We start from the raw sequence: 72,089 nt of genomic DNA on the forward strand, positions 1-72,089 counted from the left end.
TGGAAAAAGAGGTTTCAATTCATGCTTTGATGTTTTAAATCATTTATGCACAGTGGCAGCCAGCAATATTCATGGGTAGCGGGGTGGGTGCGGGCACATCGGGGTGGGGAGGCAAGTAAGGGTAGGGGGAAGACGGCAAAAAAAAAAGAAAAGCAACGCTTGCCGTGCTGTGCCAGTCATGCGTCTCAGCTCCTGATGTCCCCATCAACAGAGGCACAGGAAGCACAGAAAGGGCTCCCCTGACCAATCACAACCCTGCAATCAACCATTGTGATTGGTAGGCACCCAGGCTCCCCTGACCAATCACAATGCTGCAAAGCAGCATTATGATTGGTTTTGAGTGTTCTGGCTCGATGCTCAACCAGGGAATGGGAGCCTGGGCTTGTTCTCCACGAAGGCTGTAATGCAGCGTGCATGGAGAATGGGGAAAGTGTGGATGACTGGTTTGGGCGGCCCTGCAGGACCGACTACACAGTCATTGGGCACATAAGAGTGGGCAAACCACTTCTTCCCTGCTCATCGAGCAGAGCATCCACAACCACCCGCCTGCCCGCAAGGGAAACACAAAATGATAATAACTCAAAGTTTTTATATTTCATTTACTTCACTGCTCAAAAGCAGTGGGGCAACACTACTCCACCATAGTGGATGAGGCGCCGCTGTTTATGCATTACAGATTATATTTTATGTGCAGACATGCAGTGAATTGCCATAAATGATGTTATTGAAGCCAGTACAGAGAGTCCTTTTACCCAGTGTGGGTGGGAATTTGAGGCAAGGTTTAGTGCCCTTGGGGTCGGTGTGGGTTGATTGCAGTTGTGATGGCATGAGTGGGCTCAAATGCCTAGGCAAAGAGAAGTTCAGTAGCTTTAGAAGGATAAATATGTGTAAACTGTTCACATATAAACTTGGGACTTTGAAGTGTAAAATGCAACTAGTATATGCAAGTGGATTAAGGAGGATTTATCGCACCCAAACTTCGATACTATATGACTACAGTAGGCACATGTCCATAAACAGTAATTGTTTGCTGAATAAATTGTGGTTTCAATAGGTTTTATACTACACTCAAACAGTGGCCATTCAGTTGACAGCTATTATGTCTAAACTCATATAATGGCAAGTTAAGTGACAGGTGAGGCCAGTTGTAGATCTTTAGGGATTGTGGATTGTAGTTGCCACTCAAAATGGGAATTTATCCTTGACCACAGCTTCATTATATGGTCCCAAGATAGATAGTTGATGCTTGAACTCCACAATCGGGACCCAAACTGTATAGGTAGTGAGGATTTTAATTTCAACCCGGACTGCAGAATGAATATTACAAATTGTAGATATACTTTCAGGATGAATAAATATGGATAATCAGTGAAATAGTGTAAGTCAGCCTCCTCGTCTATTCTGACATCTTAAATATATCAATTTTACATGGCTTAACACTTTATTCCAATCTACATGCTCAATGCTTTTATATGATTTGAGTGTCTGTACTGTGTAATGCTAAATCCGAACTACACTCTATCATCTCATTTTACCCTGCAACTTTATCTCTTGAGATTATACGTGAAGAAACCAGTTGCACAAGTTAATGATGGACTCAGGGCCGGCTTTCACGTACATTCCATTTGTTTTAAAGTGTTGATAAAGGCAGGTTTTACTAATCCACTAAGCTCTTTGCAGCAGGAATATTAACCCTCTGCGCTACTTTATGGCAAGTCAAAACTGCAACTAGACAAAACAAAATTTTTAGGTCAAGCCTGTAGGCAGAGCACATGGGTTGTTGCTATGGCAACGATCTGTTGTGTTTAAAAATAAAATTCAGGAGGGGGTTTTAGCCCACCTACACTCACCTTTGGTCAATAGCATATTCACTCTCCTTTGCTGCCTTCTAATTTGGTAGATGTCACGATACATAACTTCCTGTGGCTTGTGTGGAGTACCCATCAACTACAGGTTGATTAAACTTCATTAGTGTTCCTTCCCTGGAAGTTCTGTGATTGAGGTACCATTTCTACTTTCTTTGTGAAGTCTGTTATTATGACACCATTTGTTTTGCCTCTGCTTATGCATTGGAATGATGTGTTCATGTTTTTTGTTTTCTTTGTGCTGGGTCTAAAAAAGAAACATTTGCGTTGTGTTTCATGTTTCTTCATGGCAACAAGCTCTTTTGTTTTCTTTGGGCCGGTGCCGTCTTTCTGCTTCACTGGTCCTCCCCTACGAGCGTTCCGCCTCCCCTCTGCCCCACCCCAGTCAATGTACATACTTCTAAATTTGAAATGCTTGGAAATTCCAGTAAGAGACCGGTGCAGCTTCTGTAAATAAAATAGTTATGTAAGATTGGCCGTTTGTTAAATCCAGTTTCCATCCATCAACAAAAAGTACCTTTTTGAGAAAAAAGATGCAGTAGGAAGTGAAGCCAGTGTAGAGTGCCCATTCTTTTATTTTTTTTAAAGTCTTTATTAGACTATCCCAAAAGGTAGCCATAAAAGTACAATCATATTAAATTTAAAAAACAAGTTAAAAAAGCAGATAAAATCACAATTGTTAAAACATTTCATATTATATCAAGACACATTCTCACATAAATGGCTTCAAAATGGGCAAAACATTATTGTTACTTAGAGAAAATAATCAACCACAAGATTAATAAAATCATTTAAATTCCTTTCAGCTATATTCTGACATTTCCTCATGTTAATGATTTCAAAATTAACTGGTCAACACTATAACATGTCAGGGGGTCACCTAGCGTCACCAGGAATTTCATAGCTACTTTGAGTGACCTAATATTTTGGGTGACAATCAATGGTTTAAGATAAAAACATCTCAAATTCTGATAAAAATTACAAAACAACATTAAGTGCAATGTGCTCTGTTTACTTTTGTTTTCGCACGGGCATAGTACCTCAGCAGACGGATGGGTCCTCATTTTTGGGAAAGCTATGAGATGGTGAACGATGCCACATCTCGGTCATAACAGCACAAAGCGGTGCTGGGCATGGGTCACAAATGACACTCACCTCTAGGCTATACGATATGTATAAAAAAGCGACAGTAGATGTATTCCTCTCAGCCTTAGATCTCGGATCCACCCTGTATTGTAGATTGATGTCTCTGATCTCCTTCTTTGTATGGGGCACAGTTTTAGATGTCTCTGACCATATTGATAATTTGTACAGGTTTTCTAAAGAGGAATTTATGTAGAGTAGCCACGGAATTTTCAATACGTCGTGCAGTTTAAGACAGTCTAATATTGTTAGATCTGGGGGTCTCTAGTTGGCAGAGGTATACACCTTAGACCAAATAGGGACCCTTGCTTCTAGTCAGGGTACAGGGACACACACGGTAGATAACCCCTGCTCACCCTCTAGGTAGCTTGGCTCGAGCAGACAGGCTTACCCCCAAGGCAATGTGTAAGGTATTTGCACGTAGACACCACAATGATCCCCCCTCCGCACACCACAAACTTAGACCACACAGGTGAGTTATATCAAAAAATAATATATCTTTATCTAGTTTCCGCAGTTGAAATCAAGCATCACGGGTTTACACAATATTCGCTTTCTTGGTTGGTCGGGATCGTAAGACGATAGTCTCTAGTCTCTTGTGTGATTCGATACTCACTGAGAATGAATCAGTTTGTAGGCTCTTGATGTTTAGGCAGCTACGTTGCTCCGGCGGTGTCGCTGCACTCGTTGTACAAGCGCTCCTCTGGCTGTTCGGTGCAAGGATTCCACAACTCCCTCGACGAGCCCCCAATGACGATGTCGACGTCACCGGAGTCAGCCACTCACAGCGCGGCTTCGTAGAGCAGGGAAGTACGACTCTCGATCTGCGTCAGGCCTCCGGGTCGCGGCAAGGCACGTGCCGATGAGCACGTTGATCTTCTTGATGCGGCAACCGGTGTCAGGCCCGGGTCGGTGCGGCACTCTCCAGCAAGACAGAGAGCAGCCAGCCCACTTCACAGGCAGATGTTGAGAAGCTTGGTAGAACAGTCCACGGTCCCTGCGGCACACAGCAGCGCAGGTAGGACACAGCTGAGTCTTGAGTTCTTGGCAACCTTTCTATCCCTGGGTTGCGAAACAGGAGGCCAGCTCTTCTCAGGCCCTTGGAGATTCAGTTGAAGACACAGCACACAGCAAAGTCTTGTTCGGTCAAGTGGATAGGGTCAGCACACAGCAAGACCCCTTCTCCTCCTCAGCTTCAGTTGTACAGCAGAACAGGTCAGCCTTTAGAGCACACAGCACGGCAATCTTCCTTTAGTTCTTCAGCGGTCCGTCTTTCAGCAGAGGTTCCTCTCGATGGTCGAATCTAAAAATCTGTTGTCAGGGGTCGTATACTTATACCCCTAAAAGTCTTTGAAGTCTTTGTGCAAGTGGGTCCTGAGCCCGGTCTGATCCAGTTCTGGGTGTTGCTGGAGCACTTTGTTTTCCTGGCCTCTACATTCTTTTCAGAGCGAGGGGCAGAGTCGTCAGCCGCCCAGCAGGAGGTGGAGCCAGCAGAGTGGCAGGCAGGCACAGCCCTATTCAATCCCAGGTGCTATCTCCTCCCTCCACTCTCCTTGCAAATGTCGCCATTCAGCAGAGGGCTGACTCAGCCAACCTCCCGGGGGATCCCCAGCCCCTGTCACTCTCAAACCAGACAGTCAATCCACAAGCGCGCCCAGGCACACAGAAGGGTCAGACAAGAGAACAGCTACTCTCTAAAAAGTACTATTCTCCAACTCAGGATTTAAAAACAACCTCTCCTAAAAGATGTGTTATTAAATGCTGAGCTCAGGGATATCAAACACTCATGTCTTATCTTGTTCCTATGAGAAGATAGGCGGATAGCCATTGGCACCCGCCTCCCCCATGTTAGCCTATGGAACAAGATAACCTTGCAGTAGTGAACACACAAAATGGCCGGTGTTCACTACCAGAACATGTTACCTGCACTAGTACATGCTCTACCTTCTACATACACTGCACCCTGCCCAGGGGGGTACCTTGGGCCTTCCATAGGGATGACTGACGTGTACGAAAAGGGAAGGGTTAGGCCCGGCCAGTGTGGACACTGGCCAGGAGGACATGGCAGTCCGGGGACTGCAGGCAGGCCTGCGGCGGCAGGCCTGAGACACTGTTTTAGAGCTACACAGGTGGGTGGCGCAATCAGCGCTGCAGACCCACTAGTAGCATCTGTCATCACCAGCCCTGGCACACACAGTGCACTTTACTAGGGACTTCATGGTGATACAGATATGCCAATCAGGTATATCCAATCAATACGATATTTTACACAGGGAGCACTTACACTCTGGCACTGATTAGCAGTGGCAGAGTGTCCAAAGCATCTAAACCAGCAAAACGAAATCCATCACAGCATCAAAAATCCAGGTAGCAGAGGCAAAAGATAGGGGAAAAACCCACGCCAAGGATGTCAGGTCTAACAAATATAATAGAATTAGTAAAAGCAGTTTCTTACCTTTTCCAAATTGAGTCCCGCAATAACAGTGGTCTGGCCAATAGGAGGTGTTCTAAAAACTGGAGGCCCACCTCGCAGTGTGCAGTTGTATTTGAGGCAGATGGAGGTAAATATAACAAACGTTTCAAGAAATAATTTTCTTGCATTTGCAGGTCATTGCTTTTTGCATGACCCCAAATCCCTGCACCATAAAGGGCTATACTTGCTCCTTTTGCTTTGTATATAGCTACCATCTCATTAGTTGGCCGATTCGCCAGTTTGGAGGAAAATTTCAAAATTCCCTGAGTTGCCCTGCTCATTTTGGCCAGTTTCGGTGCATACCCGGGTTGCCAGATCGGGTGGTCTTCCGAGGTGGATGGTGACCAGGTAGGAGGGCTCCTGTGACTGGCTCCTCATGAAAAGGTAAAGGACACTAGTTTCGGCTTAATTTACCTACCTGACGGTGAGTCAGAATTAGAAGCCTTGACTGGGAGAGAGAGCTGTCTTAGTAATTCTCCGGTGCCCCGCCAAGTGGGTGTATCTTAGATCCAGGAGGGGAAGACACTTCCTTATTGTATGGAGACAAGTGATGGGATTAAAGAGAGTATCTCTCCCCCTAAAATAAGTAGGTACACTTTGCGAACCAGAGCAGCCCACCTATCATCAAATACAGTTATTACTCAGTCAACCCTGCCATCCCGGGTCTCCCCCCCATTTCTGAAGTCAGAGCATCAATTAAACAACGCAAGCAGGGTGGAAACACTATTGACAGCGTAACTCCAGCAAAAGCGAGAGTGACTAAGGGCAAGGGAAAAAGCCGGAACAAGAAAACACCAACTGTAAAAACAAAAATTACTCCGTCCTTAAAAACCTTCTATCAAGTTATGTCCCTGTCCACTACTACTCCCATGTCCACATCCACCTCCACGCCCATGGTCCCGGTGTGTTCAATTAGGAAGGCATCAATCTTAAATGGTAATGAGCCTACAAGCAATATTTCGCAGCCTAGCCTAGTGGCAATTGAATCTCAGGCCCCTTCTATCGCCAGCACAGTGCTCGAAACTGAAACTGAGTCTGTGGTCCACCCGATGGTGAATCTCACTAATATATACTTAGTTTTGGGATTACAAGATGAGCCGGAGCAGGAGTATGAGCGAGTACAGCAACAGGGGATGGAAAAGTTTCACCAAAGTAGCAACAAAAGTTTAAATAGTCCTGTCCACAAGGACCTTACGGTCCCAGCTTTGAGCTCACACTCATTAGCTGATTTACTTCTGGCTATGAAAGAAGAGATGACCAGTAGGTTTATTGTTTCGGAGATGAATCAAGCAAAGTTAGCTAGTAGGTTCTCTGTATCAGAAGTGAATCAGGCTGCTATTCGATCATCATGCAAGGTACTGACTCAGAAGTTAGAGGAAGTCACCTTGAGGACTGATGCAATTGAGTCTGAGATTCCCAAACTAAAAGAAACAAACAAAATCAACCTCCGCTGACCTGGCAAAGATATCAACTCAAAATAAGGAACTGAAGGGCAACCTCGAGCGACTGGAAAATCACTCTAGGAAAAACAATTTGAAGTTTTTAAATATTCCGGAAGCTCTTGAGGGAGAGGACATTGAGGGGTTTGTGATTTCCCTATTAAAAGGCTCAGTTTTGAAAAAATTTCCAAACATCGATCTTGCATATGAAATCCAAAGAGTCCATCGGAATCCCTTTAAGAGAAACCCAGGGAGAGAGAAACCCCAGAAAATTCTGGTGAATTTTTTGTCTTACTCAGTTAAGGAGATTATTTTGACTGCTGCACTTAAGGAAGGGGTGATATCTTCTCCAATCTCGGATATACCCTCCTTCTCCTTCTCCATCAGATCCGATATTTCGCATATAACGGCTACAAGACAGTGGGAGTTGAGGTAGCAGAGTTAAATAGTCTTGGGGCAAAGGCTCAATTGAGGTCCCCTGACACACTATGTGTAATGTGGAATAACCACATGCGAATAATCCGTACAACTGAAGAGGTAGATGCCCTTATTGTTAGGATTCAACATGAAAAGCAGGGAGGGAAATAAAGGAAGGATTAGAGGTCTAGGAGGTCTCGGTTTCTAGGTCCCATGTCTCTAGAGTTAATTATCAGTTACTATGTTACCCGAGGGAGAGGTGACCGAATAGGCTTAGCCTATTGGAAGGGAGGGTTCCTCAGGGTGTAGGGGGTCACAGGGGGGAGAGGGGAGGTTGGGGGGATTTACTGGGTGGGGAGCAGAGGGGGAAAAAAAATATTTCTCATCTCATCTGTATTTTAAGAAATGCTGTATAATTCCAGGAAGGGGTGCATTAGATGATTGCAGGTAATACTAAAAGGGACAGTAAAATCTGTTTATTTTCTGGAGTGTGAATGGTTTAAGATGCCCTCGTAGGTAAAGGTTGATATTTAAGTACCCAGACCTCTCCCCCGCCCAGGTCTTTCTTTTATAAGAGACACATTTGACTTTTATTGAATCACATTCAATTTTTTCAAAAATCTCTTGGATAAACTGTTTTTGCTATTCGCAGCAATCAATTAACAGCAGAGGTGACGCAATCTTGGTGAAGAAAGGGACCCCCTGTGTTGTTAAATCTGCACAAACAGACCAAACAGGGAGATTGATTGTGGCTCAGATGGATTTTGGGGGATTAGAATTAGCTTGCTCTTCCTATTATGGTCCCAATGTTGATGACCCTTCATATCTAAGTAAATTACAAGACAAATTGATGCTGGTGACCCCTCCCTTAATAATAGGAGGCGATTTTAATGTCCGCCTGGAACATCCAAAGACAGGTCTAATTTGAGTCGTGTAGCAGGGACCCCGCGATCTCGCTGGGGCATGAAAAATCTGTTACATGATATGAACTTGGTAGATCTTTGGAGGGCCAAGAAGGGAGATCTCCAGGGGTTCACTTTTTATAGTAAAAAATGTCACCATTCATCAAGAATAGATTACATCTTAGTTAATAGGGAAGTGTTAGATAATCTATGTGAGGTATCTGTCTTACCCAGCCATCTTTCTGACCATGCTCCTAGTTCATTTTTGTATTCCACGAAAGGTAACATTCCACAAACTAGATGGACATTGAACAGTTTATTGTTGTCAGATCCTGGAATTGTTCAGTCCATTAGAACTTCCTCCTTAGAATTTTTTTCATTAAGCCTGGGTTCCACGTCTATAGACTATGTATGGGATGCTTATAAAGCTAGTCTGAGAGGCACATCACATGGTCTAATAATCTCTCAAAATCAAGCCAAGGCCTTTGAACTACATTCTATTGAGAGCAGGATAATCAAATTAGAAGCTGAGAGGAATAGTCTTAATCAGGAGAGTTTAGAAAGACTGACACAAGTCCAGAAAGAATTGGAGGGGGCTAGGCAGGAGCTTAAGAGCTTGTTGGACCAGAAATGCAGGGCACAATGGTTAGCGAAAAATATGGAAAATTTTGAATATGGGGAAAAAGCAGGTGCTTTATTAGCCTGGAAGGCCAGGACTGACCGTTCAAAAAATAACATCAATGAACGAATAATTAATAGTAATGGAGATAAATCTAGCAAGGCTGAAGACTTGCAAAAGTGTCTTCTTTCTCTCTTTTCGGATTTGTACAAGGAAAATCTGGATCCCCCTCAGGGTAAAATATTATCCTGGATAAGGGGCAAATCTCTGCCTACCTTAACTGGAGTTAGTCAGGTTTTTCTTGATGCCCCTATAACCATAGAAGAGATTAGGGATCAAATAAAGAGGTCCAAAAACAATAAAGCCTCCGGTTTGGATGCTCTTCCGAACGAAGTTTATAAACTTCTTTCAGACGAATTGACCCCGGTACTCCATACTTTATTTAATTCAGTTTATAGTCCAACAGGTGTGGTCCCCAGATCCTGGAAGGAAGCTACTATCGTTCTGATACTGAAGCCAGGAAAAGACCCACAAAAAGCCAATTCCTACCGTCCAATCTCCCTGCTAAATGCCGATTATAAGATCTTTATGGGCATTCTGGCAGGGAGATTGGCGAAACTGGTCCCGAATCTGATTAACATCGACCAGAAGGGCTTTATGGCAGGGAGCTACATCTAGGAACAGACTCAACTATTGATTGGGAATATTGATTTGGCTGTGGCGAGAACGGATTCCTTGGCAGTGGTGGCCTTGGACGCAGCCAAGGCCTTCGACCGTGTCTGCCAGAAGTATCTCTGGGGGGTTCTTGAGGGGCTGGGCATGGGCCCCGTCTTTGTCCATTCCTTAGGGAATTGTTACCGGGAAGCCTCCACTAAGATCCTGCTGAATGGCACCCTGACTCCCATCTTTGACATCCAGAGAGGGACTAGGCAGGAGTGCCCCTCATCCCCCCTCTTTTTTAACATTTATATTGAGCCCTTGGCGCAAGCTATTAGGTTAGATGATTTAATCTGTCCTTTTAAATCACTAAATTATCATTGCAAAATAGCACTGTATGCTGATGATATTATTATTTACACTAGCAATCCGGAGGCAACTATTCCACGGCTCGAAAATCTGTTGGAGGAATTTTGCTCTATTTCTGGTCATCTAGCCAATTCCTCTAAAACGGAAGTGGTGTGTTGGAACACCGACTACAGAGGAGGCCCCATTAGCAATGAATTTAAGTATCTGGATATAAAATTGTTAAAGATCTGAACAAAATCCCTGATTCACCTGGAGAAATCCATAAAGGAAATCGACCACCTCTTCACCAGATGGAGGAACCTTCCCTTGACGATCTATGGGTCAATTTGGTGAAGATGAGTATTCTCCCTAAGCTGACCTATCTGTTCAATGCAGTTCCTTTAGTCTTCCCCAGTAAGAGCATTAGTAAGATCCAAGATAAAATAGGGAGCTTCATTTGGGGGCATAAAAGTGCTAGGATGTCCTGGAAAAAGTTGAGGAGGAAGCTCTCGAAAGGTGGGTGGGCCCTTACGGACATCAGTTGGTATGTAATGGCCTTTCAGTTTAAGGGCATCAGGATGCGGCTTTCAATCCCAGATGATACAACATGGGGTAGGCTCCTGGGTGAGATGGCTATGGTCGAGGGGGGAAGCGGAGGAGAAGGGTTTCTATATAAGTTTGGGGCCCCAAGATACTTTAAACGTGTGTGTCTTAAGGTCCTTAAGGCCGCCCTGGAGACATGGTATAAAGCGAGACGCAGATGGGGTATTGGATATTTCTCTGATTTTGCTCCCATATGGGATTCCCCCGGGACCCCACTCTGCCTTAGAGATAGCTTGGCAATACCAATTAAGAGAGCTGGTGTGGCTAAATGGTCTGATTTGTTGGACGTAGGTGGGATTCTTCCATGGGAGGTCTTAAGAGCTATGATAGGCCCTACACTCTCTAACTTTAAGTATTTTCAACTTAAATCATGGTACGAGGCAGAAGTGGGTCAAATATGTGGAAATTGGGAGCTAGAGCGGCTATTGCAAAATGTCCAGCCAAAAAAGAAAGAGATATCCATGTGGTATACAAGGCTTCTTGAAGCAGATGATATAGATATTCCACCCCAATCATTGGTTTGGAACCAATCACCCCTCGGCCACAATATTGAAGACTTTTTCGAGCCATCTTTTAAACTACTTCATAAACACATCAAACCAGCCAGCTTAAAACAGAATAATTTTTTTGTTCTTAACAGACTCTACTACACCCCGGCCAAGATAGCTAAGTTTGCTCCGCTCCCCCCTCCAAAATGTCCTAGATGTAAATCACCGAATGCGGACGACATCCACATCTTTTTTTAATGTCCGGAGTTAAGATCTTACTGGAAAGATGTGGGGGACTCCTTATCGGACATCTTCAAAATAAACATCGAGATCAGTCTCCAGCTGGTGTTTTTTGGGGGTAATGGCTCTACTAACGGGGTGTTATCACAGAGCCATAGGGGACTGCTGTTATACCTCATATTGCTCGCTCGGAGGGAGATTTGTATAAAGTGGAAAGGCTTTATCCCCCCGAACAGAGAAGGCTGGCTTAAAACCTCATTTAGTATGGCACGTTTAGAGCAAGAAGGGAGCAAGGAAACATCGCTTCACATTGGGCATCCTCTGTTAAGCTGGGGCCGGGATTTGCGATTGGTAATTTCTTAAGAGTGCTGGTCTTCCCCCGGGTCCTATGATTACACCAAGCCTCTACTACCCGGGGCAGGTCGGGCCGACCTAGGCAAATGCAGTTAGCCGTGAGGCGCCCAGTTGTAAGTTATGAAGGCTTGTTTAATCTGCAGATGTCTTTTGGTGAGATGAGGACAAAAAAAAAAGGTGAGAATACGTCCATCAATCTCTGGAGACCTACTGAAGGTCTGGCTAAGAGTACAGCGTCGTTCGTATAGAGTAATACCGGTATTCAATGATACATTGTGCACATTTGAAAGAATAGCGCACAAAAGAACGCCAGCTTCATGGTAATTTCTTAAGAGTGCTGGTCTTCCCCCCGGGTCCTATGATTACACCAAGCCTCTACTACCCGGGGCAGGTCGGGCCGACCTAAGCAAATGCAGTTAGCCTTGAGGCGCCCAGTTGTAAGTTATGACTGCTTGTTAAATCTGCAGATGTCTTTTGGTGAGATGAGGACAAAAAATCTTCCTTTAGTTTTTCAGCGGTCCGTCTTTCAGCAGAGGTTCCTCTCGATGGTCGAATCTAAAAATCTGTTGTCAGGGGTCGTATACTGATACCCCTAAAAGTCTTTGAAGTCTTTGTGCAAGTGGGTCCTGAGCCCGGTCTGATCCAGTTCTGGGTGTTGCTGGAGCACTTTGTTTTCCTGGCCTCTACATTCTTTTCAGAGCGAGGGGCAGAGTCGTCAGCCGCCCAGCAGGAGGTGGAGCCAGCAGAGTGGCAGGCAGGCACAGCCCTATTCAATCCCAGGTGCTATCTCCTCCCTCCACTCTCCTTGCAAATGTCGCCATTCAGCAGAGGGCTGACTCAGCCAACCTCCCGGGGGATCCCCAGCCCCTGTCACTCTCAAACCAGACAGTCAATCCACAAGCGCGCCCAGGCACACAGAAGGGTCAGACAAGAGAACAGCTACTCTCTAAAAAGTACTATTCTCCAACTCAGGATTTAAAAACAACCTCTCCTAAAAGATGTGTTATTAAATGCTGAGCTCAGGGATATCAAACACTCATGTCTTATCTTGTTCCTATGAGAAGATAGGCGGATAGCCATTGGCACCCGCCTCCCCCATGTTAGCCTATGGAACAAGATAACCTTGCAGTAGTGAACACACAAAATGGCCGGTGTTCACTACCAGAACATGTTACCTGCACTAGTACATGCTCTACCTTCTACATACACTGCACCCTGCCCAGGAGGGTACCTTGGGCCTTCCATAGGGATGACTGACGTGTACGAAAAGGGAAGGGTTAGGCCCGGCCAGTGTGGACACTGGCCAGGAGGACATGGCAGTCCGGGGACTGCAGGCAGGCCTGCGGCGGCAGGCCTGAGACACGGTTTTAGAGCTACACAGGTGGGTGGCGCAATCAGCGCTGCAGACCCACTAGTAGCATCTGTCATCACCAGCCCTGGCACACACAGTGCACTTTACTAGGGACTTCATGGTGATACAGATATGCCAATCAGGTATATCCAATCAATACGATATTTTACATAGGGAGCACTTACACTCTGGCACTGATTAGCAGTGGCAGAGTGTCCAAAGCATCTAAACCAGCAAAACGAATTCCATCACAGCATCAAAAATCCAGGTAGCAGAGGCAAAAGATAGGGGAAAAACCCACGCCAAGGATGTCAGGTCTAACAAATATAATAGAATTAGTAAAAGCAGTTTCTTACCTTTTCCAAATTGAGTCCCGCAATAACAGTGGTCTGGCCAATAGGAGGTGTTCTAAAAACTGGAGACCCACCTCGCAGTGTGCAGTTGTATTTGAGGCAGATGGAGGTAAATATAACAAACGTTTCAAGAAATAATTTTCTTGCATTTGCAGGTCATTGCTTTTTGCATGACCCCAAATCCCTGCACCATAAAGGGCTATACTTGCTCCTTTTGCTTTGTATATAGCTACCATCTCATTAGTTGGCCGATTCGCCAGTTTGGAGGAAAATTTCAAAATTCCCTGAGTTGCCCTGCTCATTTTGGCTCTGGTATTCAAAATATGTTGGGACCAAGAACCTTTATCCGTGAATAAAATGCCAAGATAGCAAAAGGAATTAACAGTATTGATAGGGCTATTCTCAATAAAAAAAGTTTTGTGGGGTTTAGGTTTGGGCCCACAGATCGTAGTATATGTTTTAGATATATTTATAACCATTTTCCTTTGTATCATAAAAGCTGAGAATGGGTTCGGGGTGGAGGAAATGGCGGCCGCGAACTAACAGCCGCGGTCGCTCTCCCTCGGGTTTTACATAGGCGACCGATGCTGAAGCCCTGATATAGCTATTATTTAAATTTTCCTACCTTTGTTTCTTTCTTATTTTTGCTGGCTTCGAGATATGTGGGGGGGCCCGCTCTTCTCCTGACAATCCCAGGCACCCTCGGCGTTTACGGCGGTGGTGCAGAGACAGGAGCTTGGCGCTGGAGGTGGAGAGAGGCCGCGCATGAGGGGAGACGCCGGGACATTGCCTGCTTGTTGCTCCGGTTCGTAGGAGGAAGGGTAAGCACCAGTTTCGGTGCATACCCGGGTTGCCAGATCGGGTGGTCTTCCGAGGTGGATGGTGACCAGGTAGGAGGGCTCCTGTGACTGGCTCCTCATGAAAAGGTAAAGGACACTAGTTTCGGCTTAATTTACCTACCTGACGGTGAGTCAGAATTAGAAGCCTTGACTGGGAGAGAGAGCTGTCTTAGTAATTCTCCGGTGCCCCGCCAAGTGGGTGTATCTTAGATCCAGGAGGGGAAGACACTTCCTTATTGTATGGAGAAAAGTGATGGGATTAAAGAGCGTATCTCTCCCCCTAAAATAAGTAGGTACACCTTGCGAGCCAGAGCAGCCCACCTATCATCAAATACAGTTATTACTCAGTCAACCCTGCCATCCCGGGTCTCCCCCCCATTTCTGAAGTCAGAGCATCAATTAAACAACGCAAGCAGGGTGGAAACACTATTGACAGCATAACTCCAGCAAAAGCGAGAGTGACTAAGGGCAAGGGAAAAAGCCGGAACAAGAAAACACCTACTGTAAAAACAAAAATTACTCCGTCCTTAAAAACCTTCTATCAAGTTATGTCCCTGTCCACTACTACTCCCATGTCCACGTCCACCTCCACGCCCATGGTCCCGGTGTGTTCAATTAGGAAGGCATCAATCTTAAATGGTAATGGGCCTACAAGCAATATTTCGCAGCCTAGCCTAGTGGCAATTGAATCTCAGGCCCCTTCCATCGCCAGCACAGTGCTCGAAACTGAAACTGAGTCTATGGTCCACCCGATGGTGAATCTCACTAATATATACTTAGTTTTGGGATTACAAGATGAGCCGGAGCAGGAGTATGAGCGAGTACAGCAACAGGGGGTAGAAAAGTTTCACCAAAGTAGCAACAAAAGTTTAAATAGTCCTGTCCACAAGGACCTTACGGTCCCAGCTTTGAGCTCACACTCATTAGCTGATTTACTTCTGGCTATGAAAGAAGAGATGACCAGTAGGTTTATTGTTTCGGAGATGAATCAAGCAAAGTTAGCTAGTAGGTTCTCTGTATCAGAAGTGAATCAGGCTGCTATTCGATCATCATGCAAGGTACTGACTCAGAAGTTAGAGGAAGTCACCTTGAGGACTGATGCAATTGAGTCTGAGATTCCCAAACTAAAAGAAACAAACAAAATCAACCTCCGCTGACCTGGCAAAGATATCAACTCAAAATAAGGAACTGAAGGGCAACCTCGAGCGACTGGAAAATCACTCTAGGAAAAACAATTTGAAGTTTTTAAATATTCCGGAAGCTCTTGAGGGAGAGGACATTGAGGGGTTTGTGATTTCCCTATTAAAAGGCTCAGTTTTGAAAAAATTTCCAAACATCGATCTTGCATATGAAATCCAAAGAGTCCATCGGAATCCCTTTAAGAGAAACCCAGGGAGAGAGAAACCCCAGAAAATTCTGGTGAATTTTTTGTCTTACTCAGTTAAGGAGATTATTTTGACTGCTGCACTTAAGGAAGGGGTGATATCTTCTCCAATCTCGGATATACCCTCCTTCTCCTTCTCCATCAGATCCGATATTTCGCATATAACGGCTACAAGACAGTGGGAGTTGAGGAAGCAGAGTTAAACAGTCTTGGGGCAAAGGCTCAATTGAGGTCCCCTGACACACTACGTGTAATGTGGAATAACCACATGCGAATAATCCGTACAACTGAAGAGGTAGATGCCCTTATTGTTAGGATTCAACATGAAAAGCAGGGAGGGAAATAAAGGAAGGATTAGAGGTCTAGGAGGTCTCGGTTTCTAGGTCCCATGTCTCTAGAGTTAATTATCAGTTACTATGTTACCCGAGGGAGAGGTGACCGAATAGGCTTAGCCTATTGGAAGGGAGGGTTCCTCAGGGTGTAGGGGGTCACAGGGGGGAGAGGGGAGGGCGGGGGGGGTTTACTGGGTGGGGAGCAGAGGGGGAAAAAAATATTTCTCATCTCATCTGTATTTTAAGAAATGCTGTATAATTCCAGGAAGGGGTGCATTAGATGATTGTAGGTAATACTAAAAGGGACAGTAAAATCTGTTTATTTTCTGGAGTGTGAATGGTTTAAGATGCCCTCGTAGGCAAAGGTTGATATTTAAGTACCCAGAACTCTCCCCCGCCCAGGTCTTTCTTTTATAAGAGACACATTTGACTTTTATTGAATCACATTCAATTTTTTCAAAAATCTCTTGGATAAACTGTTTTTGCCATTCGCAGCAATCAATTAACAGCAGAGGTGACGCAATCTTGGTGAAGAAAGGGACCCCCTGTGTTGTTAAATCTGCACAAACAGACCAAACAGGGAGATTGATTGTGGCTCAGATGGATTTTGGGGGATTAGAATTAGCTTGCTCTTCCTATTATGGTCCCAATGTTGATGACCCTTCATATCTAAGTAAATTACAAGACAAATTGATGCTGGTGACCCCTCCCTTAATAATAGGAGGCGATTTTAATGTCCGCCTGGAACATCCAAAGACAGGTCTAATTTGAGTCATGTAGCAGGGACCCCGCGATCTCGCTGGGGCATGAAAAATCTGTTACATGATATGAACTTGGTAGATCTTTGGAGGGCCAAGAAGGGAGATCTCCAGGGGTTCACTTTTTATAGTAAAAAATGTCACCATTCATCAAGAATAGATTACATCTTAGTTAATAGGGAAGTGTTAGATAATCTATGTGAGGTATCTGTCTTACCCAGCCATCTTTCTGACCATGCTCCTAGTTCATTTTTGTATTCCACGAAAGGTAACATTCCACAAACTAGATGGACATTGAACAGTTTATTGTTGTCAGATCCTGGAATTGTTCAGTCCATTAGAACTTCCTCCTTAGAATTGTTTTCATTAAGCCTGGGTTCCACGTCTATAGACTATGTATGGGATGCTTATAAAGCTAGTCTGAGAGGCACATCACATGGTCTAATAATCTCTCAAAATCAAGCCAAGGCCTTTGAACTACATTCTATTGAGAGCAGGATAATCAAATTAGAAGCTGAGAGGAATAGTCTTAATCAGGAGAGTTTAGAAAGACTGACACAAGTCCAGAAAGAATTGGAGGGGGCTAGGCAGGAGCTTAAGAGCTTGTTGGACCAGAATGCAGGGCACAATGGTTAGCGAAAAATATGGAAAATTTTGAATATGGGGAAAAAGCAGGTGCTTTATTAGCCTGGAAGGCCAGGACTGACCGTTCAAAAAATAACATCAATGAACGAATAATTAATAGTAATGGAGATAAATCTAGCAAGGCTGAAGACTTGCAAAAGTGTCTTCTTTCTGTCGTTTCGGATTTGTACAAGGAAAATCTGGATCCCCCTCAGGGTAAAATATTATCCTGGATAAGGGGCAAATCTCTGCCTACCTTAACTGGAGTTAGTCAGGTTTTTCTTGATGCCCCTATAACCATAGAAGAGATTAGGGATCAAATAAAGAGGTCCAAAAACAATAAAGCCTCCGGTTTGGATGCTCTTCCGAACGAAGTTTATAAACTTCTTTCAGACGAATTGACCCCGGTACTCCATACTTTATTTAATTCAGTTTATAGTTCAACAGGTGTGGTCCCCAGATCCTGGAAGGAAGCTACTATCGTTCTGATACTGAAGCCAGGAAAAGACCCACAAAAAGCCAATTCCTACCGTCCAATCTCCCTGCTAAATGCCGATTATAAGATCTTTATGGGCATTCTGGCAGGGAGATTGGCGAAACTGGTCCTGAATCTGATTAACATCGACCAGAAGGGCTTTATGGCAGGGAGCTACATCTAGGGACAGACTCAACTATTGATTGGGAATATTGATTTGGCTGTGGCGAGAACGGATTCCTTGGCAGTGGTGGCCTTGGACGCAGCCAAGGCCTTCGACCGTGTCTGCCAGAAGTATCTCTGGGGGGTTCTTGAGGGGCTGGGCATGGACCCCGTCTTTGTCCATTCCTTAGGGAATTGTTACCGGGGAGCCTCCACTAAGATCCTGCTGAATGGCACCCTGACTCCCATCTTTGACATCCAAAGAGGGACTAGGCAGGAGTGCCCCTCATCCCCCCTCTTTTTTAACATTTATATTGAGCCCTTGGCGCAAGCTATTAGGTTAGATGATTTAATCTGTCCTTTTAAATCACTAAATTATCATTGCAAAATAGCACTGTATGCTGATGATATTATTATTTACACTAGCAATCCGGAGGCAACTATTCCACGGCTCGAAAATCTGTTGGAGGAATTTTGCTCTATTTCTGGTCATCTAGCCAATTTCTCTAAAACGGAAGTGGTGTGTTGGAACACCGACTACAGAGGAGGCCCCATTAGCAATGAATTTAAGTATCTGGATATAAAATTGTTAAAGATCTGAACAAAATCCCTGATTAACCTGGAGAAATCCATAAAGGAAATCGACCACCTCTTCACCAGATGGAGGAACCTTCCCTTGACGATCTATGGGTCAATTTGGTGAAGATGAGTATTCTCCCTAAGCTGACCTATCTGTTCAATGCAGTTCCTTTAGTCTTCCCCAGTAAGAGCATTAGTAAGATCCAGGATAAAATAGGGAGCTTCATTTGGGGGCATAAAAGTGCTAGGATGTCCTGGAAAAAGTTGAGGAGGAAGCTCTCGAAAGGTGGGTTGGCCCTTACGGACATCAGTTGGTATTTAATGGCCTTTCAGTTTAAGGGTATCAGGATGCGGCTTTCAATCCCAGATGATACAACATGGGGTAGGCTCCTGGGTGAAATGGCTATGGTCGAGGGGGGAAGCGGAGGAGAAGGGTTTCTATATAAGTTTGGGGCCCCAAGATACTTTAAACGTGTGTGTCTTAAGGTCCTTAAGGCCGCCCTGGAGACATGGTATAAAGCGAGACGCAGATGGGGTATTGGATATTTCTCTGATTTTGCTCCCATATGGGATTCCCCCGGGACCCCACTCTGCCTTAGAGATAGCTTGGCAATACCAATTAAGAGAGCTGGTGTGGCTAAATGGTCTGATTTGTTGGACGTAGGTGGGATTCTTCCATGGGAGGTCTTAAGAGCTATGATAGGCCCTACAATCTCTAACTTTAAGTATTTTCAACTTAAATCATGGTACGAGGCTGAAGTGGGTCAAATATGTGGAAATTGGGAGCTAGAGCAGCTATTGCAAAATGTCCAGCCAAAAAAGAAAGAGATATCCATGTGGTATACAAGGCTTCTTGAAGCAGATGATATAGATATTCCACCCCAATCATTGGTTTGGAACCAATCACCCCTCGGCCACAATATTGAAGACTTTTTCGAGCCATCTTTTAAACTACTTCATAAACACATCAAACCAGCCAGCTTAAAACAGAATAATTTTTTTGTTCTTAACAGACTCTACTACACCCCGGCCAAGATAGCTAAGTTTGCTCCGCTCCCCCCTCCAAAATGTCCTAGATGTAAATCACCGAATGCGGACGACATCCACATCTTTTTTTAATGTCCGGAGTTAAGATCTTACTGGAAAGATGTGGGGGACTCCTTATCGGACATCTTCAAAATAAACATCGAGATCAGTCTCCAGCTGGTGTTTTTTGGGAGTAATGGCTCTACTAACGGGGTGTTATCACAGAGCCATAGGGGACTGCTGTTATACCTCATATTGCTCGCTCGGAGGGAGATTTGTATAAAGTGGAAAGGCTTTATCCCCCCGAACAGAGAAGGCTGGCTTAAAACCTCATTTAGTATGGCACGTTTAGAGCAAGAAGGGAGCAAGGAAACATCGCTTCACATTGGGCATCCTCTGTTAAGCTGGGGCCGGGAATTGCGATTGGTAATTTCTTAAGAGTGCTGGTCTTCCCCCGGGTCCTATGATTACACCAAGCCTCTACTACCCGGGGCAGGTCGGGCCGACCTAGGCAAATGCAGTTAGCCGTGAGGCGCCCAGTTGTAAGTTATGAAGGCTTGTTTAATCTGCAGATGTCTTTTGGTGAGATGAGGACAAAATAAAAAGGTGAGAATACGTCCATCAATCTCTGGAGACCTACCGAAGGTCTGGCTAAGAGTACAGCGTCGTTCGTATAGAGTAATACCGGTATTCAATGATACATTGTGCACATTTGAAAGAATAGCGCACAAAAGAACGCCAGCTTCATGGTAATTTCTTAAGAGTGCTGGTCTTCCCCCCGGGTCCTATGATTACACCAAGCCTCTACTACCCGGGGCAGGTCGGGCCGACCTAAGCAAATGCAGTTAGCCTTGAGGCGCCCAGTTGTAAGTTATGACTGCTTGTTAAATCTGCAGATGTCTTTTGGTGAGATGAGGACAAAAAATCTTCCTTTAGTTCTTCAGCGGTCCGTCTTTCAGCAGAGGTTCCTCTCGATGGTCGAATCTAAAAATCTGTTGTCAGGGGTCGTATACTGATACCCCTAAAAGTCTTTGAAGTCTTTGTGCAAGTGGGTCCTGAGCCCGGTCTGATCCAGTTCTGGGTGTTGCTGGAGCACTTTGTTTTCCTGGCCTCTACATTCTTTTCAGAGCGAGGGGCAGAGTCGTCAGCCGCCCAGCAGGAGGTGGAGCCAGCAGAGTGGCAGGCAGGCACAGCCCTATTCAATCCCAGGTGCTATCTCCTCCCTCCACTCTCCTTGCAAATGTCGCCATTCAGCAGAGGGCTGACTCAGCCAACCTCCCGGGGGATCCCCAGCCCCTGTCACTCTCAAACCAGACAGTCAATCCACAAGCTTACCCAGGCACACAGAAGGGTCAGACAAGAGAACAGCTACTCTCTAAAAAGTACTATTCTCCAACTCAGGATTTAAAAACAACCTCTCCTAAAAGATGTGTTATTAAATGCTGAGCTCAGGGATATCAAACACTCATGTCTTATCTTGTTCCTATGAGAAGATAGGCGGATAGCCATTGGCACCCGCCTCCCCCATGTTAGCCTATGGAACAAGATAACCTTGCAGTAGTGAACACACAAAATGGCCGGTGTTCACTACCAGAACATGTTACCTGCACTAGTACATGCTCTACCTTCTACATACACTGCACCCTGCCCAGGAGGGTACCTTGGGCCTTCCATAGGGATGACTGACGTGTACGAAAAGGGAAGGGTTAGGCCCGGCCAGTGTGGACACTGGCCAGGAGGACATGGCAGTCCGGGGACTGCAGGCAGGCCTGCGGCGGCAGGCCTGAGACACGGTTTTAGAGCTACACAGGTGGGTGGCGCAATCAGCGCTGCAGACCCACTAGTAGCATCTGTCATCACCAGCCCTGGCACACACAGTGCACTTTACTAGGGACTTCATGGTGATACAGATATGCCAATCAGGTATATCCAATCAATACGATATTTTACACAGGGAGCACTTACACTCTGGCACTGATTAGCAGTGGCAGAGTGTCCAAAGCATCTAAACCAGCAAAACGAAATCCATCACAGCATCAAAAATCCAGGTAGCAGAGGCAAAAGATAGGGGAAAAACCCACGCCAAGGATGTCAGGTCTAACAAATATAATAGAATTAGTAAAAGCAGTTTCTTACCTTTTCCAAATTGAGTCCTGCAATAACAGTGGTCTGGCCAATAGGAGGTGTTCTAAAAACTGGAGACCCACCTCGCAGTGTGCAGTTGTATTTGAGGCAGATGGAGGTAAATATAACAAACGTTTCAAGAAATAATTTTCTTGCATTTGCAGGTCATTGCTTTTTGCATGACCCCAAATCCCTGCACCATAAAGGGCTATACTTGCTCCTTTTGCTTTGTATATAGCTACCATCTCATTAGTTGGCCGATTCGCCAGTTTGGAGGAAAATTTCAAAATTCCCTGAGTTGCCCTGCTCATTTTGGCTCTGGTATTCAAAATATGTTGGGACCAAGAACCTTTATCCGTGAATAAAATGCCAAGATAGCAAAAGGAATTAACAGTATTGATAGGGCTATTCTCAATAAAAAAAGTTTTGTGGGGTTTAGGTTTGGGCCCACAGATCGTAGTATATGTTTTAGATATATTTATAACCATTTTCCTTTGTATCATAAAAGCTGAGAATGGGTTCGGGGTGGAGGAAATGGCGGCTGCGAACTAACAGCCGCGGTCGCTCTCCCTCGGGTTTTACATAGGCGACCGATGCTGAAGCCCTGATATAGCTATTATTTAAATTTTCCTACCTTTGTTTCTTTCTTATTTTTGCTGGCTTCGAGATATGTGGGGGGGCCCGCTCTTCTCCTGTCAATCCCAGGCACCCTCGGCGTTTACGGCGGTGGTGCAGAGACAGGAGCTTGGCGCTGGAGGTGGAGAGAGGCCGCGCATGAGGGGAGACGCCGGGACATTGCCTGCTTGTTGCTCCGGTTCGTAGGAGGAAGGGTAAGCACCAGTTTTGGTGCATACCCGGGTTGCCAGATCGGGTGGTCTTCCGAGGTGGATGGTGACCAGGTAGGAGGGCTCCTGTGACTGGCTCCTCATGAAAAGGTAAAGGACACTAGTTTCGGCTTAATTTACCTACCTGACGGTGAGTCAGAATTAGAAGCCTTGACTGGGAGAGAGAGCTGTCTTAGTAATTCTCCGGTGCCCCGCCAAGTGGGTGTATCTTAGATCCAGGAGGGGAAGACACTTCCTTATTGTATGGAGAAAAGTGATGGGATTAAAGAGAGTATCTCTCCCCCTAAAATAAGTAGGTACACCTTGCGAGCCAGAGCAGCCCACCTATCATCAAATACAGTTATTACTCAGTCAACCCTGCCATCCCGGGTCTCCCCCCCATTTCTGAAGTCAGAGCATCAATTAAACAACGCAAGCAGGGTGGAAACACTATTGACAGCGTAACTCCAGCAAAAGCGAGAGTGACTAAGGGCAAGGGAAAAAGCCGGAACAAGAAAACACCTACTGTAAAAACAAAAATTACTCCGTCCTTAAAAACCTTCTATCAAGTTATGTCCCTGTCCACTACTACTCCCATGTCCACGTCCACCTCCACGCCCATGGTCCCGGTGTGTTCAATTAGGAAGGCATCAATCTTAAATGGTAATGAGCCTACAAGCAATATTTCGCAGCCTAGCCTAGTGGCAATTGAATCTCAGGCCCCTTCTATCGCCAGCACAGTGCTCAAAACTGAAACTGAGTCTGTGGTCCACCCGATGGTGAATCTCACTAATATATACTTAGTTTTGGGATTACAAGATGAGCCGGAGCAGGAGTATGAGCGAGTACAGCAACAGGGGGTGGAAAAGTTTCACCAAAGTAGCAACAAAAGTTTAAACGGTCCCAGCTTTGAGCTCACACTCATTAGCTGATTTACTTCTGGCTATGAAAGAAGAGATGACCAGTAGGTTTATTGTTTCGGAGATGAATCAAGCAAAGTTAGCTAGTAGGTTCTCTGTATCAGAAGTGAATCAGGCTGCTATTCGATCATCATGCAAGGTACTGACTCAGAAGTTAGAGGAAGTCACCTTGAGGACTGATGCAATTGAGTCTGAGATTCCCAAACTAAAAGAAACAAACAAAATCAACCTCCGCTGACCTGGCAAAGATATCAACTCAAAATAAGGAACTGAAGGGCAACCTCGAGCGACTGGAAAATCACTCTAGGAAAAACAATTTGAAGTTTTTAAATATTCCGGAAGCTCTTGAGGGAGAGGACATTGAGGGGTTTGTGATTTCCCTATTAAAAGGCTCAGTTTTGAAAAAATTTCCAAACATCGATCTTGCATATGAAATCCAAAGAGTCCATCGGGATCCCTTTAAGAGAAACCCAGGGAGAGAGAAACCCCAGAAAATTCTGGTGAATTTTTTGTCTTACTCAGTTAAGGAGATTATTTTGACTGCTGCACTTAAGGAAGGGGTGATATCTTCTCCAATCTCGGATATACCCTCCTTCTCCTTCTCCATCAGATCCGATATTTCGCATATAACGGCTACAAGACAGTGGGAGTTGAGGTAGCAGAGTTAAATAGTCTTGGGGCAAAGGCTCAATTGAGGTCCCCTGACACACTATGTGTAATGTGGAATAACCACATGCGAATAATCCGTACAACTGAAGAGGTAGATGCCCTTATTGTTAGGATTCAACATGAAAAGCAGGGAGGGAAATAAAGGAAGGATTAGAGGTCTAGGAGGTCTCGGTTTCTAGGTCCCATGTCTCTAGAGTTAATTATCAGTTACTATGTTACCCGAGGGAGAGGTGACTGAATAGGCTTAGCCTATTGGAAGGGAGGGTTCCTCAGGGTGTAGGGGGTCACAGGGGGGAGAGGGGAGGTTGGGGGGGTTTACTGGGTGGGGAGCAGAGGGGGAAAAAAAATATTTCTCATCTCATCTGTATTTTAAGAAATGCTGTATAATTCCAGGAAGGGGTGCATTAGATGATTGCAGGTAATACTAAAAGGGACAGTAAAGTCTGTTTATTTTCTGGAGTGTGAATGGTTTAAGATGCCCTCGTAGGCAAAGGTTGATTTTTAAGTACCCAGAACTCTCCCCCGCCCAGGTCTTTCTTTTATAAGAGACACATTTGACTTTTATTGAATCACATTCAATTTTTTCAAAAATCACTTGGATAAACTGTTTTTGCTATTCGCAGCAATCAATTAACAGCAGAGGTGACGCAATCTTGGTGAAGAAAGGGACCCCCTGTGTTGTTAAATCTGCACAGACAGACCAAACAGGGAGATTGATTGTGGCTCAGATGGATTTTGGGGGATTAGAATTAGCTTGCTCTTCCTATTATGGTCCCAATGTTGATGACCCTTCATATCTAAGTAAATTACACAACAAATTGATGCTGGTGACCCCTCCCTTAATAATAGGAGGCGATTTTAATGTCCGCCTGGATCCATCCAAAGACAGGTCTAATTTGAGCCGTGTAGCAGGGACCCCGCGATCTCGCTGGGGCATGAAAAATCTGTGACATGATATGAACTTGGTAGATCTTTGGAGGGCCAAGAAGGGAGATCTCCAGGGGTTCACTTTTTATAGTAAAAAATGTCACCATTCATCAAGAATAGATTACATCTTAGTTAATAGGGAAGTGTTAGATAATCTATGTGAGGTATCTGTCTTACCCAGCCATCTTTCTGACCATGCTCCTGGTTCAATTTTGTATTCCACGAAAGGTAACATTCCACAAACTAGATGGACATTGAACAGTTTATTGTTGTCAGATCCTGGAATTGTTCAGTCCATTAGAACTTCCTCCTTAGAATTGTTTTCATTAAGCCTGGGTTCCACGTCTATAGACTATGTATGGGATGCTTATAAAGCTAGTCTGAGAGGCACATCACATGGTCTAATAATCTCTCAAAATCAAGCCAAGGCCTTTGAACTACATTCTATTGAGAGCAGGATAATCAAATTAGAAGCTGAGAGGAATAGTCTTAATCAGGAGAGTTTAGAAAGACTGACACAAGTCCAGAAAGAATTGGAGGGGGCTAGGCAGGAGCTTAAGAGCTTGTTGGACCAGAAATGCAGGGCACAATGGTTAGCGAAAAATATGGAAAATTTTGAATATGGGGAAAAAGCAGGTGCTTTATTAGCCTGGAAGGCCAGGACTGACCGTTCAAAAAATAACATCAATGAACGAATAATTAATAGTAATGGAGATAAATCTAGCAAGGCTGAAGACTTGCAAAAGTGTCTTCTTTCTCTCTTTTCGGATTTGTACAAGGAAAATCTGGATCCCCCTCAGGGTAAAATATTATCCTGGATAAGGGGCAAATCTCTGCCTACCTTAACTGGAGTTAGTCAGGTTTTTCTTGATGCCCCTATAACCATAGAAGAGATTAGGGATCAAATAAAGAGGTCCAAAAACAATAAAGCCTCCGGTTTGGATGCTCTTCCGAACGAAGTTTATAAACTTCTTTCAGACGAATTGACCCCGGTACTCCATACTTTATTTAATTCAGTTTATAGTCCAACAGGTGTGGTCCCCAGATCCTGGAAGGAAGCTACTATCGTTCTGATACTGAAGCCAGGAGAAGACCCACAAAAAGCCAATTCCTACCGTCCAATCTCCCAGCTAAATGCCGATTATAAGATCTTTATGGGCATTCTGGCAGGGAGATTGGCGAAACTGGTCCCGAATCTGATTAACATCGACCAGAAGGGCTTTATGGCAGGGAGCTACATCTAGGAACAGACTCAACTATTGATTGGGAATATTGATTTGGCTGTGGCGAGAACGGATTCCTTGGCAGTGGTGGCCTTGGACGCAGCCAAGGCCTTCGACCGTGTCTGCCAGAAGTATCTCTGGGGGGTTCTTGAGGGGCTGGGCATGGGCCCCGTCTTTGTCCATTCCTTAGGGAATTGTTACCGGGGAGCCTCCACTAAGATCCTGCTGAATGGCACCATGACTCCCATCTTTGACATCCAGAGAGGGACTAGGCAGGAGTGCCTCTCATCCCCCCTCTTTTTTAACATTTATATTGAGCCCTTGGCGCAAGCTATTAGGTTAGATGATTTAATCTGTCCTTTTAAATCACTAAATTATCATTGCAAAATAGCACTGTATGCTGATGATATTATTATTTACACTAGCAATCCGGAGGCAACTATTCCACGGCTCGAAAATCTGTTGGAGGAATTTTGCTCTATTTCTGGTCATCTAGCCAATTCCTCTAAAACGGAAGTGGTGTGTTGGAACACCGACTACAGAGGAGGCCCCATTAGCAATGAATTTAAGTATCTGGATATAAAATTGTTAAAGATCTGAACAAAATCCCTGATTAACCTGGAGAAATCCATAAAGGAAATCGACCACCTCTTCACCAGATGGAGGAACCTTCTCTTGACGATCTATGGGTCAATTTGGTGAAGATGAGTATTCTCCCTAAGCTGACTTATCTGTTCAATGCAGTTCCTTTAGTCTTCCCCAGTAAGAGCATTAGTAAGATCCAGGATAAAATAGGGAGCTTCATTTGGGGGCATAAAAGTGCTAGGATGTCCTGGAAAAAGTTGAGGAGGAAGCTCTCGAAAGGTGGGTTGGCCCTTACGGACATCAGTTGGTATTTAATGGCCTTTCAGTTTAAGGGTATCAGGATGCGGCTTTCAATCCCAGATGATACAACATGGGGTAGGCTCCTGGGTGAGATGGCTATGGTCGAGGGGGGAAGCGGAGGAGAAGGGTTTCTATATAAGTTTGGGGCCCCAAGATACTTTAAACGTGTGCGTCTTAAGGTCCTTAAGGCCGCCCTGGAGACATGGTATAAAGCGAGACGCAGATGGGGTATTGGCTATTTCTCTGATTTTGCTCCCATATGGGATTCCCCCGGGACCCCACTCTGCCTTAGAGATAGCTTGGCAATACCAATTAAGAGAGCTGGTGTGGCTAAATGGTCTGATTTGTTGGACGTAGGTGGGATTCTTCCATGGGAGGTCTTAAAAGCTATGATAGGCCCTACACTCTCTAACTTTAAGTATTTTCAACTTAAATCATGGTACGAGGCAGAAGTGGGTCAAATATGTGGAAATTGGGAGCTAGAGCGGCTATTGCAAAATGTCCAGCCAAAAAATAAAGAGATATCCATGTGGTATACAAGGCTTCTTGAAGCAGATGATATAGATATTCCACCCCAATCATTGGTTTGGAACCAATCACCCCTCGGCCACAATATTGAAGACTTTTTCGAGCCATCTTTTAAACTACTTTATAAACACATCAAACCAGCCAGCTTAAAACAGAATAATTTTTTTGTTCTTAACAGACTCTACTACACCCCGGCCAAGATAGCTAAGTTTACTCCGCTCCCCCCTCCAAAATGTCCTAGATGTAAATCACCGAATGCGGACGACATCCACATCTTTTTTTAATGTCCGGAGTTAAGATCTTAGTGGAAAGTTGTGGGGGACTCCTTATCGGACATCTTCAAAATAAACATCGAGATCAGTCTCCAGCTGGTGTTTTTTGGGGGTAATGGCTCTACTAATGGGGTGTTATCACAGAGCCATAGGGGACTGCTGTTATACCTCATATTGCTCGCTCGGAGGGAGATTTGTATAAAGTGGAAAGGCTTTATCCCCCCGAACAGAGAAGGCTGGCTTAAAACCTCATTTAGTATGGCACGTTTAGAGCAAAAAGGGAGCAAGGAAACATCGCTTCACATTGGGCATCCTCTGTTAAGCTGGGGCCGGGAATTGCGATTGGTAATTTCTTAAGAGTGCTGGTCTTCCCCCGGGTCCTATGATTACACCAAGCCTCTACTACCCGGGGCAGGTCGGGCCGACCTAGGCAAATGCAGTTAGCCGTGAGGCGCCCAGTTGTAAGTTATGAAGGCTTGTTTAATCTGCAGATGTCTTTTGGTGAGATGAGGACAAAAAAAAAAGGTGAGAATACGTCCATGAATCTCTGGAGACCTACCGAAGGTCTGGCTAAGAGTACAGCGTCGTTCGTATAGAGTAATACCGGTATTCAATGATACATTGTGCACATTTGAAAGAATAGCGCACAAAAGAACGCCAGCTTCATGGTAATTTCTTAAGAGTGCTGGTCTTCCCCCCGGGTCCTATGATTACACCAAGCCTCTACTACCCGGGGCAGGTCGGGCCGACCTAAGCAAATGCAGTTAGCCGTGAGGCGCCCAGTTGTAAGTTATGACTGCTTGTTAAATCTGCAGATGTCTTTTGGTGAGATGAGGACAAAAAAAAAAAGGTGAGAATACGTCCATCAATCTCTGGAGACCTACCGAAGGTCTTGCTAAGAGTACAGCGTTGTTCGCATAAAGTAAAACCGGTATTCAATGATATATTGTGCACATTTGAAAGAATAGTGCACAAAAGAACGCCAGCTTCATAATTTCTAAGAAACTTGGCGATTGTGTGGCAATCCCCCCACATCCGACCCACTCCCCTTCTTGCTCTCTGTTCACTCATTGTTTGGAGAACATACCACATATGACTGAAGGAAACCATACAGCAGATTTGTAACAAAAGATTTCACAGTGAGTAAGGTCACCTCCTTAATGGATCACCTGGGGAAAGCAGTCTGAAGGAGGTGTGCAGAGTATCTAAGGTGGGAAGGGGCACTGTATACTTGCAGTCGAATTGTTCTCTGCAAAAGGCTAACAGGAAACCCCAGGCTGCGCGACTTGTTTGTTCTCTGTTGCAGTTTCAGGATGATGAAACTCCCAATTAAGATTATTTTAGAAAACATTTTAAAAGTTGACAAATAATAACAAGAACCACACTGTAGAGAGTGGGCATGAGGTATAAAGCCTAAGAATGAACTTCTGACATTTTTTGAAGGGATATTGTTTGAAACCGCGCCAATGAACTTGTATTTGTTTTTTTGTTTTTTTACTGTGAGCACTGCCAGAGGCAAGTCTCACACCACAGTGTACATTTTACCAACAACTAGATTCTGCTGCTCATACTACTAACCTGTAAAACACTATTAAATGTCAGATATTTAGCAGGTGACATTTAAAATATATACTTTTTAGCACCGTAAAAGATATATTTAATTCTTCCTTGTAATGTTGAACTGGTGCGAGAGGAATGAGATGAACACACAAGGCATGCATTAAAACTCTTTCAAAAAGTATCAGTTACAAAGCAGTGGGTATACATTCCATATTGCTAATATTACAAGTCTGTTGTCTCATGCCCCAGTGTTATGTTTGTAAATAGCAGAAACAATGATTAAAGAAAGAACTGTTCCATAGTAAAATACCATTAAACACGCTCGTACTATATAGAATGATTTGCAAGAGTGCAGATGGAGCCTTTGTCTCACATATTTAATTGCATATTACGTTATTTACATACAGCATTGAGTAAGGCTAGAAAAAACAACTTCAGATGACCCGCTATTTTCATGCCCACTATCCAGAAGACAGTCAAAGGGGGGAAGAGGGTTAGAAATTGCAAGAACTCCCTGAGGTTGAGTCTGATGGGTCGAACTACAGCAAGTGGACTCTGAGCTATTGTGATGAACTTGTTGTCAAGTCTGATGTTATGTCTCCTGAACTGAACACCATACCCCTGCTGTGCCAAGGTTCTGTAGTCTTTGCGTAATTTGTGAACTTCATAAAAACAGCCAAATAAAAAAAGAGCTAATCGCCATCCTTTTTTCCAATGCATTTAGGTGGAGGACACCCTGGATCCAGTAGGAGAAAACACCCCTAAGCTCCATGGATATTCATGGTTAGGCCTGTAACTGCGGCAAGGGGACTCTATCCACCAGAGAGCACTGCAGCCACAGCACTGCCACTGCCATTTTGCCTACACGCCAGGAGGTTCTTATCTTCAGCTTGGGGCTCCCACAGCACTGGAGCCGTAACTGCAGCAAGGGGACCCTATCCTCCAGAGAACACTACGGCTACAGCACTGCCACGGTGCCTACTCGCCAGGAGGCGCTTAGCTCCAGCTCGGGCTTCCCGCAGCATGGGAGACTGTAACTGAAACAAGGGGCCTCTATCCCCTATGAAGCACCACGGCCACAGCACCGCCATAGCCACGTTGCCTATGCGCCAGAAGGTGCTGATCTTTAGCTCAGGGCTCCCGCAGTGCCCGTCAGAGCCAGGAAGAGTCGGGCCATACCCCTTGGTTGTGGCCTGGATAACAGAAAATCAATGTGGAGAGAACACCATAGATATTTTGCCTGACAATTGGAGAGACTTATGCTAGCAAGGTACTGTAATATCTACCCTGATCCTGGTGTCAGCCGGTTGCTCCACTCCGCTATATTGCTGTTAACTATTGTCCACCATTGTATCAATTACTAACTAGAAAATTGACTTTGTGGAACTCGCGGGTGGTGGGTGTGGCTACCACGGGGACACTTATTGAGTTACTGTGGGTGTACTGAGAAAGAGTTGTGACATTTCCTTTTACCACTGCTGCCTCCCCTCTATTTGTGTGCTGTGGTATTTCTGGAGGGTCTGCTGGTTAGCAATGGGCAAAAGGAAGGGCAAGGATAAAGCTCAGGGTAGGCCACATTAAACAAATGTAAATGTTGTAGACTTGTAAAGCGCACAGCTACCCCAGCAACGGGGTGTCCCGGCGCTGTAGACTGCTAGGGAACCCGTCCTGGCTATCCCTGTGAGATGGTCCCTTTCTGGGTATCTCCAAGGTGAAACCAGGCATCCCCGGCGTCTGTGGGGGGCCGTTGTAGAGATGAGGCAAGCTTAATGCCAAGAGTTGCCGAGTGTGTTCCTGGTTAGAGTAGGTACCGAGGCGAGAATTATCGAGTCCGTTTTGACCCTGGTCCACGACCCTGCCACGTCGGGAATAGAACCCTGGTCCATGGCCGATTCTCTGCTTACGGGTCTGCCGCCTCTACCTAGTAAGCCACACCTCTCCACTATAGGGGTACAGGTGCAGTCTGCCATGAGGCAATGGACAGGATTGAGTCCCTTCTTCCTGAATGTCATGAGTTAGCTAATCTGGAAAATTCTCTGTCGCATTCCCAAACAGCATTTTCCTCTGGCCCTGACCTTAACCCTGGAGCCCCGGTGGAATGTTCTCCTGTACCCACCCTAAAAAATCTATTTTACAATTCCCATCGATTCTATCGATCTTTAAGAACTCCTACAAAGGAAAGAGGTCTAGAAGCAGTCCTCTTAGACCTGAGCTACCAGCAGATTTAATTCCTCCTACTAGTGAGTGGCAGGTCCACCATGGGGCGGGGTATGTATCACAAGTAGAGTGTCAAGTAGAGTGCCACAACAGATTTGAGGGTCTAGCAGATGAGGCATGTGGAGAACCGGGTAGTGGCATTGCCAGTCTTGGTGATGTAAGCAAAGTATTGGTAGGTTTATTGCAGACTCTGAAAAACCTCTATTGAGTCTTTGCAAGATGACGTGGCCTATTTAAAGACGGAAGTTGCAGAGGAAAGAGGGAGGGGTAAGATCAACTAGCATAATCCCCCAGAGATCGGTCCTGAACTCATGTCTACTGCCCTGAAGAGTTTAGCTTCTGCATGCTCGGGGCAATCGGGGGTGGAGAGGGTTGCCCTGCTCGCCGTAGCTTACTCACGATCCATTTTGCCCCTCTATAGGGCTATTTCAACTTGCCCTAACCGCCCTAAAAATGATTTGTTAATATTCCTGCAAAGCTATCAGCCCCTGAGGGCATGTACCAGGGAAGGCTGTGGTGAAAGATTGATGTAAAATTGTCTCAGTAGAAGGGCTTTCAAACATTTTTGGGATTGGGTACAATTAGGGAAGGGGGTAGTAAAGGATGGAGTTTACTTGAGAACACAGTGCCAGGAGAATCAAGCGGTAGTATACCTGACAGAGGTACCTAAACTTCGAAGGGATGGATATGAAGATAGAGATTCACTTAAGAACAAGGTCATCGATTGGTTCAGGGAAACCCGGCACTGCTACTCAATAATAAGAGATGACATCAGGCATGTCTAAAGACTAGCGGTTCCGAGATCGCTAAGGGATGTAGTCAAAGTACTCTTCTCTGATATGGCCCTAGTTGACAGTTCAATGTCTATAGATTCTCGCACCATCCCAACTGTTAATACCTCTATTATTATTAGGTATAGGCTGCCAGCAGGAATGGACCAAGAGCCACGCAGGTCACCTAGGGCCTCTTTATGAGACGGGCCCCCCATGAAAGTAATTGACTCAGGAACACAAGTATGACTAGCGGTAGGAGGCCCGCTGCCTAAAATTGTATAAACAACTCCACCTGGTAAAAATGTGACCGGGCCCCTAAAGAAAGCTGCAGTAGGACCAGGCTTGGCAATTAGATCGAAGGCTAATAGTAAGCACTTGAATGTGAACCCAGGAGGAGTGGGGGCTGGCAATCTCCCCAATATTGACGAAGGAGGAGTAATCACCGAGTGTAATACTTCCGATATTAATTCTAAAGCTCATCCTTGTCACCTAAGAATTTTGGTCTGGAAGGCGGCAAGGATTAATAAACTGCTATTAGACCCCGATTGGGGCTCTTTTATGGACTCATATGACTTGATACTCTTCCAAGAAACCTGGAGTTTGCAAACACCACATAGAACTCGGCCAGCTATGAACCTATAAGTCTAATTGATTCACTGCAGAACAATTTCTGCAAGAAGGTGTTGTCTAGGGTTCAAGACTGGATTTTAGAGCTTCACGTCTTGAGTGACCTCCAATCGGGGTTCCGTGCAATAATTAACATATTGGACAAGGTTTATGTGTATCTACTGGAGGGAGGTTAGTATTAGAGGTGGTAAGTTATATGCTGCCTTTGTGGACTTACACATTACGTTTGATCTAGTACCGCGAGCTAAGTTATGGGAAGTGGTAACAGAGATGGGCTTACCCTATAATTTATTAGAGATTTTAATTCAGCTGCATTCACTAAATACAGCCCAAGTTAGGTGGGGGAAAATAACCAACTCACTCAGCAGTTTTTTATTAAACGTGGAGACAGGGATGAGTTTTAGGGCCCACCTTATTTTCTCTTTTTATCAATGGGGTGGTAGATCTCCTGGATAGGGATGAGTCTGATGCCCCGAAAGTAGAAGGGAGAAGAGTTCCTGCGCTACTCCTTGCGGATAACACTTTATTAATCTCAAAATTCCCCCAAGGGCTCCAACAACTGTTAAATGATTTTAACATGTTTTGTAAGATGCGTGCCTGGCGCTGAACGAGTCCAAAACTAAATACATGATTTTTTCCACAGGTAACACTAAATCATCTAATAGAACCATGTAAGTAGGAAGTAGTCCCCTAGAGTGAGTATTGGCCTTCGAATATCTGGGTATTCATTTTACATCTAATCTAAATTGGGGCCCCAGTATTGAAAAAGCTCAATAGTTGCTAATCCAGCAGACCGCTAATATAAGTAAAATCCATAAAAATACAATGTCCACGAAAGTGGCCCCAGCACTGGAAATTGATAATATCAACAGGGCAGAATTGTGGGGCACTGGGAGTACAAACTCCCTCACCCAGATAGAAAATAGTTTTCTAAGATCACTCCTAAATCTTCCAGTTAATAACCCCCCTGGTTCCTATGTTTTTGGATTTGAGCCATAAACAGTTAACGCATAAGTTGGACTACAAGCTGCTAATGTTTTGGCACCGCCTCTGGTCTGTTGCAGAGCTCGCCCCCTACCGAGCGGCTATGTTTGATCTGCTGAAGCGACCACAGGTAAATTCCATTCCATGGTTTAGCTCCCTGAAAAAAGTACTTCATAGACTTGTGATGGAGGAGTACTGGTACACTCCTGAAAAGCCGTCCCCTATTCCGAAGTGCAGGGTTAAAAGTTTATATGTGGAAACAATATTAGAGAAAAAAATAGCTAACCCTGTGGGCACACTGACCCAGGATTTTATGAGTTTTAAAATTGTTTTTATTTTATGAAGAAACCATCGACAAAATTGTTCCACCCATGACAAGTAAATTATTTATACAATTCCAATACAAGAGTCTCCCCACTAAACTGTTTTGTAAAAAGTGGTGTTGTGAGGCTCCCTTTGATGACCAGTGTCCAGAATGTAAGGCTAGTCCTGAATCCACAGTTCAGTTGTTATTCTTTTGCCCCCATTATAGAAATCTTAGGGCCAAGTGGATTGTTCCGCTTTGTAAACTAATTGGACCTGGCCATTATCTTGCAGTTCTGAGAATTTTAGCCACTGATACACGTAGGATGGTAGTCTTTGGTCTGACCAGATTTTGGCATTCATTATGGATCAAACGTTTTAAACGTATTATATGAATTGTCCTTTTGTACCTCTTTTTTAAACTATATTTATGAAAATCTCTTGTCTACTCTCGAATAATGAGTTTTATTTCCATATTGTTCTATCTACTGTTATGCAATCTATTTGTAAATAGATTTTGTTATGCTGTTTTTAGACTAGGCTGTATCTTGCACTTCATAAGATCTTTGTGATCAAAATAAAGTTATTTGATGATGGTTCAGCCCAAATACGTGGGTTCTTCATCCCTAGGCACCATTTTAGGAATATAATAATCTGTTCTTTAGGCACTGGAAAAACTCCCCCTCTGCATCCCCTACATAGTCCCCCACCCCTTCCTCAATTTTCCCTCCTTTCAGTTTTCCCTGAAACCATACTACCCTACCCATTCATCTCTGTCCCTTACCTTTCCCTTCCGTACCCTTCTCTATCAAGGTTGGCTTATAGATTGTGTATTTTGTAAACATATCTTGCTTATTTATACAATCCCTCTTCTATGTAAAGCACTACAATATGTTCGGATGCAGATGTGCTGTACAGAATAATGCAAACAAAAAACGCAGTTGTGGGTGTGCACATTCCCAGAGTACCTGTGCCATACCACAGAACCTCTTTCTGGAGAATGTGGGGTTTCCAGGCTTGTATAACCTGATGACTAGAAAGTAAAACAAATAAAATGCTAAAACGATTAATGAAGAGTACTGTGATTATTTAATAGTCTAAGGCATTCAACCAGCAAGCATGTCCTACACAAGAAAACTGAAAAACAGCAACTAACATGTGAGTGTGTCAACAAAGTAAATGCATCAAAGAGCACACAGTGACTCTGCAATGGCACATTGCTTATGCTACTGCTGGTAGACCAAGACTCCCTTATGTCCGGGACAGTAGAACACTAAATGTTGTTGTACTCACAATAATCTGCTGCATGGCTAAATACTTACAAGGTCCCAAAGGCAAGACTGATTGCATTGCAAATGCTTATTCTTTCTCTAGAATGAACATTAATCACAAGAGTTATCTTGACATTTTTATTACTGCCTGAAAGCCTGAACGCACAAGGAACTCTGCATTAGGTATCTTTCAATCGTACGTTACTGCTTAACACAGCGGCTTCCTGCCCCGAGGTCAGTGCCCCCTCCAGGTCAGCACCCAGTGCGGCCGCCCCAGTCGCACCGCCCTAAAGTCGGCCCAGGATGGACTGTTGATATACCAATACTGAAGGGGCTAATTTTTCAAGTAAGCTTTAGGATAATATGACTGAAACCTACATGATTACCTACAGCCCTGTGATACATCACCAGTTCCAAAGTTGGAATTATCACCATTTCATAGTAGGAGATCTTCAAGGCAATTGCTGCACTGCACCATAACAAAGCCACAGCGGAGCTATAGTTTTGCATCCACAAAGTAATAAATGCTTATTTAAAATAGTACACCAACGATTTTATGTGAATTACTTCAAGATGTCTAATGTCAATGAACGAGAAATGGAGGGATAATAAGATTGGGTAAAGCTTTATTATATAGCTCCTTCTAATGGACTTAAACTACCCACTGGGGATGGTTTGGCGGTAAAGGCGCCGGGCCATATATCCCTACGCCTGAAATTATTTTTCTTTTTCCATTTCCACAGCAGAGGAGGGCCTCCTATAGATCTAAATAAAGCTATTTCTAGGTGTTTCATCCAAACTACACAAATATATTTCTGAAATGGCATGTAGAGAATAATGTTTCAGATTTTTCTGAAGTAGGAGTCAAGTACCTATTGAATGTGGACCATATCAGCCTTTTCCTCTGTGGAATACAGATATTTAACATTAAACATATTGAGTTTCAATCTAATATAGGGCCAATATACTTGACTACTTCAAACCTTTCTTTGATGAAAGCCAGGCCTAAAGGTGAGACAAGTTTACCTGTTAGTCATTGAAATAAAACCTATATAACAAGTTAGGCAGGGGGTGGTCAGTGAAAGAACCAGAAATACTGCACAGTCTTTTTCAACATTTTTTACCTTTCTTGCACAAGATGCTCATGTTGAGAAGAAACAAAAGTTAACACTTTATAAAAGTGTGTCCATTCTATAACACTGCCCTTGCCCTATTTCATTGTGATTGCCATGGCGAATGCTTCTGTTCTTGTGACTGTATAGTCGATGCTGATAATATCAACATTTTTGCCACATGTTCCATCATTAAGGGTATTTGGGTTGAAGGTTTTTCAAGAAAGTCATCCATTTTATGTAAAATGGTGTATAGTTGGGTAAGGAACATTAAGTTTGGTAATATTGAGGCTGAGAACTCTGGATAGCAATTGGATTTTTTGTTGATACCATTAGATGAGTTAATATCACCTGTCAATTTACAGAGTCTTATTCACCCAAGTTTGCACAATTGTGTTGTATGTGGTTAAGGAGTGCTGAATCTTTTACTACTCAGCCCTTTAACCAACTACATTCTATGGGTATTCTGTCAAAATTGGATCAAAAGAAAGGATTCCAAAAGGAGGTGGTAGCCACCATTCCTTACCAGAACCCTCTAGGTGAAATTTCCTCAAACCATTATAAATGATGTAGTCCAACCCAGGATACTAAATAGAGCCAGCCCTCAGAGAAACCCCCCATTAAGCATCAAAATGCAAGGTCAGTCCCTAATCAGGGTAAGTGGAGCAAGAAACTCTCAACCTCCACTTTGTGCAGTTCCACCTGGAAGGACTTGTCCAAGCATGCCCTTACACTTGGTATCCTGTTGGATGTTGTTTGAGAATGATGGAAAACAATGTGGCAGGAAAACGTCCACCATTGTCAAGAGCTGTGCTAAAGTAAAACATCAATGAGAGGGTAGCACCAACTGTACAGCCTCCCCCCATTCCCAAATGACTGACCTACTACTTGATCAAGAGAGAATCCACATTCAATATACTCTGAAATTAAGAGACAGTCTTGAACAGGGTAACACTGACTGTGGATCTAGTGTTCAAAGCTTCCCGTCCCCGAGGTTACAGGAGGGGCTCCCCTCCAGTAGCATGCAGAGGACCATAGGTTATCTGCACTGAGAAGCAGCACCATCAGGCTGGGCTGGGAACTGGTAACACTGGCATGTTTTCAAGCATTAGGTAAGAGAAGATAGAATCCCTTCAAACTCTACAGCACTCCTCTCACCTGACTGCCCTGAGAGTGCTCCAGAGGGGCTAACCATAATAGCTTTAAAAAGAAGGGATACTAGAAGGCAAAATGTTATCTCAAGGTATACAGTGATTTCTACAACCTCCAAGCCCTTAACCCCTGCTTCCGTCCATTTCCCATGAATTTCCCATGAATCATGCTCACATTTAACTGGAAAAAATCCACATTAGGACTAAACCTTTACCTGTTTGCCTTAGTATTTTCTTCAAATGGCCTCAGATCTGGGAAGAATAGTGCTTTATGATGCTAACACTTTTTTTTATAAGCTAATGGAGAACATATATGCAAGAATATTGTTGAAAATATTAACATAATTGTGGCAATTAAAAATTAACAGAAAGTGAACAGTATATAAATAAGCAACATCTCAGTGTATATAATTCCCTTTTAAACAAAGCCTTTCCTAATAACCTAGCACTACCACTGAAAGATCTGCCATGAAGAGTGGTTTAAGGCAGCTTTCAATGCCTGTTTTGCTTGCGCAGGCTGCCCCCTGGACAGGGTGTGCTCCGGCGGTGCCTGCTTTCTGGATTCTGCTGGAAAGGAAGCGGAGGGCATGTTTGGCATGTCGGAGCTGGACGTGGTGTTCTCCTGCGGTGCCTGATTTCCAGCTTCAGCAAGGAGAACCACTGGGCTGATTCCAGGCACGCCAGTTGCGGTGGGAGTGCCTGGGCAGACCTGGGGGGCAGGTTGCCTTCTTACTCTTGGAGATGAAAGGGTAATTCTGTCTGGGGTGAGTAACGCATTGGGGGTATATGTTGCTGTGGTCTTGTTGGCTTCCAGTTTGTGTTTACTGCTGTGGCTATGGTTCTACTGATATCGGATTATGGGGAAGAAAACCAGGAAGCATGGTGTGGTGTCTTCCTCTTTGGTCTCTAGTTCCTCCAGCTCTTCTCTTACCCCTCCAAAATGCAGGGAGTGTGGAATGCTAAATTGAGGAGGTTGATTCTGGAGACACTTTGGAAAGGATGGATTCCTCTAAGCCTAAAGGGAGGGAATCTTTTTTGTCTCCTTCTTCTTCAGGATCTGAGAAGGAGCAGCAGGGGCCTGAGGATCTGAAGGTGAAGCATGTGTCCAGGGATATGCTGCCAGACTTGATCAGGCATGTGAAATCTAATGTGGTGTTCCCAGATGAGGAGATGCCTTCGACTTCGTCTGGGGGCTTGCTCCGGCAGTTCCAGAGTTTGGCGCTGCTGGATGTGCCTGTGCATCAGTATATTTCTGAGGTTCTAGAGAGGGAGTGGAAGGACCCAGATAAGATAACGTTGCCCCGCTTCATGACAAAATTGTACCCATTGCAGTATATGCAGAAGGACCTTCCTGATGCCATTCCCATAGATTCCTTTGTGTCAAGTCAGGTGGGGCAGACCTTCTTGATGGAAGATGTGGTTATCAAGGAAGTGGTGGATAATGAGGTGGATGCCTCTCTTCGGAAGGTCTATTCCACTTCCCATCTCACTTTTCGGGCCAGGATCTATTGTACTTATGTGGCACAATATTTGCTGACGGTTCTCAAGGCGTTGTTTAGGTCCTTGGACAATGCCTCTGACTGTGCTGGGCTGCTGAATCAGATTGAGCATCAGGATGAATATCTTTTGGATATTTCCTTCGATGTGGTCAGGGCTTCAGCCCTTGCTGGAGGGGCTTGTGAGGCTGACGGGAGGAATATTGTTCATGAAGACTGGCGGAGTGATTCTGCCCAAAAGGCGTCAGCACTTTGGTTGCCATTTAATGGGTCTATATTGTTTGGAGCCAAGTTGGAGGATAAATTACATAAGTTTTTCAAGGAAAAGAAACATTACTCCTCCCTCAAAACACAGCTGTGGAGAGACTGTCCTTTAAACCCATATCTACCTTTTTCTCCTCATCCAGAAAGCAGTGACCCAAGGCTCAGGGTCGCTTCACTGCTGGTCGGGGCGGGACCGGAAGGCGATGTCCTCCCCTCCTAAACCTCGTTCCTGACTATATGATGGGGCACTTCCTCCTGGCATGGGAGCAGTCTACTTCAGATGCCTGGGTGTTAGACATTGTGCATCACAGCTGCAGGATTGAGTTTGGGGAGATCCCTTCGGCATCCGGAATTCATCCAACTCCTTGATTTTTCAAGGCAGTGAAGCAAGTGGCTCTGGCACAGGGGATTAAGTTTCTGTTACAAGAAGTGAGCCATTCATGAGGTTTCCCCCTTGGAGGTGGGGGAGGGGTTTTATTTAATCATCCTTCTTCCTTCTGTTTGGCCTGAGGTCGGCCCCCAGTATGTTTACCAAGGTGGTGGCCCCTCTGGTGGCCTCCCCATCCAATTGTACCCTTATCTGGATGATTGGCTCCTCCATGCTACATCCGAGGAGTGGTTCCTGGGGTATCTGAAGATAGTGTGTGCCTCTCTCAAGGCCCATGGTTTTCTCCTGAACTGGGAGAAGTGTCAGCAGGTACCCTCCCAGGAGAGGGGGTTCATTGGGGCCTGGTTCCGGACCAACCTCAACAAGGTGTTTCTGCAGTTTTCTGGGATCAGAGTGCTTCCTTCCTTGGCGCTGGAAGTGATGGGCAAGTCATGTCTGTCTGTTTGCCTGTCGTTGTGATAGTTGGGTTACAAGTTGGTGTCAGTGTTTCAGGTGCCTTGGGCCAGGTTTCACTTCCGCCCTCTGTGGCTGCGTCTGTGTGTGATCCAAGTTCCAGCAATTTTGATCTGGTATTTCCTTTATCCCTGGCAGTTTGCCCGCATTTGGATTGGTGGACCTGGGTGGTCCATCTGGACCGGGGTGTGACGTTGCTGATGAGGAATGCCAATGCATTTGGTTAGGGTGTGACCTTGGGGGCCAGGTCCTTGCAGTCCCTTGGTCTCTGAAAGAGTTGCGAAGATCCTCCAATTGGAAGGAGCTGATGTCTGTGCCCTGGGCTGTTGGGGGATTTCAGGCTTTGCTGGTTGGTCTCCAACAACCAGGTCACTGTGGCATATTTGAACAATCAAGGGGGAATTCAGTGGCTTGGCCTTTGTTCCTGTGGATGGAGCAACAATCTGTCCCTGCAAGCTGTGTATGTTCGGGGGGTGAACAATGGAGCAGTGGATGCCCTCAGCGGTTCCTCCCTTCCTCTCCTGAGCGGGTCCTGACCAGAGACGTGTTTCAGCAGCTGTGCCTGAGGGTTGGTGCACCCTTACTGGATCTTTTGGCTACCCATCACAATGCTCAGGTTCTTCAGCTATATTGTCGAGCTACTCAGGTCGGGACCTGGGGGGGGTGGATGGTCTGATGGTGCCCCGGTCCAGCTGCCTGTTGTTTGCTTTCTCTCCAATTGCTCTGGTTCCCCAGTTTCTGAATCGTCTTTGGGGCGAGTCAGGTTGGTGATAGTGGTGGTGCCCTTTTGGCCCAGTCAGTATTGGTTGTCCTGTCTCAGGCTGATGGCTGTTTAGGGTCCTTGGATGGTGCAGTGCTTCCCTTCCCCTCTGTGGGCTGTCTCAGCGCTGGCTTTGGTGCAACCCTGGCTATTGGTTTGGAAGTTGAGAGGAAGGGGTTGCAGCAGCAGGGCTGCCCCCACACTTAGCGCTGGCTATTAAGCAGTCCCGTAGTCCTTCCACTCTGAAGTCTTATGAGCATCATTGGGTACATTTTGGCCGTTGGTGTAGTTCGCTTGCTCTTTCTCCCTTGGCGTGTTCCCTCACAGATGTCTTACACATTTTGTGGTCAGGCTTTGAGAAGCGCCTGGCCGTCTTGTCATTGAGGGCCCAGTGTGCTGTCATTTAGCATTAAGGCTGTTTGGGCTTTTTGGGTTAATCAGGTGGATGATCGGGTGGTCAGGTTGCTTCACAGTTTCTCTCTGACCCGCCCTGTGGTGAAGCCACTTTTTCCATTGTGATATCTGAATTTGGTGATGAATGCTCTGGTGTTGGCCCCTTTCAAGCCATTGGAGTTGGTTGACATTACATTTATCACATTTAAAGTGATTTTTTAGTGGCTATCACTTCAGCTTGTCTGATTGGGGAATTGGGTGCTCTCATGACCAAGGAGCCTTACTTGTCTTTTTCTGAGGATGGTGTGATTTTGTGGTTGGATGCCTTTTATGTGCCTAAAATGGATTCCCAATTCCATAAGTTTCAGGTGATGCTTCTGCTGGGCCTGGTTGAGGTTTCTGGCTCCTCAGGGAACTTGGACTGGTCCCTGTTGGATGTGAGTCAGCTCTGTTGATGTATCTGGATTTCACTAAGCCTTTTTTGGAAGTCTGAGGCCTTGTTTGTTTCTTTTGGGTCTGCTTTGAAGGGAGATAGGTCTTCCTCCCTGTCTAGATAGCTGGTGGTTGAAGCAGGTGATTGAGCTGGCTTATTTCCTGGTGGGTGCTCCTCCGCCGGCTGGATTGCAGGGCCATTCCCCAAGAGGTATGGGCTGAACTGTATGGGGTGTCCATTGCTGAGGTGTGTCGAGTGGCAACCTAGGCTTCCGTGAATATTTTGTTAACCGTTATCCTCTACAGAATGTGTTCGGAGATGGTTTTGAATTTTGGGTTAGGTGTTTTGCAGGCTGTGTGCTCCTAACTCTGTTTTCTTTTGTGTACCTGATTTGAATAAATTCATGTGGGTACTACATTGCAGATGGTGCCCTGGGTGTTTTTTTCTTATGTACGGAAGAACGGTTGTCTGGCTTTGGTATTTTCCATTAGTTATGAAGGGGATAAGAACCTGGGGACCTGGGGATAATGTCCTATTACTTACCGGTAATCATCATTAATCCTGGTCCTGTAGTCTTGACTCCATTCATTACGCTCCCCTCTCCTCACCCGAATGGCCGTCCCTCCTTGGAGGCTTGGTATTGCAGAGCAGCTGCTGGGTAAGTACAGTTTATGTACTCCCTGGGGGAGAGGGGGTGGGGTAGGGGGGTCCAGCAGTCCTTATGTTCTATTTTCTATTGAGGAGATACTAGCTCTCGATTAGTTATGAATGGGATGGTCCCAGACCAATTGTATCCTCAGGATCGAACCGATGCTCAAAGGGGTCCACCTCTCGACAGCCACAAGTCTGGTTTAAGAAATACACAGACTTTAGGACGGTCAAGCGGGGAAAGAGAAGGATGGGGACAGCAGGGAAGGAGACCTGTGGATACAAAACAGAATCTAGTAATACTCTTCCATAATAGTGAGGCAACTATTATAACCCACTCTATAAATATATATATACCCACCGCTGTAACTACCTGTAAAGAAAAAAAATGCACTCTCACAAACAGGGGAGGTGAGCAGGTGATTTCAGCTCCTTACACTGCAAACTGTAAGAACAAGACATAAGACTACATAAACGCTCTGATCTCCAGCTGAGCTAGATACACCAATACGAATGCGCTGTAGCTATCTCTGAACCTCTACACCTACCCACTGTATCAGTGAAAGATGCCATGTGACGCCTACGGACTGACCACCTACTGCTGACCACCCTTGTTGAAAGGAAAACACAAAGTGTAACCATATAGAATTAAAGTCTGTTGTAGAATTGTTCATATCATCCTGAAGCAAGCAATAACGTTTTTTGTCGACATGGAAATGTTAAGGGTAACTCCCTTACACTGTGAACCAAGATATGTCATTAAAAGAAACAATGAGTTGTGGCGTAATCCGCTTCTTCAATAATTGATATAACGTTATACCACAATAAGCAACAATGAAATGAATTGTTCAGAGAGTTGAGTTCACTCTCCTTAGCAATAAATCAAAAAGTGAAAAGAAGCACTAATAACTCCTCTGCAAGAGTCACTGCACTGGACTCGCCAACAGGGAAGTCTCAATGATTGCCCGAAAAGGAAATAGACCTTGTAATTAATGATCAAAGGTTCAGGCAGATGATAATGTCCTGCTTTCTTCCCTCGCAAGTGCCCCTATAGCCAAAGGGCTCGCCAACGCAGGGAAAAATAAAGGCATGAACAAAAGGAAAGGAAAATTCAGCGAGAGCTCGTAGCGGTAGCTTTACAAGCTAATACTGCAGAGAAAGGAAAGCGGTGCCTAAGGCACCCTTACCCAACCAAGAAATCAGTGAAAACCACAAAGAAGCACAGCCATCTACCGTCAGGAGACCTCAAGAATAATCGGCAGCATCACCTGTCTGTTCTCCTCCTTTTCCCGTGTTTGCGGGACGTCGCGCACGACGGTGCATCCGACGTCAGACGCTCTCTGCTTCTGGGAAATGTAGTTCTTCCTTAACCGGTGCCGGCTGATCCCTGACAGGGATGAAGACCACAGAACCAGGAGTAATGAAGATTACCGGTAAGCAATAGAACATTAATTAGTTCAGGATGGTCAGCTAGAGCGAGTTGATGCCATCTGGTAACTGTCGCATTCTATAAAATTAAAATCAAATCAAAGGTGGGCTCTAACTATGCTAACATACTTTGATGTAAGTCAATGCCCTTAATTTTTGAAAATGTATCACATTCCCTGGAATGAAGACAGGCCTGTCTGACAAACAGACATGTAAACACTGCATATATTGTTTCACGGGCTGCAATGCAATGAGAAAGCAACATTGTGATTTGTGATGTAGTGTGATAAACTCCTGGGAGCTACTACCCTTTAAAGGCCATATAACAAACCTCTATGGATTGAATAAACACTACAAAGTTTAAGAATGAATTAACCATAGACACAATATTAAGATCCATAAAACATACCAGCACCTCATTATAAAATGATTAGCATAAAGGAAATACAAGCAAGTAGCAGTTGTAATGCTTTTGCAAGTAATAATAGGGGGCTTAGGTTACATAAGAATGGTAGGCATGAGCATATTATGATGGACACCTGACAAAATTGCACTGATGTTAAAAACATCAACTAGTCCAAGAAAACAAAAGAATCAGTAAACACAATGCGAAAAAAGAAATAGTCTCACAGGGTTTGAAACTACAAAATATTTTTCTGACATGCAAAAGGTGTTCTGCGACTCATTCCAAATCACAATCAGGAGGGGGAATTTAAGGCACATCGCCTCTTAATAGCAAATTAGGATGATATACATTATTGTTTTCCAACCAAATTTGTAGTGGCAAACCATTGATCAGATGCTGAAAATCGAGTAGTGTTGGCATCTGGCCGCTGTTTCAGAATCTGAAGTTTATTTCTTTTAATGTTTCTTTTCCTACCTAATTATAAATCCAAACCAATTACATTTACATCAATAAATTTGGACAATTGTTCAGCATGGCACGCTGCTTGGTCCCATTTTATGAATTTTCTTCGAGTGAGAAGCCTACTGGGTACTGGGCAGTCAGTGCACTTGATAGCGGGTAAAACCAATTTACTAAGTCCGATTTTGGTTGCAGTTTAGCCATCCAACAGGTCTCACTTTGTGGGTTCTACAGTTCCTTGGTAGAAATGATACAGTTACTCTCTTTGCCCTTGGAACCTACAGTATACTTAAAGATGGGTGAGCTGCTGAAATCTTGAGCCGGGTTCGAGCCTGAAGCCTGGCTCTCACTCTGCTCTAGGTCATGTTGGAACCTCAAGCCCCTGACGAGCCAGGCTTTTATGTGGCTTCTGCCTGGCACCCTTGCTTCACCGTCACGCACAATGAGGTAAAAACAAAACATTAAGGGGCGTGGCTTGAACGCCGAAGTGACATGGCGGACCCAATGTGCACTCCGCATCGACGCGGGAGTCCGGTGCAGCAAAAGAGCCTCATTTAGTCGCTCTTCCGATTTCAGGAAGCGGTCTCGGCTCAATGTAGTTGCGGTGAGTCTCGACGCCGTATTTGGCACTCCGTTCATCATTTTAGAGCCCGGGAACCGCGGCGGTGACTTCGCCCTCAGAAAGATGTGGGCGCCCGCCATTTTAAATCATGGCGCTCGCATTTCTATTTTTGCCCCGTTTTTTCAGTCAGCTGGGCTCCAATGATTATATTAATATTTCATTCACCTGGAACATTATCGGGTCATTGACTGTCTTACAAATATGTCATTTCTGGCCATATTTTGTAGCATTTTAGCAATGGAACATATTTTCTCTTCAGTGAATACCATCTTAGATGTTTGATAAAATCTTTTTGATGTTCCACTATTATTATTGCACACCAACGGAACTGTAGTATTTGATATGTGCTTGAAGGATACAGCACTAAAGCTTCTTTGTCAACATAAGCAATAATTTTTCTCCACTTATTTTATGGGACGTATTCGACCAACACTACTTATACAAACCGATCTTTCCAGAAGGCAACAATGGCTAGCGATCCTCACATTGCTAAATCATCCTCCTCAGTCGCAAAACTGAAAAGGCATAAAAATGATCCGCCTTCTCCTATTCTCTCCTCACAGAATCCAGTTCTGGACTCTATGTTAGATGAGATACGTGGCCTTCAACCTTTTATGTCCACTACCAACGAAAAACTAAAACAGATAGAGGAAAGATGGATTGGTATGGAGGGAAAGGTTATGGAACTTGAACAACGAGTAAGTGACCTTCAAGATGTCTCTTCAAAGATTCCATTATTAGAACAAGAAATCCACAAGTTAAAAATTCACACTGAAGACTTTGAAAATCGTAATCGAAGAAATAATCTGCGCCTTTATGGCCTTCCGTAAAAAATTGAAGGTCCTGACATGGTAACATTTCTACAGAAGCTCCTTCCAGAACTTTTAGATCTTCCGTCATCTTCACCCCTCAATATACAAAGAGCACATCGTCTTGGTCGTCTGCATCCTAATTCAAACAAGCCACGTGGAATCATAATACTGTTCCTGGAATTCACCGAACTCATGCATGTTCTGAAGGCAATAAGACTCAAACGTCGTCTTATCTGGTCGGGCCATAATATCTTCATCTCTCAAGATGTCTCCAATGCAACAAATGCTTGATGCAAAGAATCTCTCGCTCTACGTCCTCAGATGAGACATCTTAACATCCAGTATGAAATCCTTCATCCGTGCCTTTGTAAAATTAGCCATGAAGGGCGCTCACGCTCTTTTGATGATCCTGATAAACTTAAACTCTTTCTTCATAACATTTCCTCTCGTGGCATGGATACTAATATTTGACTTTCCTTCAAGTACAGGATCGCTAATGTTGTTCTAAAAGTTCACTGATTTGATGTTCTCTGATTATTCGTTGATTTCTTTTAATGAGGTTCTCATTTGATCGATTTTTTCACCGTTGTCCGTGTCCTTCAACGTCACCATGCTCCTCTCAATTTGACTACTCCTTTCTTTAAAGGTCTGGATTTTAATCCTTGATCTGTTTACTTTATTCATTTTTCTGTCTCTCTCCCCTTTTCTTTTTTTCTTTTCTTTCTCTCCTTGTCGCTTCCTTTTTTTGGTTCTTTCTTCTTGTAATTGTCTTATTTCTTGTAGTGTTTTTTCTTCATCACATAATAAATGGTGTCTTTCTCTTTCTTTTTTGTTGGTCTTGCAGTTTAGTGATCCTGTTTCCACATATACCCCCTAATCCAACAACATGTTTAACGTTGTCTAGTGGAATGTTTGTGGTCTAGGACATCCTGATAAACTTCAAAAGGTATTGTCTCCTTTAGCTAAACTTAACGCCCAAGTTGCTTTTTTACAGGAAACTCATTGCAATGATGTGGAATCTCTTAAGCTTAAACACCAATGGGTTAATCAAATTGTGTTTTCTCCTGCTATTGATCATCATGGTGGTGTTGCTATATTATTTCACAAATCTATTAATGCCCAAATATTGTCATCAGAATGTGATTCCAGTGGGTGTTGGGGGCTGGTGGATGCTATCATAAACAAAATGCAAATAACCTTTTTTAACATTTATGGACCTGTTAAACCAGATCCACAATTTTGGCACTGTACTAAATTGAAATTATCCTCTATCTATAATCCCAATATAGTTGTTAGTGGTGATTTTAAAAACTGGTTGGACCCTTTTTCTGACAGGAAATCTAGCTGTAAATTTAAACCAGAAAAGACCCATAAATCATTGCAGTCTGCTATTACATCTCGTCCTTTATATGATGTATGGAAAACATGTAATCCAGGTGCTTCTGAATGTACTTTTTTTTCTCCTGTTCATCGCACTATGTCTCGTATTGATTATATTTTAATTTCTAAATCATTACTTCCTTGTCTCCAATCCTCTGAAATTGGATCTATTTTTATTTCCAATAATGCCCATGTCTCTGCTTCTATTGACGTGTCCCTCACCAATTGCAAAGAAGATCGCTGGCACTTTAATAATCACCTTCTGTCAGATTGAACCTTTATATCAGAAGCGACCTCTTTTATTAATGGATTTTTTCTGCTTAACAATTCTTTTGACACCTCAGTTCACAACAATTGGGATGCCTTTAAAGCATCATTCAGAGCCTTCACTATTGCCTACTCTTCCAAGAAAAAAAGTTATTGAATGCTAAATATAAAGAAACCCTGCAACAAATTAAAAATCTGGAACATAATTATTTTTCTTCCAAATCTTCCTCCTCGTTACAAGAGTTGATTAAAGCTAAATCAACCCTGAACAAAATTGCCATTGTGGATGCCTGTAACATCCTTCTTAAGATTAAGTCAAAATTTCATGGGGGCCAAAATAAAGCTGGGAAAATGTTAGCAAACTATTTAAAAATTAAATCAGAACGTAAAAACATCGGACCTATTCATTCAGAAACAACCAATAAACTCCATTCCTCTAACTCTGACATTGTAGACACATTTCAATCATATTAAATCTATTATATACAGAAGATACTAAACCTTCTAAAGGAGATTTTGAATCTTTTTTCCAAGATATTCTCAAACCTAAATCTCTCCCAGATATATTTTTACCACTGGAAAAGGATATTTCTCTTCAAGAAATAACCAATGCTTTTAAATCATTAAAAAACCAAGGCACCAGGTCCTGATGGCTTTTCATTGGAATTCTTCTTAGCTTTTTCCTCAATTTTTGCCCCTAAATTATTAGAGCTTTTCAATTCATTCCTCTCTAATTCTAAAGCCTGTGGTTCTTTTTTAGAAGCTCTTATTATTGTTATTCCCAAACCTAACAAAGACTCCTCCTTTTGCAAATATTTTCGTCCCATATCCCTATTCAATTATGATTGTAAAATGGTTGCAAAGATTTTGGCTTCCCGAGTGGAGAAAATTATTTCTGTTCTCATTAAACCAGATCAGGCTGGTTTTGTCAAAGGCCGGCTGGCTTCTGACAATGCCAGAATGTTCCCCAATCTTCTAATCCTTGCAAGGAAGTACTCCTCTGCTTTAGCTGCCCTATCACTTGATGCTGAAAAAGCTTTGACCAAATCAATTGGGAATTCATGATCCACACTCTACAATGGTTTGGGTTTGGTCCAAAATGTATTTCATATGTCAAACTATTGTATACTGCTCCTAAAGCATGTGTTTTTGTTAATGGTCTCTTCTCCTCATATGTTCATCTTCAAAGAGGAACACGTCAGTGTTGTCCCCTTTCCCCATTACTTTTTCTCCTATGCTTAGAACCGTTCCTTGAACGTATTAGAAATAACCCCCATATTACTGGTTTTACACTGAAATCCCATCAAATTGAACTTTCTGCATACGCAGACGATATCCTTATTTATATGTCCAATCCTGTTTCCTCACTCCCCCCCCCCCCCCTTTTTACAAGAGATTACGTTATTCTCTAAGGTCTCAGGTTACAAACTAAATTTCTCCAAGACTGAGATTTTACCTTTAAATTCATTATGTTATCGTTATATGTTTGATTCAAACAACTTTACATGGTGTCCTCCAAAAATTTAATATTTAGGAACACGGTTTTCCTCCAATATTCCTGACATTCTATTGCATAATTTTACAGCTTTAAAACTTAAAATTAGTAATTTGTTGGCCTCTTGGTCTCCTTTATTTTTATCTTGGTGGGGCAGATTGGATACGATTAAAATGATGATTGTTTCCCAGGTATTATTTACACTTTCAATGTTCCCCTTCAAAATCCCTAATTATTATTTTACACAGATTAATTCTATATGTACAAAATTTTTGTGGAATCATAAACGTGCACGGATTGCCTTATCTAAATTGGTTCGCCCTAAAACTGAGGGTGGTATTCGATTTCCTGATTTTAGAATATAATAGAATGCTTTTTTGATTAATCAATTTTATGCAATGTCTAAAGATTATCAAGATATGCCTATGCCATCTTGGGTTACTGTTGAGCGTTCATTGTTAAATGATTTTTCTTTACAGGATGTTATACTTATGACCAATTGTATCTTTATCTCTAAATACCCAATTTTGAAATACTCTCAATATCTAATACATACACTTTTTTTAAAAAATGTTGACATATGTCAATCTTTTCTATCCTCTTCATTATGGTTTAATAAATACATCAAATTCCGTTATAAATCATTTTGCTACAAACATTGTAGAGAGAATGGCATTTTGTATGTTAATCAATTGATAGTTAACAATTTGATTTTGCCCTTCCACCAATTGCAAGAGAAATGTAATCTCCCTGATTCACATATTCAACAATATAACATTTTAGCACCTGCTCTCCAAAATAGTTTACAAAAATCCATATCTAATCCAGTTCCAGTTTCATTTACACCTGATACACCCTTGTATCAAATTCCATCTGACACAATTCCAAGTGCTTCCTTTATATATAAAACATTATCTTTATCAACTAGCACCCGGAATAAATCTACTATTGAATTAGCCTGGGAACAGGATTTATCCCAAACACTGTCTATTCCTCAATGGGACCGATTGTGGCAAAAACATTTCAAGACTTCCAAAGCCGCCAATATCACACAATCCCTATATTTTATTTATAATAAGTTGTTGATACTCCCCTCTTTCTTCATAAAATTGACCAATCTGTATCACCACTTTGTTGGTCATGTCTCTCCGCTGAAGGATCATTGATACACTTACTTTATTATTGTCCCAAGGTTTATGACTTTTGGAAAGTTATTTGGTCGAAATGTCTTTTGATTTTTTCTTATGGGGTTCAATTTGACATTCATAATGTATTTTTAGGTAGTTCATCTCCTGATTTTGACCAACTTACTTCTAAATCTATTTTATTTGATTTGTTTATTGCAGTTGCTTTTAATGTTATATTAACATGTTGGAAAGACAACTCTTAAATTATCCTTTTTACTCTGGTGGAATTTAATGTGTGATGAACATAGAATTGCCTCTGTGGCCGATTCATCTATCCATCTAAAGATTTAGTCTGATTTATTATGGCTACCGTTCACTACTTTTTTATCATCACATTCATCCTCCCTATAATTTCCTCTTTACTCATCGTTCTCTCTTTCTTTTTCTTCTTCTTTTCTTTTCCTCTTTCTCTGCTATCCTTTTTCTTCAATATTTCTCCCCTCGTTTCTTCCTATAAAAATTCACTAATATATTATACTATATTATCAAGCCCATTATTGCCGCTTTAGCGGCAGTTTTCTGCCGCTAAACCAGCGATAATTTTCAACCCCATCCTTGATAATATGCCCCTGCATCTTTTAATAAGTACTTCCCGGTGCAGTACTATAATGTGACATGATAATGTCGAAGCCGCCACATGTTAAAGAAAAACACTTTTGGGAATTTTTAGAGACTTTATCTCACTTAAGGTGATGTTTGTTTTATGATTTACATGGCAAACATTTTTGGGCTCAACTCGCCCTGTTAATTTTTGGGCCCGCCCACCCCTAAGTGTACTTCATAAACTTGTTTATTGCCGAATCAGTTTTCACAGGTAAAGGGAATAGGCCTGCATTCGTTTGTGCTTCCCTGTTCTAAATGATATACCATTGGAAGGACTTTTTACAAACCTCACAACCTTTGTGGTACTCAGCTGTACCAATCCAATGAAACAATTGCTCCTTCTAATGTTTCAAAATCTCAGCTAAGGATGCTTTAGCTTTAGGAAAACAGCACCATTTTTTTCCAGGAGCCATACAGAAACCATACAATCTTTCCTAACTGAAATTTCATTTTACCTTGCAAATGCCATTACATTGTCCAGTGAGCGATTGATGCTCATGGACCTATATACCTATTGGGCAAACACAGATCAAATACCTCTTTTCTACCTCTACAATTCACCTTCTTGTTGGCTCTTCTCTTTATTCCTAAGATGCTGCGTTCCAGGCATATAGGCCTTTCATTATTTCGTGGCGACATAAAACTGCAAAAAAAAGCATGTAGCACGGGTTTGTAGGACAAATGTAGTTAAGCAAAATCTGAACCATTACTACTTCACCCTTTGTACAAAATACGGACAAACAGACCTGAAAAAACAGTGATGTACTAGGAGAAAGAAGGATACAAATGAAAACAATAACGACAGTCTTGCAGCACAGAACTTGTCAGATGAGAAGTTCAAACTATAGGAATAAGAGCACAATAGACCAATGACATCTGACAGGAAAGTGTAAACTTTAAGAAGCCATGATGGATTGAGAAATACCTTATTGAGGACATGATCATTTTAGTATAGGGAATATGTAATGATCTCTGGAACAAGGAACCCAGGAGTGCCATCTATCTGTGACCCAAACAACAACAAAAAAAGACCTAAACTTGCACTTCAATCTTCAAGTGAAAGTCCAGGCAAAGTACATAGCATTTTCACTTAGTCTGTGTACTGTACGCAAAGATACGCTTCCAGCCATCAATCATTCTCCTGCAAATCAGGATGGGCATGAAAGAGCCTGGCCCATTTGTTCAGTTCTCCTCCAATGTCGATCTTCTGATGGATCTTTTTAGCAGCATGAAAGCGTAAAGGGGAGTAACATTTTCATGAAGCAATTTAAGACACAGTGCAGCTCAATAATGTCTACACAATAACCCAAGTTGACAATCAATTGAAGGTTAGTCAAATTTATTACAAATTCAAAAACAGTTGAACATATACGAATCTGAGCAAGAGAGTATAGAATTACAATGGAAATAGAAGAAGTTCAAACCTCCTGAAGAGATTTGTTCGGTGCAGCAAGAAAAGAGCTACGGGTTCTATGACTATTACACAAGAAATCAGAAAGCAAAAGTTGAGGTTACCCTGCATCAGCACTTCGTCAGTCTAAAGCATTTAATTCTATCTAGCCCTACTCCAACTCTAAATGTGGCATCCCTAAATTTACATATAGGCAAAAGGTTTGAAAGAGAAAAGGTGTCAGTGGTTAGAGCTTTCCTAAGAAGTCAATCCACCATAAGATGGGCCTGCAGCATGAAACCACAAGCAGGAAAAGAGCAAGCTAGCACTCATTATCATCATCATCATAAAACTTTATTCGATGTTAAAAAAAAAGATCATAAAAGTACAATTCAGCATCATATCATGGCTTCTAATAAAATTGACAATAGATAAGTTTCAATCTTAATTTACAGCCTAAGCGAACAACATTTTATCATTCTTCATAAAAAATATTTTGTACTTAAAAATAAAACCAAGAGTGCTAGCTGTTTATCCCCCTCACAGGACTGCATGCCTTTCATAATAAAACACAGAATGCATCTTACCCACACCTGCCCTTTCCTTGCAATACAGTACCACTTTACATCAATCCTTCGCTCGTAACGTGTGCTGGGAGATATCCTGCTCAGCAGTACAACTTTTATAACACAGCTTCATCACTTGGGTGCTTAAGATGTCTAAGAAGTAAGTTTCATTTTCATTATGCAAGCCCCCAGGAAGCTAGCTATTGAAAAGCTTATATGCAGGTTGCTAGGTTTTTTAAGAAAGCTAAGAGTCACTCTACATTGTCTAAAATTGAGTTGTCTTAAAATTGGTAAAATATATCTTGCTCTTTCTGCTTTATATAAGTCGCAAAATAAAACGATATGGACAGAACTCTGCCATCACAAGGACAGGTGGTCAAGTGTGCAGGGTTAAATCTTCCTGCAATATAACCCACCATCAAAGGGCTCAAGTTCATACGAAACCTTACAAGGATGAATCTGTGCTGTAAGTTCTGAATTTCCTCTAAGTAACAATGAATAATAAGTGTGTGCATACTACAAGCGATTGCATTTGTACTCTTAACAGGTACCCCATGTAGGATACAAATTTCCGCACAATCAGGCATCTATATCCTGTTTGGAGCAGGGTATATCTGAGTAAAGTAGAGTGGGTTATAGTGGGATATATTGGAGTAGAGTGGGGCAGATTGGGAAAGAATGGAGTGCTGTGGATTTGGATACATTGGTGTTGAGTCCGGATTGGAATTCCAATCCACCCTTCCCTATTCTACCCCACCCCAATCTACCCCACTCCAATCTACCACTCTCCAATCTACTCCACTCCAATCTACTCCACTCCAATCTACCCCACTCTACCCAATAAGCCCCACTTCACACTACTCCACCCAACCCCACTACAATCTATCTAACCCCACTGCAATGCCCCACCCCACTCTACCAACTCCACTCTACCCCACTCCACTCCAATCTACCCCACTCCACTCTACCCCACCCTAATCTACCCACTCCAATCCACCGTATCTACCCCACTCCAGTCAACCACAATCCACCACACTCTATTCTACTCTAACCCACTCCATTTCACCCCATACTGCCATATTCCACTCATATCTACCACACTCCTGCCCAATCTAACCCACTCCACCTCACTCCAACCCACTCCAATCTACCCTACCCTACTCCACCGCAAACTCCCCTAGTTTAATCTACCCTAACAATTTGTCCCACTCGAATCTACCCCAATCTACTTTACTCCAATCTACCACACTCTGACCTAATCTACACCACTTCAGTGTACCACACTCCAATCTACCCCACCCCATCCAAATCTTCCCCACACCACTCTATCCAGCTCCACTCTATCCTCCTGCATTCTAGTCTACCGCACTCCACCCTACCCCATTCTACTTCTATCTACCCCACTCCAAACTATCCCACTCAGTTCTATCTCAATCCAATCTATCCCACTACACTCCAATCTACCCCAAGTCACTTCAATCTACACTACCATAATCCACCTAATTTATCCCACTCCAATCTACTCCACCCTACTATACCCCAATCCACTCGAATCTGCTCCTCTCCACTCCAATCTACCCCACTACATTCTATCTACTCCTCTCCAGTCAACCCCATTCCAGTCTAACCCACTGCGCTCCATTCTTCCCAATGCACTGCATGCCATTTTTCCTCATTCTACCCTACTTCACTCTAATTTACCCGAATATGCCCCATCCAATCTAACCCACTCCACTCCTATCTACCCCTCTCCACCCTAATCTTTTCCACCCAAATTCATCTCAATTCAATCCACCCCACTTCCCCATTCCAATCTACCCCAATCGACTCCACTCCAAACCAATCTTCCCCACGCTACCTCAATCTACCCCACTCTACCCCAATCTACCCCACTCCAATCTACCCCACCCCATCCAAATGTATTCCACACCAATCCAATATACCCCACTCCCTCACTCGCCCCCACTCCATTCCATTCTACCCTACTCCACACCAATCTACCCCACTCCAGTCTTCTCCAATCTACCTCATTCCATTCCAATCTACCCCAATAGTTCCCACTCCACCCTACCCCAATCTACCCTAGTCTACCCTACTCCTTTCTACCCAAATCCAATGTACCCCAATCTACTCCACTCTATCCCAATCTATCCCACTCCACCCCTATCTACCCCAATTGAATTTGCCCTACTCCAGTCTACCACGCTAATCTGACCAACTCCCCCAATCCAATCTACCAGCTCTGATCTACCCCACTCCAGTCTCCCCAATCCACCCCACTCTACCCCCACTCCTCTCTATGCTAATCTACCCCACTTCACTCTACCTCATTCCACTCAACCTCAATTGACCACACTCCAATCTACCTGACCCCACTCTACGCCGCTAACTTTAAGCCATGCTGAACAGCAGCCACACTGGTATACCACATGGCTAAATCACATTGCCAAAGCCAATAGATCTCACACAGGTGAGACTTATTGGCTTTGCCAATGTTTGTTAAGGAAGTGCTTGCATCCTGTTCATGGGCACGATCATAAATGTTAATGATGGGAGCGTGGCCAAGATGGTGGCAGAGCAGAGGTGAATCCCAGGAGCTCCGCTCGCCATGGCCGAATAAAGCTGTATTAAAGGCATTCCGGGACCCACAAACAGTCCCACAGGGCACACGTACCTTGGCCAGTGCACGGTAGAGGCGGATTGCACCCAGGCGACTGCGGATCCAGCAACGAGAAAGTGTGGCGAGACAAGGCATCATGACAGAGGCTGGAAGATTTGGGTGCGGGCTGGATTGCTTGACCCTCGCCCTTCTCCCCTGGATGTATAGAGATAGAATGGTCCCCACAAGGTTGCAGCTGGCATAGTTTGGTGGCGCCTGGGCCCTGGACTGGAGAGGGGCGCCAGAGGCTTCAGCAGGCAAAGGACTGACAAGGGAAAGAGTTACCCATGCAGTCTACAACCCTAAAGGGGACTCAGAGTCAGGTTTGGTGCTGCATCCGTCCCCCTGAACCAGAAGGCAGTGGTCCACCAAGATGTCCACTCACAGGACGAAAAAGGAGGCCACGTTCAAGGATCTCCTACAGAAATCGACCTCTAAAAATGCGGACGCTCAGGTGCCCCCAAACACTCAACGGCACAGCTCCCAGAGAACGACAAGGAGGAGGAGAGTGGTGAAATGGTGGAGCCAATCACACAAAGCTTCCTAGAACAATTTTTTGGCACACTAAGAGAAGACTTTGCGGCCCTCAAACAGGATGTTGCTTCGAATATTGAGCAACTCAAGAACGATGTCCAGGAAATCGGTGACCGTGTGGACTCCCTGGAACAAGTGGGTGACCGTAGAGATGAAGAATTAATTGAACAAGTCCTACAGTTACTAGATCTCAGGGACTGTAATGAAGAGCTGCACCTTCTCTTGGAGGACCTGGAAAACCACTAGAGGAGGTCCAACATCCGTCTTCAAGGTGTGCCACTCCAAGCAGATGGTGGGAAATTGGAAAACTAGGTGATTCTCTTCTTCAGACATGCAGCCCCGGAGCTTGGGGACAGCGAGATCGTATTCGACTGCACGCACCGAGCTGGGAGGCCGGCGTCTGGCCCGGATCAAAAGCAAGATATCCTTGCCTGCCTCCATTCGTTCAGACAGAAAGAAGTCATAATGAAAGCCACTAGAGACAAGGCCACCATCAAGTTTGAGTGCCTCCAGGTTGGACTATACCAGGACCTATTGCCCCTCACCCCCCAGTGTCGCAGAGCCCTGAAGCCGGCCACAAGCTTTCTTAGAGAGACAGAAATACGCTACCAGTGGGGGTACCCCTTCAGACTATCTTTCATCTGGAATAAGGAGCTGCGGATGGTGCATTCCCTGAAAGAGGCCCAGGAGGCCCGCGTTGTGGACCTGGAGGAGGTAGAGCCTGGGAACCACCACCTAGAGGATAGGTCATCCCAGAGATCGGCAAGTCCAAGGAGGCGTCGAAGGACTGACAGAGGGAAACATGCAAACCCCATGGAATAAGAACGCCAGGAAGAGAGAGAAGCCCTGCTCTGACAGCTACAGAACAGTGCAGACCAGGAAGATCCTAACAGAGACTGACATGTGCCAACCTGTAGGCAAATTGTGCCCCCTGACCTGGCAATATGACGATGTGGTCCCAAACACATCCAAAATAGGCTGGAGGCTAGAAGCTCCCCTTTACTGAAGGTGTCGACCGGCAGTAGACCACATGGACCCAAATACGATGTTGTGTGAAATATTCATTGGAGGACACCCTCCTGGTTTGATTAATCTGTCAGTTTTGCATTTTTATTTGTCTATTTCTTTTTCTATTCTATTCTAGGGTTGTGCGATTATTCCCCTTATTATTAGAGGTAGGCCTACACTTAGGTACAGCGAAGCAGCAGATGGGGAGGGGGGATGTAGAGGTGCAGCAAGCCAGGGGTAAACACTGGTGGGAGGAGGGAGGAGGCAACAGAGGGAGGTTGGGTGGGGGAGAGTCACCCGAAACACCCGGAACAGGGCTTCGAATAGATCCTGCGGGCAGATCACATGACAGCAAATAGAGTGCAGATACTGAGCCTTAATGTGAGGGGCCTTCACTCACCAGTTAAGCAACATGTGCTTCTTTCCATGTTGAAAGAGTCAAATTGCAATATCTACCTCTTGCAAGAGACCCATTTATTAAAAGCCGACTGGAAGGGCCTCTGCTCCAGGCGCTTCGACAGGCAGTATTTTTCTTTTATAGAGGGAAGAAAGTAGGGGTGACAATTCTATTTGCAACGCACCTTGTGGGCTCAGTCCTGGGAATACACATGTAGGTACCGGGCAGAGTGCTAGCATTGAGAATAGCTCTAGGGAATCATACAGACACACTTGCATCCATATATGGCCCAAATGACCACCAAGAAACCTTCCTTAGGAACACCCTGAACTTATTCTTAGAGTCACCAGATGAGGATCTCATCCTGGGGGGAGACTTCAATATAGTCCCAGACGCACAACTAGATCGTTCCGCGCAACCAATGGGTCACTTTGGGGCTCCCTCAGAATCCATGCATCAAAAATTGAGGGACCTGGGGTTGACAGATGCCTGACGACATTAGTATTCCAATGATAGGGACTATACTTATTTTTAGGCAGCCCATCAAACCTATGCACATATAGATTTATTTTCAACTTCCCCACGGGTTACGGGGGATACCTGTGAAGGTGTGATAGGGACAGCTCTGTTTTCGGATCACTCACCGATCTCTCTGGTGGTGCAACTAGAGGCTGGCCCCCCGAGACACAGAAGGTGGAGGCTAAATTGTAAACTGCTTACATATGAGACTAATATCAAGGAGATATGGGCAACAATACAGACAATTTTAGAGATCAATGATGACGGCTCAACTTCGATCTTCCTGCTTTGGAATACTATGAAAGTCATCATTAGAGGGCGCTTCTTAGCAATCGCTGCAGGCCTGAATAGGGATAGGGGAGAATAGCAGGAACAATTGGAATCACTGATCAGGGAGTTGGAAGGGGTGCACCGCCGCACAGGCACTGTCCAAATTAGGCGACTGTTCAACACGGCTAGGCAGCAGCTAAAAGCACTGGACTATGATTGTGCAGAGTTCTCTCTTTTACACACTAAACAGTGCTACTACAAAGGCGGAAACAAAGCCAGGAAACTTCTCACAAATCTGCTACACGCCCAAACAAATGTGCGCCATATTACAGAGATCAGAATTCCTCTGGGGGAGATCCTTCAGGCGGATTCAGACATAGTGGGACAGTTTGGTTCTGGAGGCGGTGGTAGTTTATGTGCGGGATGCACTAGTATCCCCCCTCCCCCCAATGATGCAGCATCATTGGACACTGATGTCCATTTAGATGAGGTTTTACAAGCTATTAAAAGACTCACCTAGGGGAAGGCCCCTGGGGAAGACAGATTCCCAACTGACTTCTATAAGACATTTGCCCAAGAACTAGCCCCGCTCTTGGACTGATTTTTTAACTCCTTTAGCGATACCAGAACCCTGACTCCTACCATGACCATGGCAGAGGTGGTTGTAATACCAAAGCCAGGCAAAGACCCACTGGACTGTGCATCTTACCGCCCCATATCCTTCCTTAATGTCGACTTGAAAATCTTTACGACCATATTAGCGGCTAGACTGGCGCCCCATATACAGGGGTTGGTGGACCCAGATCAATCTGGTTTAATTCCAGAGTGTAGCTACAGTGACGGGACGTGGAGGATGTGTCATCTCTTAGACAAAGCCCAGCTAACTCAACAACCTGCGGTGCTACTCCTGGTGGATGCCGAGAAGGCATTTGACTGGGTCCATTGGTCATACCTGAAACAGGCGTTGAACAGATTTGGATTTGGGGATCGATTTATGGGATGGGTGGACTGCATCTATGATAACCAGTAGGCGTGAATCAGGGTGAACTGGGTTGCCTCAAGACCCTTTGAGATAGGGAGAATGACACAGCAGGGATGGCATTTATCTCTTCTGCTCTTTACTCTCTATATGGAGTCGCTCGCAGAGAGAATCCGTCAAAAACCGGACATATCAGTGATTAGAATGGAGGACAGATAACATAAAATATCGCTTTACTCGGACGACGTTGTACTTTTCCTTATGAACCCAATGACCTCGCTACTTTTAGTCGGACCTCGGGCTGTAAGGTGAGCATCCAAAAAGCTGATGCCCTTAGCTTGACGCTCCCTAAGAATATGCAACAGCAGCTGGCGACAGAGTTCTCATTCAAGTAGGTTCCCGAAGGCATCCCTTACCTAGGGCTACAGATGTTCCCCACGCTCAACAAACTAGCATAGGTGAATTACACAACACTGTTAGCTGAGATCAGGGGGGAACTTTTAAACTGGAAGCAGCACTCTTTATTGTGGCTGGGTCTTCTGGCAGCCATTAAAATGACTATCTTGACAAATATCCTGTACATAATGCAGACACTCCCAATTCGGCCCCCACCTAGGCTGGTGGCATTACTACAACAGCTCATTTGGAGCTACATATGGCGAGGTAAAAATGAACTGATGGCTCGACATCTGACATATCTGAGACAGAAGGAGGGGCGGCTTGGCGGCCCGCACCTGGAGCTCTATTTCCAGGCGGTGCACCTGAGGTACATGATCCAGTGGTACAAGCTGGAGTCAGAGAAACATTGGTGCTTTATTGACTGCTCGATAGTGGGTATGGATATTTGGAAGGTACCATGGCTCTAAAGGCGACAGCGTCCACCAGGAGTATATGTGTCTCCAGGCCAGAGAACTACCGTCGGAGTGTGGGATAGAGTGCAGGAATCGTGTGGCTTCTCGTCCGCTATGTCACCGCTCACCCACTTTATTGGAAATCCGAATTTGCCCCTGGCAAGGATGTGAAATGGATACATACGTTGGCAAGAAGTTAACTGCGAAAGAATTGGGGATCTGTTAGACGAAAAGGGGGTGATGGAGTTTACTAGCTTGGTCTCAGACTTCAGAGTCCCTGGGAATGCTTAGTGGCAGTACCTCGCCCTTCGCCTCTGGGTGACCCAGCGTCAGGTGTTAACCCATGCTAGCCACCCGCTAACCAAGTTTGAGCAATGGTTTATTACCCGGACCTCAGACAAGCGACTACTGTCAGATATATATGCATTCCTGAACACAGTAAGTCTTCCGCGCAGCACTGGTGAGAATCTGACCTTGAGCGCGAATTCTCCCCCAGGGAGTGGCACGACATCATACACAGAGCTATAACCTCCTCTTGCAGCACAGCGGGTAAGCAAATGTTTTTAAAAATAGGGCTTCTGGTACTATACCCCTGCTTGGGTTGTGAGAAGGAGGCCGGGAGGGGGCGACCAGTGATGGCGCAGAGGCAAGATGCGGGGCACCCTCTCGCATATCCTTTGGCACTGCCCGAAGTTAAAAACATTCTGGGACTCGATTTTACACAATTTAGACAACATACACCAAACCGAAATTCCCAGATTCCCTAGCTATGCATTGTTAGGGCTCCCCAACTCTAATACTTAAATCATTCAGATGGAGGGTAATCACCCCAGCGCTAGGCGCGGCTAAACAGGTGCTGTTATCCTAATGGGGAACAGAAGAGGTGCCGACCTGACTGGATTGGTTGTATAGGTAGTGGGAGTTGTTGGGTATGGAAAAGATGACAGCAGGCATTACACACTCACTCCCCAAATCATACAAAACCTGGGGCACTACTCTAGCATTCTTATCCACAGAATTCTTGGAGCTCATTTGCCCGAGATACCTCCGGGTACTAAGACTCATCAAAGAGCCTCCTCCCGCAGACAACTAAGCAATTAGGCACAGCGAACCCCCAGGACGGCTTCAGCAGACTATAATGTAGCACTGCCCCATGCCCCTAGATTACACAGGCTCATCCCTCTTCTCGTCTTTATCTTTCTTTCTTGTTTGTGTTGAATATTATTTCATTCCCCACCGGCCAGTGGATGTAGGTTGCAGCTATTGTTCGCCTCTAAATCAATAAAAATATTTGAGCCATAAATGTTAATGACACTCCAACACCGAGTTCCCTCTGCACAGTTTTCTGTGACACTCTGATCTATAGTTTCCCAAACAGTGGCTGTCCAATCAGCTTCAAGGTCAGAAACAAATGGATTTGGAACATCTGTAGGCTGACATTAAGGGGTCTATTAGGATGGCAGTCGGAAAATCACTACGACCGCCACGGTAGCAGGAAAACACCGTCCGCTAGGACTGCGGCATAACCGCCGGTCCAATAAGTATGGTCCGCAGTCAAAATCCAACCGCGGCGGTGCGATCACTGCATTTAACATTGTGGCAGTTGCTGCTGCCAGCAGCACCGCTGAGATGTTCAAAAAAGCATGTCCAGTATATCCCTGCTACCGCCGGCTTCATAATCATGTCGGCGGAGCCTGACCCTGCACCGGCCCTATTTTAGCGGTCCAGCTCCGCCCGCCAGGCAAGCATGCGAACTGCTATTGGTGAAAAAGAAGAGGGCAAAAAATATCACCGCCACGGTCGTCACTGCCATGCTAATGGGACCGGCGGTTTTCTGGGTTGCGATCGCGGGCAGATCACTGCCACTGGGCTGGCAGTTGCCACCGCCGGCCCGGTGGTGGCTGTGCAACCGCGATCCTAATGAACCCCTAAGTTATTTTATTCCTTTCTTAGTGTGTTGATGACATTAGCTTGGTCAGCAGCTAAAGCAGCCTGTTGCAGGACTTACTAAGCACACCCCCTTCCCATTTGCAATGGTCTGTTCCTTCTTTTTAATCATTCCTTTTTACATTTCTAGGATAATGTAAGAAATTGTGTTATTAGTTGAGAGGGATGGAAGCCCCACTCACATAATAAACACAATTCTTGTCAGGGTAAACCACAAAAGGCACTAAATAAACCTGTTTTTAAATCTCTGGTACTTGCCACAAAAGCAGTCAGACTTAACTTAGAAGCAATGTGTAAAGTATTTATGCAGCCCTTAAACACCAATAAAGTGAAAACACAACACCAATAAAATCCCGAACCAATGAAAAAACATAGAATACATTTTAGTAAAAGAAATTGACACCAAAACAACACAAATCCAATTAAAAGAGCCGGAGATAAATATTTTTAAAGTTTTAGTTGAAAATAGCGCCAAGAAGCTTAAAATAAACCCTACTTGTGGCTACCTGTTTGCGATGGTGCAGGGGAAAGTCACAAGTTCAGACTGACTCTCAAGTCCATCAGAAACAGTACTGTTCCTGTTGGTGGGGCTGCAAAGGGAGAGACTTTCAGCACGAAGAGGAGGTAGAGGGTCACAGACACATTCGACTTTACGATTGAAAAAGATTTTAAATTACTAGTGTGTAGACATAATTTCAATGCTGATTGAAATATCAGTAGAGCTTTTTCGCTGAAAACAAACTAAAGAATGATTCACGAGACAGCACAATAAGTGGATCGTGAAGATGATGTGTTCATGCACATTGGGTATTGGTGACTAGGAGGTGAACTACAAGGCATTTTGCATGAAGGTAGGGATAATGTAGCACATATTTTTCTGTGATTTTAACTTGTGTAGTGCTTAGTTTCTGCCAGTGGCTGCAGAGAAGTGTGGGTACTCAGCACAGCATTCATTTTTGGGGACTAGACATATTTTTCCTAATCAGACTTTGGCTGATAGAAAGAGACAGAAAGGAAAAAAAGAGAAAAACATATATATTTTTTTTTTAGAGCAGTGACAAAGGAGAAAGTGGACATGTACAAAACATGTGCAACACTGAGATAAAAAAAAGAATGTGGGTGAAAAGCGTACTCTATTTCAAAACCTAGAACAGTGTAAAACGATATGCGTGCTATGTTGCTGGTATGCCTGCGATGCATATGTACAATAAATGAAATGAGTGGCCTAGACCCTGAGATAAACACACAAGAAGTGGAGGGTTATGGAAGAAAGAGGCATGACGTAGAATCAAAACATTGGGGCCTTGGTTTTTGACAGTCCTGATTTTCATTAGTGACGGCAGTGGGCTTCTAATAGCATTCATTTTTCAAGCACTGAACATGTTAAAGGACAACCATAAAAGGAAGCAAAGTAAGGATTTAGAGTATCAAGAAGATGTTGATTTGCATAGTGTTTTCAGAGTGTAGTGGGAGAAAGTGTTGGGAGGATGGGTGCAAGCTTTTACATGAATAACTTAGAAGTCTAGGGGAAGAAATTCATATTTTGCCCTTGGAGTGACATTTAGGAAACCAACATTGTATTGGTGATAGTGATTTATGTTGGACACGAGGGAGATTACAGGGGATATGGGTGGATATGTGTGATGACTTTGTTATGAGGAAAGAGCAGGTTTGCAGCCAGACTAGAAGAATCATACAGAAGTGTAGCATGCTCCTTACTAGCATAATTATGAGAGATTGTGAAGTATGAAATAAATGGCGGGGGCTTGTTTTCCAGATGTTGGTCATCTGGACTTTGAAAGCTGTAGATGCTTTATAGCTAAGGGGCAAAGGTCATGTGCTAGATGTGAAGAGCATGCCATTTTTTCTTGTTTAAGGACATTGAGGAATAATGATATGGGTGGGAGTATGGTTTGATGGAACTGAAAGATTTCAGTTTTTAAGGATTTCAACATGAGGGAATGTAGAGACTTTCTGTAATGAATCGCTGCTGAACAGCTGGGGTTTTAGGACAGAAGCAGAGGGGTGAGCATGTGAAACCCTAGACGCTCTATGAGAAACTGAAAGGGCCAATAATGTCACTAAGGGAAGTAGCAAAGATGCATACAAATAGCAGGTCTAGGGCAAGAGTTTGTGTGATCATGGCAGGCAGGGATGTGGAGGAAGAATAAAATTAACATCAGGTGGCAGAGGGCCTCATTTATATCTTGTTCTGTCAGGGCGATAGAGTAAATTACTCTGTCACCCTGGTAAAGGGACTGCCCCCTAGATTTATAAGTGGCTGCTAGCTGGTGTTATTTTATAAAGAATCTTCAGGAACCGCCATCACTGCATTCCTGTCAATGTGAGTCACTATTCGGCTGACGCAACCCTGCACTAAACAGTTTTATTTTTCTATTTTGAAAAAGTAAATCCCAATTCAAACTATAAAAAGTATCTCTCTCATTGCCATGGGAATCATCTCTCATGGCTGGGGGAGCATTATTTACATTTCACTGTCCCACACCACCCGGGTTTGCATTGCAGTGAAGGACAGCAAATAAATTGCTACATGTCTGGCCATCCTGATTGTGCAGACGGACATGTAGCAATGTCTTACTCCATCGGCCTATTGGAGAGGTTTAGCTATATTGGTGAGAAAGCAGTCACTGCCGTAGCCAACTGAAGGTCCACCTACATTTGACTCAGGCGGGTGGATGTTCATGTTAGTGGTAGCCATACTCTGTCACTGTTGCAAAGGAGTATACATACAGTCAACATATAGCTGATGCCCAGAGTCTGATCCTTCTTGGAGAAATAAGGACAACCACTTTGCTGTACTAGCAATGCTTAGGGAGGTTAGAGTTCCTAACATAGTAGCATGGCTGATAGTATCAAAGGGTTTGAAGAAATAATGGAGGATGAGAATAAAGAGAGCATGGCTGTGACAGGCAGAGATAATGACATTGTGCATGTGAGGGAGCATGTAGACCCTGGAGCCTCCCTTCATATAATAGTATTCAGGCCCTCTTCTCCACTATTGAGAAGTATTCATTTTGATATTTCATATTGTAAGGAATGACATCATTATTTTTGTGTCCTATCATTTTCTCCTTTTTGATTTTACTGACTTTAAAACTCTGTTGCTTTACTGCAGCTAAGCAGTGCCTGTGCTTCCCCCCTAAAGCATGTGCTTTGCATTGAAACTACCTGTTCGGTCTATTATCTTCCACTTAAGTCCATTGTAAATATTGTTTGGAAGGTTTAAATGTCATATGTGGTCTGCAGTGTGTTTACACCACCCAAGTATAAAGCAAACGTATGTGTCTGCCAGAAGTACTATTGTCTCTGATGGGGCTGCAGTTTAAAGGCACTGCGCTAACACATTGTGAGGAATTGCCTTCACTATACAGGAAAACCTACTTTTATGTAGTGATTAGCCACCCTTAAAGTGTGCCTTGTAAGCTCACAAAATAGGGTGCTTAATATTTTTTTTAAAGGGGGCACGCTGTATATTTAAAATGTGTGCCCTCACAGTGACTAAAGACATTATAACCATTTCGCTGTGTAGGTTCAGCAAAATTTTCCGCAATACAGGACTAGGTATGTTTAGGGATTTAGGTGTATTTCTATGTCAGGGAAAAAGATATAAAAGTAATTCAAATGTATTTCCCACTTAATGTTCAATATCTGTGTTAATTGTGAAATCAGATTTTAAATACTTGGGTGGAACTGTCACATTATAAAATATTAATTTAGTTTGCTTTAGCCAACACTGTCTTTAAACCAGTTCTCTCACTCATTGCACCTCCAGAACTGGCATACACATACTTGGCTAAGAGAGTTAAGGACCCTTGCCCAGAAGACAAGGGACGGCCTCTGAACAACTGAAGGACAGGGTAGCATTAACTGCTGACACTTAGCAGGGAGTAACTATTTGTAAGTGGATAGGAACAGTTGTCAAAACAAAACACAGCCTTAGCACTACCTCTTTTGACATATACGTGCAACTAAAAGGGCTTCTTCTATTCCCTCATAGGACCCTACTAGGAAGCCGGGTTCCAGTCACAGTGAGGGGACAAATCAGTTCAGAACATGGGTGGGATAAGAGCTAATCTAAATTGGGGAGTGGCTAAGTAATCGAACACATGACTGTCTGGGGAAAGAAATGTTATGCTATCATGAAAACGGGGTTCCTGTGCAATTTTACAGAAAGGCAAAGAGGAAGTGCAGTAAAAGGAGATGGGGAACTGCAAGAAAAAGGTTGCATTCTGTGGTAGAATCACTCTAATCATGACTAGTGCACAGATTATTTTGTCACCTCAACCACCTCCTCCTCAAATAATTTCTGGACCTGGGAAAATTCCACATGAAGAAACATGACATGTTGAAAGAACGAAGACTTTCGACTACTGTCAACTGACTACTGACTCCTCCTTGAGTACCCTCTCAGTGACTCAAGGACTCCTTCTGCCACCCCAGGAATGGGACTACTCTCCAAGTGTCAAGTGATTGGCCTCCTATCTGTCTGCTTCAGAGACACACAAAAATGGACCCTACGACATACCTAGCTATGGAGGGACCTTTTGCCTTAACGTCTAGAAGCCTCTTCTGAGGAGCTAGAGTCTGGAGGGCTGACCCAAAGGAACTTTTCAGTGGCTGGTGAAAAGTGGAACTTAATCATTTTTTCCTCCTATGAGGGTCCAGTACAAGTTGCAAAGGCTTACCCAAGGAGGTTGCTCACAAAGCAAGCAAAAGAATGATGTTTATCCTACTCAGAGCATTTTGCTGCACTGAGAAAGATATCTGACCTTGCCTGTTTACAGTTTTCAACCATGGCCCGCTGGAGGAATTTGAGAGACAAACATGACTTAGTCTGAAGGTAAAACCTTGAACTGGGGTGATGAAACAAAACTATCTAATTGGTGAAACACCCCTTCAGCCATTTGTAGCATTTGGTGCCAAAACCAATTGCTTGACTAGAAGCTCGGTCATGACGTATGCAACCTTAGGGCCTCAGGCTTGAACTTTGGCACACTGAGGGATTTTGACTTTCATTTCAGAGACCATGTCAGAAGGTAAAATATTTGACCTGATGATCCAGGTGGTGTATCCAACCTCCGTTCCATGGCACCTGGCCTGAAATCCTGCCTAGGTCCGGGTCATCTGCGAAGTGTTGCTTTTTAATTATGTTTTTAGGCACTTTTTGTCTTACAACTTTAAAAATGTGTATCTACAGTTTCCCCTATTCAATTTTGATTATCTTGATGTCTTTTTTCTTATTGAATATTTCTCTATTTTTTTTCATTAGTTTGTGAATTTTGCTGTGTAATGTTCTTAACTTTAAATTTGGTAATGCTTGACACACACACTTCACTGGGGATTACCTGCTGCTTGTGCCATAGATAACAGAGGTTGATAGGAGATTAACTCAGAATTGTGTTTTGGCCTAATCTGACTGAGTTACATAGGTTGATAGAAGCCAAAACATCCCAGAGTAATAACTCAATTTCACACATAATGGGAACATAATTAACTTGAGATCTTAGTTCAACAGTAATCTCCCATTCATGCCATATAAAACTGCTGTCAATAAAGCAACCTTCCATCACCAACAGCATCTCAGGCATGTTGTTTCTCTCACCCAACTCACTGGTCCTTGCAGCAGTCAAGTCCCACCTTAACTACTAGAATGGAATCCACATCGGAGTTTTCCTCCAAAACTTTTAAAACATTTCAACACATTCAAAATCATGTGGCTATACTGAAATGTTTCCTACCATGTCAAGATCGCATCTCACCAGCAATTAAGTACCAGCATCGACTACCTTTAAAAAGGGAGATCCCAAATGAAAAATAACTTCTTGCTTTGTCCACAAAACTCTACATGGTCAAAGCCTGATCTGTCTTGTCTCTTCCTGCACAAAAATAACCCTGCTTACAACACAGGCACCCTTACAACATGATGGAAGGGTGCTTGCATTGGTGCTAGGCAGCCAAAAGTGTGCCAGGTCTAAGAAAGGACAGGAATGCGCTGTATAATGATAAATACAGGGCATTCTTGCCCTTTCCCTTTCACAACCACAATGCAGCGACGTGCCTTGCTGTGTTGCACTGCGTGAAAGAATGATAAATCTGCACCACAGTCTACAGGCATCTTAAATTGCAGTTTTCTGGACTGCACTATCTGGCCTAGAAGCCATTCCTTTTTCTATTTTTAAATTCCCACGTCCAATCACTTGAGCGCTTCCGCCAAAACAGGATACGAGTTTGAAGGAAAGACGATGGGATACTGTACTAGTAGTAAATATTGAAGATATTTATTGGCAGCTTCAGCGAACTGTCCTGGCCGGCAGCATCCAAGGCACAAGCAGCACCTGCCACATTAAGAACACTCATGGCATGAAGCACTTGTCAACACTCCAGATGACATCATACACAACACTCTGCCAGCATCACCACTGAGTTACGGGGGTATTAATCAAGTAGAGATTGCAGTCACTTACCACGTATTCGTTCCACAGTCCAATATAACCAGAGAACATGAAGACCCCATAAGTTCTTCTGATATGCGAATTACCCAATGCACCCAACCGTGATTGAGCACTACAAGGCGAAACTCCTGGGTTTAGGGTTCAAAAGGCCTGCGATACAGCCTCTCTGATAGCACAACCCCGTCAAGGCAATAACACCGCAACCTGTCATTATTACACACCATGTTGTTATCCTGTCTGTAGTACGCGGGGCTCTCAAGTTTAGCCTTGCAATTTCCAGTTTGTTGCCCTTGACAACCCTTATGGAAGATACTGTGCATCTCTGCTCTGATTACTGTTATCTAGTTACAATGTGCAATTGTTCCTGGTCTGTGTTCATGATTGCCTCTGTCGCTCGCTGTTCCGTTTTCTTCTGGCTTCAGATTCAGCCAGAGAGTGCAGGAGTGCACTTCAGGTCAAGGGTTGCTGTTCAAAATTAAAAATGGCAGATATCAGACCTGAAATAGTTTTAGAATGAATTTTCTCTGTTATGCTGTTTCACTGAATTATAACGGTGATTTGAAGTAAAGTAATTAAAGAAGGAGACACCTGCCATAATATTGGAATCGAAATACCAACCGCAAACATCTTGTGTTATATTGCATATATTTTTATAAATAGCTGAACTGGACTATTATAAGGTTATTACAGTCGGGTACTGAGGTTACAATGCCTGCCGCCAGCCGCCAGGTGAAAGGAACACAATTAAAGCAACAAAAGAAAAGATTATGTTTTTTCTTCTGATCTATTTTAATAGCTTACAATGACAAGCAGAGAGAATATGGTTTTTTTGCGCCCTTTAGATAGAGAAAAGCTAGAACTTTTATGCGGCTTTCAACCCCTACTGCTTTTTTTTTTAAACTGACATATTGCACTGTTTGTAAAATCTGTTGCAACATATATTCAACAGATTTTTATGTGTTTAATTTTGCACCAGAGATTTAATTTGAATTCTTCATGCTTGCAAACATGCCTGCTCTTTCATATGAAAGAGCTGCACACTAAAGTTTTAAGTGGTTTGTGGGAAAGGTGATAGTGTGACCATGTTTTACATGGGATGATTTACTTCCTGATGTGCATGATAAGGACATTGCAAGTCACCTCAGAGTTCCATAACCTTATAAAGGAACTTGGTCTTCGACCTCGTTCCTCTATATGGTTATGGAATTCCTTGGTGACTTGCAATATCCTAATAATACACGGAAGGGGGTTCTATATACCTTATAGAAAGTCAAGGTGAGTATTATTTATAAGGACCTATATTTGTATTATTCTTAACTTTACAACACATACATACCTTGACAATGTAGTTGTAGTTGAGTCTGTGGACTGAATATTTTTACCGGACGACATTTCAACCACAATACTGTGACCCCCCCACTAAAAGCCCTACGTCACTGTGACACCATGTCTCTAGTGAAGGGCTCTGTTGTCGCCTGTTAAATTCAATGAGCTGAATTGAAATTAACCAAGACTGAAGTTCCCAGAATGCATTTTTTTCAATGAAAGCCGAAGTCTCTAACATGACATGAGTTCATACTAGTTTTTGTGAACAGCTAGTTAGCATATGTTAATCAATAGCTTACATAACCATCTTGAAGCTATGTGGGCTTTCATAAAAGACATGCATGAAAGGAAGTTCTTCCCCCCAACGGGCAATCGTAGAAAATGATGCCTTAAGCCAAGGTAAAGATTTGGACGCACAAAATTATCAAAACATGTTTTTTTCTCATTAAGGGTTCAGAGTGACCCCACAAACAAAAAGAGTGAAACTTCGAGATTTTTATGCTGGTATTTGCAAAGGGCTGGACCTTTGTGCCAGGCAACTGGGCAAGAGGCAATTGGATGAGAAAAGTAGGTAGTCCGTTGGCACCATGTCCACACCAGCTCCTGCACCCTCTCTTCAGTTATTGAGCCTTTGGCAGTCCAGTTCATTTTAGGCATGGCACACAGACAGCTTGTAGCTGCCTGTTGTTGAAGACCTGTTGTGGGTTATACCAATGCTTACAGCGGCTTTGGGTCAGTCCATTGCTTACTATGAAGTGGATTTCTTGCCATTTTCTCATTTGCTGCTTCCCGATCAATGAGCTTTCCTTCTTATGTTTGTGTTTTTCCCTTTCCCTGGAGAATAGCTTCTTTATCAGTCTTTTGATTGAAGGAGTTGTATCCTTCCCCTTCCATTCAGGGGAATACTTTCTTCTTTTAGCAATTTATGGAAGTCCAAGTGTTCGTTCTCTCTCTCTCTCTCTCTCATTGTCTCTCTTCAATCTCTATGCCTCCTGAGTACAGCAGTACTTATATCTCTCATGCAAGCTTGACTAGTGCCTTGCAGTGGTTTACAGCCTTCTCCTTAGCACCCCCCACACTGCAATGACGATGAACCATTGACACAAAATGGTTCCTTGCATTGCCTAGCAGCTGCACACAAGACTCCCCAAGCTGTCGCTAGCTTGTCTTTTTCATTTTACCTTTCATTTTAATTTATGACTACCACACGCCTTTTAAGTCCAATCCTTCAAAGAGGAGGCAGGAGTGATTACGCTGCACCTAGATGTGCTTTACGTTCCCAGAAAAGAAATTAATTTCGCTTCAGCCTGCTTTGCTCAGGGCGCCAGAAGCACCAAGTAAATCCTTCATTTTAAATTAGTGCGCCTGCTTAGCTTGGTAAAGTTCAGTTTGTTTGTGGTCCTGATGGCTGCTCTGACATTGTGTATCTATTCCTGGGTAGTGTAGCTTTCCCTTTGAAATTAATGTAATGGCGCTACTTAGCTTTAATACATGTACTATGTGAAATTTTGGTAATGTGTGAAAATACTTTAAGGAACTTTCTAAACTTTAGTAGCTGTGGCTGAGATCTTATTTGCAGGGGAATATAATTTCACGGTTTAGCTACTTGCTTTCTAAAAGCCCTACTGCCCCTTTTTGAGTACCAGAAAAGGGGGCTTTTAGTTTTGCCCTTGTTCCAAGATCCGAGTACTCGTAGAAACATATTTTTATTTGTTGCACAATAACTTGGGGTCTGAGTAGTGAAAGATTTTAAACATCAGACAGGCTGATTTAAAATGAATGGACTTCCTCAGTGGGAACAAGTGCAGTTGGAACATGTATGCAGAGACAGAATCACATTTTTGAAGGCTAAATATGGTTATATTACTTACCGGT

Source organism: Triturus cristatus, chromosome 11, assembly GCF_964204655.1.
Source record: "Triturus cristatus chromosome 11, aTriCri1.1, whole genome shotgun sequence".
NCBI classification, from domain to species: Eukaryota; Metazoa; Chordata; class Amphibia; order Caudata; family Salamandridae; genus Triturus; species Triturus cristatus.